This window comes from Nelumbo lutea, chromosome 6 (assembly GCF_056320005.1).
Source record: "Nelumbo lutea isolate HS-2025 chromosome 6, American lotus-T2T, whole genome shotgun sequence".
In the NCBI taxonomy this organism is placed as follows: Eukaryota; Viridiplantae; Streptophyta; class Magnoliopsida; order Proteales; family Nelumbonaceae; genus Nelumbo; species Nelumbo lutea.
In genome coordinates, this window is record NC_142689.1 from 35,549,257 (window position 1) to 35,617,576 (window position 68,320).

Below are 68,320 nucleotides of genomic sequence, written 5' to 3' on the forward strand. Positions count from 1 at the left end.
AGATGTTCTCAATATACAGTGGGGATGTGTTGTGGGCTTCCCTTTGTGGGGCACAAATTTGAACTCCCCAAATGGCACTCCCATATAAAAAAATTGCCAAAATTGCTAGAAATGATTCTCCGGATGGATGTTAAATGGGATTTAAGCTTGAACATTCAAGGATGAACATGCCTCATGGACTACAGTTATTAAAAATAAGAATCCCCCACTATCAACTTGCCAATTGCCACAATATGATAGAGCCCTTTGTAATTATATGAAGTGACCTATCCATTTTATACTACTACTTATTTAGCCAGTCCTCAAACATCCATGTAGGATTATGGCACAAGCTTCCAAGCTTTGAGCCAAACCAAATAGCCCTCAATGCCGTACAAGTGAAAAAAAAAAGATTCGTGTGTTTGGCTCATAGCCACAAAGTTTGCAAACATCAACAATATATAGGGATTAGTTGGCTAATTAAAGCTCGAGTGGGAGGACTCACTTGAGGCATCACTAGAGGAAGTAAGGCTCAGTTTGGAAGGATAAATACAAATATGTATAATACAAATACATACAAATAATACAAGGTTTTGCACTCTATATATTTGTATTTGTACTCCTTCCAAACTGAACCTAAAGCACACAAGGGGGGAGGGGAGGGAGAATGTGATTCACTTCCAAAATTTGTGCCATGAGATACCAAAAGCCACTAAAGATGTTGAAGTATCACACATCATGATCACTTTGATTGAAATAAGCTTATACCCACAACAAGCAGTATATCTTCCATGAGTTGTGAGAAACCAATTGATAGAATCATGTAAATCAAAGTGTAGTCATATACGGAGGTTGTTATTATCAAACCATGCATATGGAGTCTATTAGGTATCCAATAGTAAGAATAAGGCTCAATTTGGAAGGAGTACAAATGCAAATATATAGAGTGCAAGAGGATTAATAAAATAGGGGGACTAAATCCACTAGGCACAATATAGTAAGCACCTTCAATGAGAACTTATAAATATTATGACAACTATCAAAAGTGGTTTTTAATCTTTTTAAAGGATAGGTTGGGGGTATTTTAAGGGGCAAGTGTCAAAAAATTTTCTAAGTACTCATTAAACATGCTTACAATGTTGTGCCTACATGATTTGGATTGTAAAATAGGAGATCATTCAAGTTGGATCATGGCAAGTAGTTGCATCTCTGAGTAGGGTTGCCAACGGGTCGGGTCTCGGCCGAGACCATCTAGAACCGGAACTAACCCGATAGGAAATATTGAGGACCCAAAACCAAACCGAATTTGATAGGGCATGCAATTTTTAAACCCAAAACCAATTAGTTATCGGGATAATTAGGTCTAACCCGATTATAATAAATAAATCTATTTAATATATATATCTACATTATACATTATATATTATATGTATATTATATATAATTTATTTAATATATATGTATATTATGTGTTATATGAATATAATTTGGGTCGGGTTTGAATTGGTTAGGGAATGGGTGGAACCGATTCAAAACTGATAATATTCAGAATACTATATCAAGACCCGAGACCAATCCATCGATTCTAGTTCTTGGAATTAGAACCGACCAAATCAATTCGGATCTATCAATTATATTGGGTTGGGCCCAACCCATTGACAACCCTATCTCTAAGAGGCATAGGGATAGGTGAGGGCAGCCATTGATCATTGATTAATTGAGTTTACACTATAATGAATATAAATAGATGATTTGCCAAAATTCATACACTGATTTGACCAGTCATAGAAAGCATTGATAACATTACTAAGATATTCAGCTTCCTTCAGGGACGGTTTGTCAAAAAGAAGTTAGGGAGAATGGCGATTCAACCTAGGGTTAGAATTTTTAGGCTCAAAATATAATTTGGGTAAGTGCCAGTTTGGAATTGATGCCAATTCACAAATGGGCATTGGTATATAGAGTGGAGGTTTTTGGCATTTTGAATGTTTATAGATCTATAGTGGAATTCAGAAATTTGCATTGGCACAAACAATATAATAAATAACTCATAACTTTAACATCCCGATGTATGAATGAATTGGTCCAACTGGAGCTTCATTCATAGTGATCTCATTGCAAGTTTGCAACCAACGACCCCACATAAATGCTTCTTTGAATCAAGATGATAACAATCAAATGGGTAAAAATATTTGTTGTAAGTACATAGTTTAGTTATATTCAATACACGCGAAGTTGTGGTGGAACTGGAAGTAACGTCGACATTTGGATGGAGTCTATATTCGATTTCACTGATAGTAATTTAGTATGATCTGGTTGACATGTATCAGGGCACCAGCAACAAGAACATTTTGAGTGGAACATACTAGTTTGGTACCTAGAGTACAATTGTTGTAGTGACACAAATTTAATTCAAGCGACATGATTTGACACTCAACATATCTTGCTTTCAGAGTAGAGACAAGTTGATATTTTCAATCGTGTTGGACACGTTGCACTCGCTTCCCATGTAGAAACTACAGAACTAAGTCTCAGGGAGTATCTCTAAATCTTTACAATATTTGTTCTTGTTGCATTCTCTAGTTACTATCTGCTCTTTACTACCTTAACTAGATTATATGCTTTAAATAGATAGTTGGTATTCGTTGCATGTTTTAGTTATCTTTTATCTTTTCTGTTTAAAATGTTTTTTTATTTCTTTCCTTCCTCCCTATCGCTTTCCTACTTCCTTCTTTTCTTGTCTTCTTTTATCTCCTGTCTAATTTTGTGCTCCTTCCTTTCATCATGGACAATATCAAAGCTTTCAACATGGCCTTTCAAAACATACTACAAGGTAATGGTCCAGAAAATATAGATGTTGTTAATATTCAACATTTGATCCTTCCTAGTGTTCATGAGGCTTGGAACCTTTCCTTAATCTGTCGCCTTTTTCCCAGACTTACCAACCAATTCGAATAAGTTATTTAGGTCCTTTATGATCTCAGGAACCTTAATTCTGATAAATTACTCTTAGCCCCATTTCATAGAGGTCATTTTTGCTTAAACTTTCATTTTGAAGATGATTATAATCGAGTCCATAACAATGGTCCTTAGACTCTTGACGAACAGTGGATCCTAATGGAGCCTTGGGTCCCTAGTGGATCCTAGTATTCTTGGAATATTCAGTAGATTGAGATTTGTGTCCAACTTCACGATTTACCCTTTGAAACTCTCTCTATAGTTGTTGGTCAACCTTTGTTTGAACACTTAGGACCCACTAGGTTCATTTCTGTAGTTCAAAGTTTCATTCGTGCTAAGGTTACCATTCCAGTTGACAGGCCTCTAAAAACTAGTTTTGTCAGCATTCATCAATGGGTAACCTACCATTATGAGAATATACCCTGGGTTTGTTATATCTATGGGAAGATTGGTCATCGGTTTCAACATTGCTCACAACCAATGCCTCAAACACAACTTTAATAGGAAAACCATGAATCACCCAGGACCATGGCTGAAAGTTGAACAAACCCTTCGACGGACATGGAGAAGGCCGCACTTTAGTGATTTTGTTGAATTGCCACCTACCACTCCAACCCAAAATATAAACCTTCACAATGAAGATTTCTCTACATCACCAACTGATTTTGTGACTTCCATTCTAAACCCTGTTTCTCCAACTACTCAACCACCAAATCTATTGGCGATGGCCTCATCTTCCAAAACCATCTTCTGTCAGAGTTTATACTACTAATTTTCACTTAGCCGAAAGTGCTCAATCTCTCCTGAATCGTATTCTAGATGATCAAGCTAGCCCTTCTTCTGGAGTTCGAGGTAAAAGACCTGTGTTGACCTGCTATTAGGACTGCAAATTAATTCCAATCCAGATCTTATCCCTAGTTTTGATTGGCCTGATATGTCAAAACCTTCTTCTTCCTTTGATCGTATCATTACTGTGGGCAATGCTTTACATCGAGACATGGACTCTAATACAAAACCTCAGGCTCTGGTAAATTTTCCTTTTCTATCTTATTTTCTTTTTACTATCTTTATGGGCGGAGGTGGCTGGCCTGACTCAGCCCCACCAGTATCCATGTTAATCATGAGTTGGGATTGTTGTGGGGCCTCTCGTCCCAATGTAGTTCATGGGTTAATGGATTTTGTTTCTCGCTTTAACCTAGATATTATTTTTCTATGTGAGACCAAAATCCAAGAAATTAAATTAAATTCTTTAATTAATAATCTACGCTATCCTAACTCTATTATAATTAATCCTAAAGGCCGAGCAGGCGGATTAGCAGTCATTTGGAAAGCTGTTATAAATGCTTATGTGGTTTGGTCAAGTTCCAAGTATGTCTTCCTGAAAATTCAACCCACCTTTGAAAATTGGTTACTAGGTTTATATATGGTCCTTCAGTTAAATATCAAAGAAATGCTTTTTGAGAGAATATAAATGTCTCATTACAAACAATTGATTTTACTTTTATTTTAATTGGTGATCTCAATGAAGCTGCCTCAATAGATACTTCTGATCCTTTTTCTTCTACTTCTAATATCAATCGTCTAACCTCTTCTCAATATATAAATTTAATTTTAAATCATAACTTTCTAGAACTTAACCTTCAAAGTGGTGAAACCTCTTGGTCAAATAAAAGAATAGTGGATTGCATCCATAGAACCTTAGATAGAGCTATCTTATCTCTTGACTGGCTTCAACTTTTCCCAGATACCTCTCTTACTCTAGAGTCAAAATGGGGTTTTGACCACCACCCATTGTTTTTATACCTCCACACCCAGCATAAAAAATTACCCAAACCTTTCAAATTTTTTAAGATGTGATTATCAGATGATTCGTGTAAACAAATAATAGAGGAATGATGGACTTATCAAGTTAATGGATATGCAGCTTTTCGATTGACATAGAAGTTGGATGGAATTAAGAAAAGATTAATTCAGTGGAGGAAAATTCATTTTGCTAACCCAAAAATAAAAATAGATAATTTGGAGAAACATATTATATAGGCTAAGCAGTTAGAAGACTATTCAAGGATCCATAGCCTGTACAAACAATTAGAATAAGCAAATTGGCAATTAGAGAGCTTTTGGAGACAAAAAAATCTCGCCATACATGGCTTCATTTGGGTGACAAAAACACAAACTTTTTTCACAAAAGTACTCTCTTTAGGAGGAAAAAGAACTACATTGAAGGAATTATGGATAATAATAATCAATGGAAATCTGATCATCATGAGATAGCAAATATGTTGGTGGACTATTTTTCGGACCTTTTCTCTTCCAGAGAAACCTAGGAGATTGAAGACCTACAGTCCCTTTTCCCTCCAGTTATTAATCAAGAAGATAACTCAATGTTACTGAAGATCCCTTCTGAAGAGGAAATTAAATCAATTCTTTTGAGTATTGGCAGTTTGAAATCCCCTGGCCCAGATGGGATGCCAACTTTAGTCTTTAAGAAGTGTTGGGATTTTATGGGAACAAAAATTGTGCAAGTAGTTCAGGAATTTTTTAGGAATAAAAAAATGCTCAGAAGGTTAAATCACATTTTTATCTGTCTTATCCCTAAAAAGATTGATTGCACAAAGTCCAAGATTATAGGCCTATTGGCTTACTGAATGTCATTTACAAGATTATAGCTAAACTGATAGCTTCTAGGCTTCATACTATCCTGGACAAATGCGTAGCTCCCAATCAGGTAGCTTTAGTTCCTGGTCATCACATGTCTGATAACACCATTCTTACCCAAGAAGATTTTCACTATTTAAAAAATAAAGAGTGGTACAGGCTATCTTGTTGTAAAACTTGACATGCCAAAAGCCTATGACTGCCTGGAATGGAATTTTTTTTTAAATATTCTATCTTCATTAGGTTTCTCTGAGGATTTCTGTCAACTCATTAAGGAATGTTTCTCTTCGGTTTCTTATTCCATTATTGTCAATGGTACTTTGGAGGTCATTTCTGTCCCACCAGAGGTTTAAGACAAGGAGATCCCTTATCTCCTTACCTTTTTATTCTAGTAATGGAAGGGCTGAGTCATTTCTTATTTCAAATTGAGGTTGAGGGAAAAATTCAAGGCATAACTTTATCTTCAAATTCTCCATCTTTTTCACATAATTTCTTTGTAAAAGATATTATACATTTTTTAAGAGCTCATAGAGAAGACTTAGATAGTTTAAATCAAATTCTCTTTAAATTTTAACAAGCCTTGGTCAACTAATAAATTTTGAAAAGTTTAGAGTCTATCGTAGTAAAAATATTCATCCTCGACATCAACGCATGATCAAAAGACAATTTCATATAGGCTCCCTCAATCAACACTCTAAATATCTAGGCATTCATCTTCTTTGGTCCCGAAATAGGCATGCCCAACTTAGCTATATCCTAGATAATATGAAAGCTAAGTTAAATAAATGGAGAGTGTCTGCTATCAGTCAAGTTGGTAAAATGATTTTAATTCAATTAGTTCTTCAAGCCCTACCTATTCACTCAATGAGTCTCATTCAATCCCCCCTAGAAAACTATACATCAAATAAACAAAATAGTTAAAAATTTTTGGTGGAATACTTCAGAATCTCGAAAACATCGTTATCGTTAGTGCTCTTGGAATACTCTTTTATTACCAAAAGCTTTTGGTGGTTTGGGCTTCAAAAATCTCACTTTGGTAAATCATGCCCTTCTCAAGAAAATTGCTTGGAAATTCTTGAATGAACAACATAAACTCTGGGCACAAATTTGGAAATCCAAATATCTCAAACCAAAGAATATAATTCCTTACACCACTTCCTCTACTTCATCTATTTGTTGGAAATCTATTTGTCCAAAAATTAGAAAATTAGCATCGAAAGTAGGATATCTAGTCAGTGAAAATTTTGATTTCCTAACCTCCAATTTTCCTTGGATTAAAAAAAAAAAAAACCCAAACATTCCACTAGATTCCCTTTCCCATTTCTCCTTACATGAGAAATCTTAATATATCTTCACTCATTTCTAAAGGTCAGTGGAATTCTCTAGTAATTCATCAAAACTTCACAAGAGAAGAGGCTAAGGAAATTTTACAGACCCCATTTTTCCTCTCAATAATAATCTTCACTGGATTTGAACACAACATCATTCTAGAAAGTATATAGTTAAGGAGGAATCTAAAATCAAACAGAAAATTTATACTCCTCAATTTTCATTTAAATTTTGTTTATCTTAAATTTTGAAGTTGACAGTTCCTCCAAGGTATCAACTTTTTATATGGTGAGTTCTCAATAACTTTGTTCCTGTGAAAGCTTCTCTCTTTTTCAAAACCTAATGATAAGGTGTGCATTCTTTGTTGTCAATCTGAAGAAACTAATGTTCATCTTTTTCTAAATTGCTTTTTTGCTTGAGCAATTTTATTTGGTAATCCTTGGAATCTTAACTTAATCATTACTTCTCAGCATTCTTGGACTACCTACTTTATAAATCTTTATAATCAAATTGCTGATAATCAACTCTTCCTCCAATTTTTAAATTGGATTGCAATTGCCTGTTATCATGTTTAAATTGGATCTATGAAAATAAATAAATTCTTCCCTTGCAAATCCTTTCTATAGTTAACAAAATTTTTCAAAATTCCTCACAGAATTCATCACTAGAAAATATGTTGCACTCTCCCTCTCACAATAATATTTTAAATATGTTTATCAATTGTACTACTTAACTAATCATTTTTACTAGTGTAGGCAAAATTTCTGATTCTTCCTTTACTTTGGCATTGTGATTTTAAATGCAAATCTTCAATGTTTAAAAATTATGGAGGACGAACATCACATTCTTCTGCTATTAATCAAGCAGAACTCTTTACTTGCAGGTCCGTTATACGGGCTCTACACAAGGACTCTCATCTACCTTGGTTCTGCCTCCGACTTTTGTTAAGAACCAAAAATTTAATTTCCATGTTAAAAACCTCCATACTACTTTTCAATATGTAAATAAAACTTTTGATATACCTGCTCACGAAGTATCCCTGGGCAAAAACTCATTCTTTGTCTTATTTTGAATATGAGAAGTTCGTACATATTTCTATTTTGTTTATCTTTAAAAAAACAGTACATAGTTTAATTTGATAAAAATATTTATCATATAAATACCCATCACTCCCCAACAACCAATATTCACGTGGCATCTTCTTAACGTACTCTCGGGGCTATGACATGACATCATAGGCTAGGACCAAGGACCAAAGACCAAAGACTTGAGGCTCCTTACCTTGAATTAAAAAAGTAAAAATCTTTTCTTTGACAAACATCTCAAAATAAATAAAAATTTAAAATCACGCAAAACATTCCAGATTGATTCCACCGCCGCGTCATAGGCCACAACGCCATCAGCCTAAGATACCGTTGTTTACAGGACATTTACCACCGTCTATAAACCCTACAGGTGGAGCCTATGAGACGTAATAAACGTGTCGATTTTTTATTGGATGTATTGACTTCAAGAGAAAGAAACCGTTGTCTGAGAGACTCTGATCTGATGTTACTGAGTAACACGTCTATGGGTGAAGAGAGAACGGGCACGTAGGTACGACCGAGCACCGTGAATCTCTGACGTGTGTGACGTCCAATACTACCCATTCTTAACCTATCAGAAACCGCACGATTCAGTACACGTGCGACACGCACGTACTCCGATGGCTTGTAACCTCCGCAGCTTTAATTTTTCAAAAATAATCTATAATATAATTTGGAAAAGATATGATATGAAAAGAGTTTTCATCGATCAAAATCCACACATGAAGTTTGATAAATCACACCATGTTCTAACCACATTTATGATTCTGGTTTGTCGGTCGATTGCTTTTTCAGTTATCATATCTTTTCCATATCCTTTTAATTTTATTTTTATGAGCGTATTCGGCGCTTCAAAATCAAATCGAAACCCCACAAAAATAAATTATAAAATTAATTTTTTTCCTGAATTTAGATAGAGAGAGAATGAAGATTGAAGAGAGAGAAGAGTAGAAAGAGAAACTAGAGAGAGAGAGGGGCAAAATAACACGCTTGTGTGTGTGAGTAGGAGCGACCTGGATTAATAGGAGGGCAACTAAAGACTGCCCGTCAGATCAGTAACAATTTCGTCGGACGGACGCTGCTGATTCTTGTGGGCGCAGTTTAACCTCATACACCTGCACAATTCACAGTAGCATTTGCTGTGTTTTGTTTCTATTAATCTCTGCTTAACTATATTTTCGTTCTTTTCTTCCGCTTCGTAAACGTCCGTGGCATGGGATGAAATTCTGAAACGGGGAGTTATTGGGGGAAGAACGAGATAAACCCTAAGTTCATGTGGATGAAACTCCAATTCTGGAATTGAATCTGATCGATTGCGAAACGGGTTTTGGTCTGATCGGTTCGGCAATGACGAGGCGGAAGGAACGGATCCTGAAGGAGCTGTACGACATAACCGAGAAGATTGCGGAACCGGAGGCATGTAAAGATGCTGTCTTTTGCAGTTTTTCTGGGTTCAGTTAGGGTTATTGGATTCGTTTATTAGTGTCTCCGCGGAGTTTCGTGTTGTTTGATCGTGCTCCTGGAATTCAAGTTTTGATTTTTATTGGGTTTTGTTATGAAAGTGAAGTTTTTGGGGTTCGATTTCATTGGAATTTTTTTATAAATATGCTGTCTTGGATTATTAGCTGCTTAATTAATTAATCGTCGTTTGTATTAGGGTTTTCCAAGGTGGAAAAAGTCGGCTCTTTTAAGCTTAAGTTTCTAGAATTTACTAGTTTTAATTGTTTTGTTTTGGTATTTTGATTACTCAGGGAATTGAAATTATCGTTTTGAGTAGGTCGTGGGGGCATTTACTGATTTAGTTCTGTAGAATGTGCATGCTCAATTAATCATCGTTAGAGTACCTGTGAATGCTTTTGTATTTCGATCGCACCGGCTTTGCTTTCAAAGGCATGCTCTTCTTTTGGCGGTTCAGTAATTATAATTGGTCAATGTCATCTAGAGGTTTTGTATTTGTTATTAGAAATGGTATTGGGGAGGATGATTTGTGCCGAATTCCACCTTCTTTTTAGATAACGCCAGTCTTGAAAGGAAGTTGCCGAATACAAGGACCTGTTGATGATGCAGACCATGACATTCAGATGAATACGGTGAGACATCATTGACATTAACAGGGTAATTTCATTTTCAGATAATCTCATCTGTTAATTTTTGCTCAAACCTCTTCAGCTGCTTCCACGTTGCCCTCGTGCAGAACTTTACAAGTTTAGTTCATATCATTCTGAATTTCTTAATCGAAGTGTCGAGTTCCTGAAACAGTAATAACTTCTGTATTTTTATGTAACATTTGGTTGTTTATGCACAAACATGTAGGGAACCTGATCTTAATTTCTTAATGAAGTTATTTTAGTTTGAATATGAACTCAGTTTAGGAAGTTGTTGCCCCTCCCCTTACCCCAGCCATCCTATGATCATGCATGCGAGAGGTTATATATTGGGTTTCAAAAAACATTTGGGAACCCTCTACTATTAAACTATTTCTCCGTGTGGGTATTTGTGCAAGTATATTGAACTATTGAGCAATTTGTCTTTTGAATGAAAGATGTGCTTGTGAAGTCTGTTGTGTTAGTTGACCATTTTATGTCCCATTATGGAACTTCCATGGTCATATGTGCAATACATGGTTCATTTACATTTATGGTGACTGAGCTTTCTTTCCATAGTAGTAGCACAAAGCAATCAATTCATGTGAGGAGAGCGTATAGCCGTAGAATAGTTTTCTTTATGTGGCATCGGATATTGTGGTTGTCTACTTGAGTTCTTTGTTTTCTAAAGATTAGGTTAGCTTATAGCAGTTTAGCTATTGGTATGTAGAAAGAATGTTGGGTTTCACTTTGAATATCTTTTTATGAATCAGTTTATTTTGTAATAATATATCTTTTCTTCCTTCTAAAACAAGATTTTGTCTTCCAGAAATTCCCAATTTATTCATGACAAGTTCAAGATGCTAAAAAGTTGTCTTTAACCTGTATGACTGTACTATCTACTAGATCACCAACTTTTCCACTATCCTACCTTATGGTTGGTTGGTCCTAATTTTTGAAGAGGATATATTGTTTACTCTCCTTAGATAACAGTGGTAGTTTTTTTTTTTTTTCTGATAAGTAAAAATAAAATTTCATTAAAGGGAAAAAAGGATACATAATAGGAGGGTGATGGAACAACAAAAACAAAGACTACTTATCTTCAAAAATCCAAAATACAGATTTGAAATCCAACACCTCCCATAGCTTTCACCAGAATCAAACACCTGACCTTAGACAACTCAGAGTAAAAGACTCAACCAAACCGTGACATAAAATAAGTAGACGCCATCAATTTGTCCTGCTTCTAAACTTGGACAAAAAAAAGGACTCTCTTCTTTTTCTAACCAGGTTAAAACAAACTTGAAATATATCCTTGAAGGCAAAATATACGAACCCGGTCACCATAACTTGAAACTTCTGCTAAATCTCTTAACTTTCACACCCCCCCCCCCCCCCCCCCCCCCATCTATGGCCAATACAAACAACCCCCATCACTCTTCATCCACAATTTCCTCTTCTCCCCCTTCACCTTCCTCCCAAACCTTATCCCCCTCCCAAGTGCTATCATTTTGTTATAATCTTCCCTTCTGTTTTTTTATTCCAAAATGTTCAATTGCCTTTCTTACCACTGCTTCCACCCCCAAAAAGAACAGGTTGAGAGACTTCTCGATTGCTAGCTCTCTGTCCACTAGTTGATGAATTCCCACTCTCCCCTTCTTAGAGTTACCATCCTTTGAAATCTCTTCAACTCCAATCCCCTCTGGTTCCCCTTCCTCTTCTCTACTTTCCTCTTCTTCCTCAATATGAACTTTTGTGGCTACAAATTTTTTCAAAACTCCTATTCTTTCTCCTTTCCTCAATCCATCATCAGCCACCTCTGCCACTTCCTCCTCAAGGGCCATCCCCAACAAGCCCTTCCTTAAGATGATGAAAACCGTTGGTCACATGAACAAGATGCCCGTTTCCCGATTCTTTTGATTTTCTCAACTCCCATGTATTAAGAGTGTCATTAATAAGATTTTTTTTTTTCAAAACTCCTTCAGTCCTTCTCTTACCTAAATAGTAAATCCACCTCTATTTTTCCTATTAAGACCGAGTCCCTTAAATCTTCCTCCTTGCACACCTGTTCAAAATCCACTACATGTATCTCCTCATGATTCCAGATTCAACTCCTTGCTGCCACCTGCCAAACCCTCTAGAAAACACCTTACTCTTTGGGGCCTTGCCTAGAGCACTTAAGCCACCAATCTCATTCTTGACTGGTTTAGAGGAAAAACCTATCACTGAAACCAAAGAACTATCCTCTACCATAGCCCTACCTTGTAAGACACTATCATCAATAGCTAGTATTAGCGCTTGAGATTCATGTGGGACCTTATCTGAGCCTATTTTCAACCTTCAAAACTTTCAGACAATTTGACGAGCACAAATCTTTAGTGCAAACAAACTTTGTGGTCACCCACTCTCAAACCTCAATCTTCCTCTTTCCTAATCCCATGAGAGATCTTAAGACATGATTTTTAAACCCTAGTGGTTTTTTTGCCTTCAACCACTTAGGTGGTTTTCAGTGGTGTGGATGCACCACGATATATTATGTTTAGAAATGCACAACACCCAAACCTACTGTTGAGTTGCATTGGGGTGTGGATCAAACCACACCATATCGTGGATTGGTCTACACTACAAGCCAAAATATCGTCCATGGTTATTTCTCGTGGATAGGTCCACGCTACGGTGGACATCTATTTCCAACTTGATCCCATACTTCGCATTTCTCAGTGACTCCTTTGTAGAGGGGGCACTGGGATGGAAGTAGTAATTTAAAAGGTGGGCCTAGGCACATAGGTGGACCTAGGCACATAGGTGGGGCGCATACCAGGTCCTAGGCGCACCCCTTACAAAAGGTGCACGCCTGGTGTGCTTAGGCGTGCACCTAATGCACCTTGTGCCTCAGCCCAAACGCACACCTTTTAAAAATTTTGCGCTTTTTGCTATTTTTTGAGTCTAACGGTTGGGCCATCTCCGCCCTTGGACCCCGACCATGCCCCTCGAGGCAAGCCCGAACAGGCTCCGAGAACCCCCTATTTGCTAATGTTGTTCATTCATTCATTGCAATAAAATATCTTATTAAAAGGCAATGAAAGTTATAAAATCATTATTTTTATGTGAGAAATAAGAATTTCAGATCCTCACATAGACTTATTCGGGCTTGCCTTGAGGGGCGTGGTACAAAGGCGACTCATAGAATCAAGAATGCAATATGTTTTACATCACATTAGCTACTCGAAGCAATGCAATTAAGGAAAAAAAAAAGAGATTGTGGGTTTTACATGCTTGAAAATGCTTTATATGTTTGCTTTTATTATTAAATTTTCATTTGAATACGCTTTACATGTTATGTTTATGTATTTTAATTTTAGATAATAGGTTTTTTAAAACATCTAATCTAAAATTTAAGTTTATATTTTCATTAACGTTATGCTTAATATTTTTGAAAATTTTGCCATTTTTTGAATTCTTTTTTTATTTTTTACCTTTTTTTTTTGTAATTTTGTGCCTTGCTTAAAAAGGCGCACGCCTTGCGCCTCAGGTGCAAATTGGACCTTGCACCTTGCGCTTTTAAAACACTATGGAAGGGGTCTACTGCAACAAGTGTTTTCCACCCACCATCTCCCTACAGGACTCTGGATGGTGAAAAGATGGCCTCTGGCGAGGGAAGCAACTACAGTTCAAAGCAGAGGTAGGATGTTCTTGATATTGATCAAAACGTGGCTGAAGTTGACAACGAGGTCATTGATATGGCACTGATGAAACAAATGCCAGTATCTTCTGGCCTTCTTTCTGGGGAATCTTCCACTGAAGTGAGTTCAAGAAGGGCAAAGAGACTCAAGCTGGACTTGAATCGTGTTGATGAAAAATCCCCTTATCATCACCGTAATGGCAATCAAAGCTCGTCTCCTTCCTCATCAAGACAACCTTCAATGAGGAATAGACTTGAGTGATAGCTTTTCTGTCTTTGATGATTCTCATGATCGATGTGCTGAGATGAAATCAACTTCCCAAATTCCGAGGCATGAATGGTCCTGTCATCTCTATCATGGGTACAAACGTTGATGTTAATAAAAGGAGTTTCTACCTCCAACTCGGTTGTTCTTGCCAAATGGGCAGGTTGCTGAATATGTGATGGGAACCAATTCAGCAAACTTAGGTAGTGGCATTGTAGCATATCCAGTGATGACATATACACCCACACCTCCGGTGTTTAGTTACAGTGGCCTCACATGGGGCCTTCTATGTCTCTTTCACCAGTTATGTATGGACCTGGCTCTGTTCCATACATGGTTGATTCAAGGGGAGACCCTGTGGTGCCACAGATAGTGGGCTCTCCAGCCTCCGGCCCCTCTTACTCACAACCATCATTCATTATGAGCATGCTTGGCCCTCCATCAGGGTTGAATGGTGTTGGGCCATCACATCCAGGCCTTGATTTGAATTCAGGTTTAACAACAGTCAAAGCTGAGAACAGGGAATTGGGGGGCTCCCAGCAACTAATTATTTTGGGGTAAAGAGGAACAGATAAAGCCTGCATCATGGTCATTAAGTTCAGGAATGGTAGTGAGGCGGAAGGAACCTGATGGTGGGTGGAACTCATATCCAGGTGGTAACAAACAACAACGACCATGGAATTAGAGTTTTTTCTTTTGAATATTATTTTTATTAATATAAATAATTATTTTTATCAATTAATGTTATCAATAATTAATAATTAATAAGATTACTTATTAATAATTAATAAGTTTCAAATATTAATTTTATTCATTTTAATAAGATTTTTAATTATTATTATATATTATTAATAGTATTGTTAGTATTATCAATTATCATTAATATTATTACTCATTTTTAATTATTATTTGTTATTTAATATTATTAACATTGTTTTTATTAATTATTAATATTGTTAGCAGTTTACTAATATTTCTCTATTATGTATACTACTAAAACAATTATTGTTTTTAATGTTTAACGACATAGATTATCTCAAGCATTGTAATTGAGATGCATGGAATCATAACACTGGGTGTGGATTGAAAATACACCACACATTGCAGAAGGCCTACGGAGGTGTGGTGTGGTTCAATCCACACATCTTTGTCCACGGTGCAGGACATCTACCCTATTGAGGGGTAGTGTGTTTTCATCCACACCACAGGTGTGGTTTCTCATCTACACTGTAGAACACCCCCTTAGTGTCACCAACCCTCACCAAACTCCGTCTAGATGACCGAACCCCTGCTTATCTTCTTGTTTGTCTCAGACAAATGGAGAGGGAGTCACAATCAGAGCTCAAAGGGGAAGAAAATGGATGCAAGTTACTGTCCATAATCATCCTTCTCTTTAATATCGTGTAGCCAAAAGAAGAATCAAGTGAGTGAGTTGGCATGGGCACAATATCTTTTGGGCCAACTGGCCCATTTGGCCCATCTTGACCATTCATGCAACAAATCTCATAGGGCATCTTCCACCTTTCGAACAAAACCAGCCCTACAACAGTTTTCACTGTTGAAACTTCCATCTCTTCATCTCCTATGTTGAAGATCCTGTTATCACTGAATGGTAAAAACACTACAGTAATTTTAATCTTAAACTCTTCCACCACTGAATCCAGTATTGGTTTCCATTTGTTCACTTTCTCTTTTGCAATAATAACTTACCGTTTCTCCCAGTCGCCATTTTCCACCTCCATCAACAGTTTTGGTACGTTATGCGAGCTGGTAATGATAACTGATGAAGGATGATTTGGCCCGACCTCATAGTTATGTGACACATGGCAAAAGCAACAACTCGGCACAAAAGCAAGCGTAAGGCGTTTTCACCAAGAGGAGAAACCAGCGGACCGAACTCCCTACTAGGGGCCCGAACTCACCCTTGGCCCCAAATCGGAAAGTAATCCACTGGCCTGCCTTGCAACAGTTCGGGACATACCTCGCTGAACTAACATGCCTTGCCACAGTTCGGGACATACCTCGCCGAACTAACCTACCTGGTAACTGCTTGGGATACACCTCGCCGAACTGACCTGCCTTGCAACAGTTCGGGACATACCTTGCCGAACTGACCTACCTGGTAACCGCTCGGGATACACCTCGCCGAACTGACCTGCCCTATACATACCTTCGAACTCAAGACTTCGCCTCGCTCACCACTCCACACCGCCATCTCCAGTTAGAGAGACGGTTAGGCAGTGACGGTTCTGTCCCAGCAAAAAGGACGACAACCGAATTGACAGACGTAAGGGTAATCATACCCGGCCTGACAAGGGCCTCGGAGCGAGTGCGCGAAGTGATTATAAGAGTCCCTTGCCCCCAACGAACAATGGATGTGAACTTTGCGCCATCTGGTTTACACTTTGCCTTTGAGAGATTACTGACTTGAGCTTCGGAGTTATCACACCGGGTTCCCCCCGGAGTTCTCTCATTTTTCCCGTTTCAAGCTCCCCGACGCTCCAGCTCAGAGGCGAGTTTGTTGACAGCTAAGACCGACCGGATTGCGCTCCATCAATTACCAACCCCTGTTTCGTTTGTTGGTCATTGCGCCACCTCTCCCAACACCATTATCAACAACAATTCCCTCAACTACCCTTGAACCAGCTGCTCCCCCCCCGGCACCTTGCTTCAAAGCCGATCAAGGCCTCCCCCCAAGGTGGACGACCTCACCAAGGAGAGGCTTCCCAATCGCAGAACCCCCCTAACAGTCAGGCCTCATCCCCGGGCTGAAAGCAAAGAAAGATCACCCCCGCCTCGCAGCCCGCGGGTGGGTCAAGAACCTCGCCAACAAAGTCACCTCGGCTTTCCAAGCCCGAGTTCCCACTCACGGAGAACCGCTTCAGCGCCTTAGTAGCAGGCCAACAATCCGGGCCCATCGAGCTCGGCAACACAGAGGCAAGCAGCGCCAGCACCAGGCCCAATCAAAGAAGGCGCCGACGAAGTCGCCGAACTGCTACCCGCGTGCTACCCGATCTCAGAGGCAAGGAAGAAACGAGCTCAGGTGAGGTAAAAACCGTCCCCATTCTCTCAGTTCCTTCCCCCCTTTCAGCAAAACTTTTGGCAGTCCCCTTGCCTAGAGATTTCAAACTCCCTTCTCTAGACAAGTATGATGGATCCTTTGACCCCGACGACCACGTTGATGCGTTTCAGTCGCAAATGCACCTCGCTAGGGCAAGCGAGTCATGCATGTGCGTGGCCTTCACCACCACCTTCAGAGGGGTGGTCCGCACCTGGTACCGGAACCTAGCTTCCGGGTCAATAAAAAGCTAGCCCCAGTTCGTGCAGATCTTCACTGCGCACTTTGTTACCAGCAAAAGGTGTTTGAAAACCGAGGAAAGTATCTTCGGGGTGATCGAGAGAGAGGGAGAACCCATCTGGAGCTACATCAAACGGTTCAATGAAGCATGTTTCCAGATCCCTCGGTTAGACCTCGCGGTACAGCTCGCCGCGGCCAAAAGAGGAGTGACTCATAAAGAGTTCAAATGGCACATGGTAGCCAGCCAACCAGCAACCATGGCCGACTTCCTCAAACTCGCGGACAAGTTTATGAGAACAGAAGAAGAGATCAACCAGAGAAACAGAGGTGGGGTTGAAAAAAGAAAAAGAGAAGGCGAGCTCTCCAACCCCGGCAACAGAAGAGGCCACAATTGAGAGGCGAAGCCAAGCCAGCCGTCATGTGCTCCCTTAGCAGTTTGGATGGATTACACGCCATTGAACACAAGGCGGACCGAGATCCTGATGACGATCAAGGACGCCCCTTACGTAAAGTGGCCACCTCGCCTAAAAAGCAACCCCAACGAGAGGAACAAAAATTTATATTGTAGTTTTCATAAAGATCACGGTCATAGCACCGAGCAATGTAATAATCTCCGCGACGAGATAGGACTCATCCGTCGCGGGTACTTAAGAAATTTTGTACATTATGACAATAGTAATAAAGCAGGTCGACAAGGGGAATGCGGGAAGGATGTCCCCGAGCCGAGCAATAGACCGACCGAAACTTGCAGCGATCTCCCCCAGAAGAAAGGCCAGTTCGGGGAACCATCCACGTGATAGTGGGCGGTTCGGTGGTGGCAGGATGCACTTCGGCGGCAGCAAGGACGTCTTTTCCCGAAGCAGCCCGATAGGAGCAGAACCCTCCCAAGAGGCCGAAGAAGGAAGAACCGATGTTTTTTACAGAAGACGACGCGTGAGGTGTCAATTACCCCCACGACGACGCGCTCGTCATAAAGCTAAGGATCAGCGACTTCGAAGTTCAACGCGTACTGGTAGACTCAGTAGCTCGGCGGCCATACTATTCAAATCGGCGTTCGACCAGTTGCAGTTGTAGAAAAGCGATTTGAAACCCGCTCACACTCCTTTGGTAGGCTTCAGCGGAGAGGAAGTCAGGCCCTTGGGAAAAATAACAGTACCTGTGGAAGTCGGCACATGGCCGTGACCCCCTCCCCATACAACGCCATAATAGGGCGACCAATTACGCATATTCTGCGTGCAGTGGTCTCCACCTTTTATCTGGCAATGAAGTTCCCCACGGACTTTGGTGTGGGGGTAGCGCGGGGCGACCAACTTGAGTCCCGCAAATGCTATGTTGCCGCCCTAAAGGGAAAAACAAAGGTAGCCGATGATCTCGAACTAGAGCGACCTGCGGAGCAGGGCGAGGAACGAGCTTCGCCCACTGAGGAAACAGTAGCCGTCTTGGCCTCGGCAACAGATCCGGCGCGAACACTACAGATCGGTGCCTCCGTCAACGAGCCTTTGCGAACTAAACTGGTGAGTTTCTTACTCCAAAATTTAGACATTTTTGCATGGTCCACGACAGATATGCCCGGTATTGACCTCGACCTTATAACTCACAAGCTTAACACTGACCCTGTAGTTAGACCCATTAGACAGAAGAAACTCAACTTAGCCTCGGAGCGCTGGAGGGCGGTCGACAAAGAAGTCGAAAAGCTCCTCGTAGCGGACTTCATAAGGGAAGTTCATTACCCGAGCTGGGTAGCCAACCTAGTGCTGGTGAAAAAAGCCAACGGCAAGTGGCGCATGTGCGTCGACTACACCGACCTGAACCGAGCTTGCCCAAAAGACTGCTTCCCCCTGCCCCGAATTGACCGCCTGGTGGACACGACCTCGGGACACGTGCTGCTAAACTTCCTGGACGCCTACTCAGGCTACAACCAGATTAAGATGGACCGGTCCGACCAAGAAAAAACCAGCTTCATTACCGAGTTCGACCTGTACTGTTACAAGGTCATGCCCTTCGGGCTAAAGAATGCTAGTGCGACCTTTCAAAGACTTGTAAATAAACTTTTTTGGCCTTTAATTGGCACGAAAATCGAATGTTATGTAGACGACATGGTCTTCAAAACATAGTTTTCACGAGAATTAATAAAAGACTTGGATTCTATCTTCCAAATTCTGCGTCAGTATAACATGAGACTAAACCCAAACAAGTGTGTCTTCGGTGTCACCTCGGGTAAGTTCCTAGGGTACATTGTCAACCGGCGTGGCATTGAGGCCAACTCGGACAAAATAAAGGCCATCCTTGATATGAGACCACCTCGGAAAGTAAAAGAAGTTCAAAGGCTAAACGGCCACATAGCCGCTCTGAGCCGCTTCATGTCCAAGTCGGTAGACCGCTGCTTGCCTTTCTTCAAGGCAATCAAAGGCAAAGGGTTCGAATGGACCCGAGATTGCTAGCTCGCGTTCGACGAGCTAAAGACTTACCTCGCCACCATACCAACCTTACCAGACCCGAGGAGGGCGAGGTCTTAGAACTGTACCTCTCGGCGAGCGACGAAGTGGTCAGTTCGGTATTAGTAAAACAAGTAGATCGGGTCCAACAGCCCGTCTATTATGTTAGTAAAATTCTGCAAGGAGCAGAAACAAGGTACCCGCAAATAGAAAAAATTGCCTTCGCAAGTGATATCAGCTTGGAAACTCTGCCCGTACTTCCAAGCTGACACTGTCGTTGTCTTAACCGACAAACCCCTAAGACAAGTTTTGCGGAAGCCCGAGGTCTCCGGTAAGCTGACGAAATGAGCCATCGAACTCAGCGAGTACGACCTCCAGTACAAACCCCGGACCGCAATTAAGGCCCAAGCTTTGGCAGATTTTATCGTCGAGTGCACTTTCAGCCACGAAGCCCTACAGGTCGAGCCCGAGGTCCCAGGTTCGGGCGAACCCGGAGCTCCCAAGCCAATAAAGTCTGAACCCCGTGAAGTAGCGGCCAGTGTGGCAACTCTCCTGGTTAGGCGAAACGCGAACTGGGATGAGGAGCCCTGGATCCTTCACGTGGATGGTTCCTCGAACCAGCAAGGCAGCGGGGCTGGAATAGTCTTATGCGGCCCGGGCGGCACAAAATTAGAATACGCACTACGCTTTGAGTTCGCGGCATCCAACAACGAGGCAGAGTACGAAGCAATGATAGCCGGGCTTAACCTAGCGCGAAAGGTAAAGGCAAAGCACTTGGTCATCTGCAGCGATTCCCTGCTTGTGGTCAACCAAGTTACGGGCGAGTATGAAGCACGCGAGCTCTCCATGATCGCATATTTGGCGAAAGTAAAAGAGGCCCTGCTCAACTTCCAGTCATACTTCATTAGGCAAATCCCGAGGTCAGAGAACACTGAGGCCGATGCTCTGTCCCGGTTAGCCAGCACAAGTCACAACAACATGAGAACCGTGTACATAGAGGATTTACCTCGGCCTAGTATTCTCAGGGGGGCAGAGGAGGTCGCTCCCGTCCTCAAAGCAGAGCCGAGCTGGATCGACCCACTCGCGAGCTTCTTGATAGACGGAACCCTCCCTACAGAACGCAATGCGGCCAAGAGGGTGCAGCGCCAGACAGCCAAATACGTCATAATAGACGAATGGTTATACCGACGGTCCTACACGCTCCCCTACTTGCGTTGCTTGCGACCTGCTGAAGCCGAGTTCGTACTCCGCGACACTCACGAAGGCCTGTGCGGTGGACACTTGGGGGGCAGAGCACTCACCCCAAAAGCACTTCGACAAGGATACTACTGGCCAATGATGAAGGCAGAAGCTGTTGAGCTCATCAGAAAATGCGACAAGTGTCAGAAACACGCCAATATCCACCATCATCCTGCTTCCGACCTCAAACACCTCGCCAGCCCGTGGCCCTTTGCACAATGGGGCATCGACCTCCTGGGGCCATTCCCGCCAACAACAGGTGGAAGAAAATTCTTAGTTGTTGCAGTAGATTACTTCACGAAGTGGATAGAAGCTGAACCTCTGGCAACTGTTATGGCCCGAAACATACAGAACTTTTGGAAGAACATAATATGTCGTTTCGGGTTACCTCGGATACTAATTTCCGACAATGGCAAGCAGTTCGAGGATATCAAGTTCCAAGAGTGGTGCCAGAACATGGGGATTCGGCAAAACTTCACATCAGTCGCGCACCCGCAGGCAAATGGTTAGACGGAAGTAATTAACAGAGCCATCCTGCACGGACTGAAGGCACGTCTGGATTGTGCTAAGGGACTGTGGGCCGAAGAGCTACCAAGTGTCTTGTGGGCTCACCGAACTACAAAAAAAACCGCCACGAGAGAAACCCCCTTCAACCTCACCTACGACATTGAAGCAGTTATCCCGGAGATGAGTTACGTACGGCGATCGGACAAACGGAGATGAGTTACGTACCAACCTTGACCTACTGGACGAGGTAAGGGACCTCGCGCACATTTGGACAGCGGCCTACTAGCAGCAGGTAGCTCGCTACTACAATGCTAGAGTAAAGCGACGAAGCTTCCGAGTCGGCGACCTGGTCCTTCGTAAGATTATGGTGCCCGAACCCGGCGTGGGCAAACTTGGACCAAACTGGGAAGGGCCCTATAAAGTAAAGATAGCGCTCGGGGGGGCATACGAGCTCAAAACCTTGGAAGGCAAACTAGTACCTCGAGCGTGGAACATCGTGAACTTAAGGCGATACTACCTATAAACCGCCAAGCGAAGTGGACGAAATTGCTATAAGGTCCTATGGGCCACGATGCGGAGCCAGGAGGAACCTCGGCGTAAACAAGCAAAGAAAAGTCGGGCATATTATCAGCTCGGCAAAAAACCAGTTCGCTGCAAAAGCCTTCGTGGCAAAACAGGTCGCGAAGGTACAGTAACCCGGACAAATGGCATATTATCAGTTTGACAAAGAATCAATTCGGGAAAAAGGAACAGGCAAAAAGATTTATCTATTCCGTTGCAAGAAAAAGGAGTACATTGGCCATCGGAAGGCACTTCAAAAAAAAAAAAAGAGATTATCTTTACATGCCCGGAGCTACTTCTTCGCCATCAGAAGGCACTTCAACAACACCCGAAGGCCCTGCCTCTCCTTCAGAGTCCGGCTCGCCATCGACAACATTGGCCATCTGAGTTATACGCGAAGTGGATGTGGCACTAACATCGAGGTCGGGGTACGTGTTCCGGATCATCCACCGGCTCAGCTTGAACCCCCTTCTGTAAGAATCCACCATCAGATCGTCAAAACGCGGAGAGGCAATATAATCTTCAACAACCTTCTTCTTGGCGTCTTCAATACCTTGGGAAAAAATTTGCGTCTTCTCCCTGATGTCCTCCTGAAGATATTCGACTTGATGCTGCAAGTCCAACTTCAAATCCACCATGTGTTTGACGACTACCCCCATGGCCTCGGCATCACGCTGAGACATCGCCTACCTGGCCATGGCAACGCGAGTAGCTTCTTCGGCAACATAAGCGGCCGCCTCAGCGGCTCGGGTATTCGCCTCGGCGGCACGGAAAGCCTCTTTAGCAGCATGGGCGGCAGCCTTAGCAGCTCGCGCCTGTCGCGAGCTCCTCTCCACTTGGGCCGCTAAGGTGTGAATTGAAGAATTCACCTACCAAAAGAAACAAGTGAGCAACAACAACAAAAGCGATAGAAAGTGAAGGCAGATGAAAACTGACTTACCACCATAGCGTGTGTTACGGCGCGGCAGGCGACCTGGTTCAAAGGAAGATCGGTCCACGCCGCGATCTCCTCGGGGAAAGTATCCCCCTACTCTTCTGAAGAGCATAGTTCGGCGTCAACACGCTCCTGAACTCCCCTTGAGCTCCGAGCCCGAGGGCCCAGCTCGCGTATGACCGGACCCAGAGTGAGCAGGAGCATTGGAGTATGCAGGAGCACCTGTATGAGTAGTCTCAGCGTAAGGCCCCCCGGTAGTTTCATACATCGGCGGAGTCACCTCGGGCTCCCTCGGCAGATCCTCCAGCGTGTGGCCTGGAACTTGAGGCTCCTCATCCAGGGGTAGCTCGGTACGAGTTCGCTTGGTGACCCGCTTCCTCCTCTTCATGCCTTGGAACAGGCGCCCCCCACGAGTTCTCTCCGCATCCATCACAACTGTAGAAACGAGTTCGACATCAGAAAAAATGAAGGAAAAAAGCAAGCAAGAAATCGCAAAACTAGAAACCTACCCGAACTCAAACCGGCCGCAATAAGCTTGGCCTCCGTCAAGTACTCATGACACTTTAAACCTTGCCGTGCCCATTGTCGGAGGCCCCACCCGGTCTGAAAGGGCCATCCTTGCGCACTTCGCACGCCGAAGTAGTCCCGCTTCCATGCTGGGACCTTATTAGGAAGATCGTGCAGAAGCTTAAAGCCCGGGCGAGGAGAAAGATAATACGCCCGTCTTCCCCCAGGAAGAGAACCCACTTGTCTCTTAAGCATCAAGATGGAGGAGAATATCTCCAAGTCTAAAGGGAAATTCTGCTCGCAGAAAATGGAGATTGTCCCCACTAGGTTCCGAATAGAGTTCGGGTGAAGCTGGCCAATGGTAACGCCAAAGTGGTTTATGACTTCGACTAAAAGGGGGTGGAAAGGTAGTTGCAGCCCCACGGCGAGCTGCTCTCGAAAAATCACGATCTCGTCAGGACCGTGTTCCTAAGGAAAACTACCCAAGGGAATGAAATATGTATACCCCCCAGGCATATTGTAAGACATGAGTATAGATTGGAGCCCCTCGGGCGTCATGGTTGAGGGACCAAACCTATCTAGCATCCGACCTCGGCGAGAGGTAGACGCCAAACTGCCCGAAGCTGCTCGGCCTACGGGTTCATAGTCATCCTCAAGTTCCACCTTGGGATCACTAAGGCAGTCGGGGGATACGGTTCGGTTTGTAGAACCTACATCAGTCCTACTTGAAGAGTCGCCTGAGCTATCTAAGCTAGACATCGAGGAAAATAGGTGGATTCAGGAAGGTACTCACCGGAAGAAAGTTTTGAAGGCTCCAGAGACGGGAACAAGCCAAAAAACCTTGGAGGCTAAATAACCAGCCTAGACGCGAGCTGAAAAACTTGGACACGAGCTCAATAGGCAAACCGCAAAAGTGACAAATCGACTGGGGTCCCCCACTATTTATAGCTACAGTAACCAAGAACCAACCGTGCAGATCAAAGACGATCTGGCGGTCCACATTCGCGCTGACAGCACGTCCTCTGAGGTCGAGACGTGATTGGCGCACGTTTTTCTGAAAAGAGCGAAACGTCAGCATACGTCTTTTGAAATCGACGTTGCACCAGCGCACGTCTTTCCGAAACTAACCGTGCCGCACGTCCCCCTGCAACTGACAAAAACCGCCAGCGCACGTCCCTTCAGAACGACAGAGGCGCGCTTTCTTCAGATTTAAATGACCCACTGTCACGTCCCAGCAGCGCGAATTTTTGAAATTTAAAACGCGCGCTGTCACGACCATCAACATTCATGAGCAGTAGGCACGTTTCCCGCCTTCTCGGAACCGAAGAACCCTGGCAAATGCAACTCGCGCAGTCAAGATTCGAAGGACGGGACAAATCCACTTACCACCTTGCAAAACTCCCCGCACCAAGGCAAGACCCTTGGCGCGAGGAGTGGGGGGCAATTGATGAAGGATGATTTGGCCCGACCTCATAGTTATGCGACACGTGGCAAAAGCAACAGCTCGGCACAAAAGCAAGCCTAAGGCGTTTTCACCAAGAGGAGAAACCAGCGGACCGAACTCCCTACTAGGGGCCCGAACTCACCCTTGGCCCCAAACCGGAAAGTAATCCACTGGCCTGCCTTTTAACAGTTCGGGACATACCTCGCCGAACTGACCTGCCTTGCCACAGTTCGGGACATACCTTGCCGAACTAACCTACCTGGTAACTGCTCGGGATACACCTCGCCGAACTGACCTGCCTTGCAACAGTTCGGGACATACCTCGCCGAACTGACCTACCTGGTAACAGCTCGGGATACACCTTGCCGAACTGACCTGCCCTATACATACCTCCGAACTCAGGACTTCGCCTCGCTCACCACTCCACACCTTCAGGGCACCAAAACCAAACAAACCGTACTATGCCTGACACTGAGGAAGTCCGTTCCCAAGGGCGCCGCACCTGGCTGGCTTGGGATCTGACGCTTGACGGCCGCACTCTAAACGGCCACCTGCCACCGCCATCTCCAGTTAGAGAGACGGTTAGGCAATGACAGTTTTGTCCCAGCAGAAAGGACGACAGCCGAATTGACAGACGTAAGGGTAATCATACCCGACCTGACAAGGGCCTCGGAGCGAGTGCGCGAAGTGATTATAAGAACCCCTTGCCCCCAACGAACAATGTATGTGAACTTTGTGCCATCTGGCCTACACTTTGCCTTTGAGAGATTACTGACTTGATCTTCGGAGTTATCACACCGGGTTCCCCCCGGAGTTCTCTCATTTTTCCCGTTTCAGGCTCCCCGACGCTCCAGCTCAGAGGCGAGTTTATTGACAGCTAAGACCGACCGGATTGCGCTCCATCAATAACCAACCCCTGTTTCTTTTGTTGGCCATTGCAGGAACTCGCAGCATCCCTGTTGGATTCTGGGCTCTCCTTTGATTCTTTAAGGCAAACAACTTCTACAGACTTATCAATCTGTTTCTCTCCCTGATTTTCTAAAGCGATGAAACACAAAGTACTGTTGCAGTTCTTCAGAAATCCTCTTCCAGCCGCTGCTATCTTCGCTTCTGGCAGGCAAATCATTTCCCTGTTAACTTCTTCAAAGAACTCTGCAATTGTCACGCAGCATCCTTTCCTAGTCCACCGTAACATTGTTTCATACCTTCTATTTGCTATACTCAGAGAACTTTTCCACCCTTGCATTCTAACAGAGAACATCACACCATCAATAAAACCCTTCAACCATTGTATTGCTGCTTCTCCGACCAAGAACACCATTTCCTTTCCTTCTTCCCTGATCTTCAATGCCCATTGACGCTGGATTCTGTACTCTTCAAAGATAAATTTCTTAGCTTTGACCTGTGACTCTCTTCTCTACTTAGTTGCCATCATGAACCCCAACTTTTCCTGATCTTCAACGCCCATTAACCTCACTAGGATGTTTTCTCATCTAACCTAATCAAAGTCAAGCAAGTAAAACGTCTGCAAAATCTAATATAGTATCTCTTGATTCATTCTTCTCCCCAAACTCAAATCCTCCATGCACCATATCATACCCTACACTTCTTTTTCCTACATGCCTATTTAAGTCTCCTATAAAATTTTCTCTTCATTTGGAATTTCTTGGATTAGTCCTTCCAAATTTTTTAAATAACAGTTCAAAGGGGTTTAATTATCAAAAAAAGATTCGAAGGGGGTTGGAAATTGAATTCCTCAATTTCACCATCAAAGGTCTTTATTTTTCTAGTTCTGAAGTATACAAGCATCACAGCCTCAGCATCATTTGAAATACTCTTGGGCCTAGATGCTAAAACAAAAGCATCATTCAACACCCAAACAAAACCAATAATCCCAATACCCCAATCTAACATTTACAATCCACGCCAACTTCCTACAGCTTTCAGCAACCAACCTAATGCCAAAATAAAACCATAAGGCATGGGAAAAAGACAAAAGGACCAACTGGCAGAGAATGGCTATGCAACTCCATCTCAGACATCACTTATCCCCATAGAATTCTCCAAAATAAACCTTCTCTCCGAACTTTGCAATAAAGTAAACTTCCCAAAAATGCTGGTTTTCAGACTCCTCACTCATCTAACTATCCATTGTATTAGGTCCAGTCTGGAATGTATCATCCTCATGGGCAGTCAGAATTTTAAATTGTTTTCTCATTTAAATCCATTTACATTTTCCTGATAAATTCCTCTCTCCCCAAAAAGCATAAAGGTAAACTTTTACTAGTATGAACATCCTTGTCAATCACCATATTTAAATCCAATTTCTAATTTTTCTGCTTGACATTTTTTTCCATAATCAGACCATTTCTAGTAGACTTCTGATATTTCACTTTGTCTTTGAGGCTTATATCTGACTCCTTTACTACCTCTTCCTCCTTAACTAAAATATCCAGACTCATCAGTAATATCCCCTGGAGCTCCACATCAGAAACCTTTTCAATAATAATCAGTGATGAACTTCCTTTGACATGCAAAGCATATGACATCATACTGAATTATTTCATACATAACCAATTTGTCAAGCTTATAACTATGAGATGTGACAACATATTGAAGGCATCTTGACTTTCTATATAGCAATGTAAATTATAACCTATGAATTTTTCTTTAATTAGAAACACAAAAATTAATTCATTAAATTAGAAAAGAGAGATACAACAAGTTATGATAAAAAACAACAAACCCAGGGAAATAAACCATCCCAATTATTACAAATAAGCCCAGAAATGGTTTGTCTTAAATCCCTTGTTTAGTTAAATCATTAGCCATACTGTATGCAGATCCCCTAACCTATTTTATGAAGCATCATGTCTTTAGATAGCTGTTTGAAGTGCCTGAACTCATTCCTTAATTACTAAATTACCCCTTTCCCCCCTTTTCAGCCAAACCACAACTATTTTCAAATCACCTTCAATGATTAGCCTCACAATCCCCTTTCTTTACCTTTCTCTATCCCATAAACTGCTGCCATTAGTTCTGATCTGACCACATTACCTTGCTGAACAGGGCCTGAATACATGGCTAATATGTTTCCATCCTCTTCCTTTATTACCCCTCAAATACCTGAGGGGCCAGGATTGCCCAAACCACTACCATCCAAATTCAATTTCTTCCACCTATCACTTGGGTGGGGGGACCAAGCCTCATATATTTTTTGTCTTCTGGAGGAAGAATTAGCAATTATTCCCCACGAACTGAAGAAATCTTCAACTTTAAAGTCTGTTTTCACCCAATGTGCCACTCTTAGAGTTATAACCTCTATCACAGCTTCCTTACTCCTTTCTTTGTCTTCAAAGATTCTTAAATTCCTTTCTTCCCAAATTGTCCAAACCACTGCTGTTCTGGTGCATCTTCCCAAATTATAACATATGATTCCTAGATACGGATTTGGAACAGATAAGGAAAGCAGGAAGCTGCCTAACCAGTTTTTAAAATCCTAGATGCTGATAAGTGTATCCCATATAAATATGCTTAATGCTTATATGTTATATCATGCTCTTAGTATATAGTTTTCAAAGCAAGTATTATTTCTCAAGACTTGTCGCTTGCTAAATGTAATCAAGTTTTTAACATGTATAGTTTTTTTATAATTTGACTTGTTAAAACATATAGTTCTATGTGTTTTGTAAGTGTTAGTATATCTAGAAGTGCCCATGCAATTCTATTTTATGTATTGTATTCAACAATGTTGGGGTAGGCATTACAGATATCCAAGTATCATTGATTACAACATTAAATTCAAATGAATTAGAAATACATTGTTCAGTAATATTTTATTATTATTATTGTTGTTATTATATTTGAATAGGTGACGTAGTGTACTGCTTTGATAAACTGATTACATATCCATCAGCTATGTACACAAAAGAAATATATGTGGATCTTTACATAGTATAGTACCATAGTTAGTATGATATTAACATATTAACAAAATATCCTAGTAAAAAATTCTGTTGGATAAACCTTTAAAGTAATTATTGAGAAGCTAGCTATGAACACAGAAATAACAGAGTGCCTTCGATTTTCCCAAACACCACTGTTCATATGCTAGTTTTTTTTTTTTGACTCTGTCCATGTGGTAGATTTATTTTCAAACACTTGTGCATTTCTTTCTGACCACACACACCTGAACATGGTCAACGATACTAGACCCCATTTTGCTTTCCCTCTCTTTTTTCAACCTTCAAGCTGCCAACACTGCAGACTCTGGAAAACAACCACTCCACCCAAAAATATCTGGTACCACATACCACATATTTACTATAAAATGGAATGCAGAATTAGATGGTTTTCTGTCCACACCAGTTAATTAGAGGCCACAACTAACATTTTCCAGTGGCATTCTCCTCAGTGGCTTACCAACAGTTGGACGTTTCCCTAGAGTTGCAGTCCATGCCAGGAACTTCACTTTAGATGGTGTTGCTAGGCACTACCGCACCAGATTGTGTGGCTGGGAAAATAATTGCTAGGATGCAGTCTGGCCTCTTGAAGAACAATTTGCTAGGAAACAAGTTTTCTTTCATGAAAATTAAATTTGATACATCATGGTTATTATCCAATAATCCATATTCTATATTGTGAAAACAAATTTTCCCTTTCATGAATTAACATATTCAGAACATAATGGATTTTTTAGGTCCTGCACACATGCATTAAGAAGTCTACACAATCAAATGTCAAAATTATGTATACTACTAGAAAGCAACATGGCTGTCAGTTATCTATATCTTCTAGGTTTCTTCCCCTAGCCATCTTTCCAACAATTGCCTAGGAGGCAAGTGCTTTCCATTTCCTGATTGTTTAATCACTACTTACAATGCCATTCTTGGGGTGTCTATTTACCAGAGTAGGTCCTGTTGGTGCATTAACAACGAAGTTAATAACCACAACCAGGTGATGTTGTCATGGGTCACTTATGGGTACCATCTTAGCAAACCCTTGCCCATTTGACACTATACTTGGGTTAGGGTGAAATGTGCCATTTCCAGAGAACGTGCTAGCAGTGTTTTAAAAGGCGTGGGAGGCATACGCCTCCAGGCGAGGTGCCCCCAAAACGCCCTGAGGCGTATGCCAGAGGCGCTGACACCTCTGAAGTGTATGCCTCAGGTGCAAGAGGCGTACGCCTCATGCACACCTCATGTAAAATAATAAAAAAAAAAAGAAAGAAACATTGTGTGCTAGCATGAGCACCTCACACCTCTTACATTCTAAACTACGCCTCGTGCCTCTAGGTAGTGGAACACCACATGTCACGCCTCCGCATTTTAAAGCATTCCATGCTAGCATGAGCACAGTGAAAGTTTGGTAAATGTTCTAGTCCCAACTTCCAACCTGATAGATGGTGTAAGACAAGCTCACATTGGTCTACCTTCAGATGTGCTGAGAGAAGAGGGAAAGTGTTGTCGAGATGTTCTAGGGATTCTTTGGTTTGGACAGTCTGGGAGGAAAGAAACGCTAGGATCTTTAATGATAAGGAGAGGGATGAGCTAGGATCTTTAATTGATCTTTAATGACCAATCAGACTAAAGCAATGGATCTTTTCTCATAATTCTCCTTTTTCAACCTTTGGAGAAATTGGGAATTGGTTGCTAAATCTTCTTTGGTTAAGGACAAATCTATAGTAGCTTGCATAGTTTTCAAGGCGTCTAGGCAATTCTGGGCAACACGGGCACCTAGTCGCCTAGGTGATAGAAATTTTATAATATAAAAGGCTGACTTTTGGCTAGTTTCCTAGTTTTATATACCATTCGGCATGTATGTTAATTGAAAAAATAGCAATTCTCTTTATTAAGAACATTAAATTTCCTCTAAAAATGTGGCAAATCATCACATCTAAAAGATAAGAATCTTTTACATATATTAATTTCATTATTTTCAAAAAAATACTACTATAATAGGTATTTAATAGAGCAAATTCATATTAATTAGCAGCTAAAGAGGGTTATTAACTTTATATGATAAATATTCAAGATAGAAAGTAAAATAGAAAAAAAAACAAGGATGGAGTTTCTGTTTTATTTAATTAGAGAGAGAGAATAGAAAAAAAAACTTTATTATTATATTCTTTCTTCCCTCTTTCATTTCTTTCTTACTTTCTTTCTTTCTTTCTTTCTTTTTCTCTCCTCAAAACCCTTTTTTCTTTTAAATTTCAATAGTAAAACATTAAAACAAAGTATAATTGATATATATATATATATATAGCATATAATAAAATGTATTAACACATACATTAATAAGATTCAGCAATATAAATGATATTATAAAAGGTGCCTGCCTTGTCATTTTTGTTGCCTAGGTAGGCGCTTAGTCGCCTAGGCGGGCACCTAGTTGCTAAAAGTCAAATCATTTAGGCAAGGCGACAAGTATGCTTGGAAGGCCCCTAAAGAAGGCTTTATCAAGCTAAACGTTGATGGTAGCAGTCTCATAATTCTGGGCCTTCTGGTATTGGATGAGTTTTTAGAAATGCAGAGGGTCAAATTGTTGCCTTATTTTCTGGTCTAATTGGAGTGAGGGATGCAGTTAGTGCAGTGGTTCAAGCAGTTTTACAGGGATTGCTAATGAGCTGAGCTTTGGGAGTTTGCTAATTTATGGTGATTCTAAACTGGTAGTTGGGTGGCTGAAAGAGCCAGGGACTGTAGCTTGGTCCTTTAGGGGGGTGATGAGAAGATTCAAGTGGCTAACTTCCAACATAATAGTGAGAGTTAAGTGGGACAGGAGATTGGCTAATGGGTTGGAAGACTTTCTAGCTAATCACGGGGTGCATAGGGATCATTTATTTTGGCCTCAATTGTAATCCTGATTTGTTTTTGAGGCTGCAGCTCATGCCTCTTTATGGAATTTCTATGTCGTATCCTTTGATAGTTCTTATTTGATCTTTAATAAAATACTTCTTATTACTTACAAGCTCACACTGGTGGAGTTGGCATCTTATTGTGTCAGACACTTAAATATTCAGTATAAATTCTGTATCCTACATGTCCAGCTGTAGGGGGAGTTGGCTTATTTTTGAAACCGAACTGGTACTACTGGTTTTTCAGAAACCGGTAACCGAAACCAAACTGAAGCTGATTGGTTAGCCGGTTGACCAGTTTGGTTTACCATCAGTTTGGTTTGTTGGTTTTTGGTTTTTTTATGTTATACTATATATTGTAAATAATATATAAATATATAATAAAGACCTAGAAATACATATAAAATATTATCTTTTAAATAATAACTAATATATTATATATTGTAAATATATATTTATATATAATGCATATTATTAATTTTCAATATGTGGATAATATAAAATATATATAATTACATAAACATACATATAATATATAGCAATATATGTATACCGGTTGGTTCGGTTAACTGTCAGTTTTTTATTGGTTAACCGAAACAGAACTGGTACCTTTGGTTTTTAAAAATACCAAACCAATACTGAACTGACCAGTTCCGTTAACTGAAAATTTTTGGTTCGGTTTCGTCTGTTCGGTTCGGTTTTTTAGTTTTTCTTGCTCACCCCTATCCAACTGTGTCATTGCCATATCTGGGTAAACATAAGTTAGGAATGAACATTCTGAACTAGGTGCTTTTAGGTCTGGTAACCATAATCTAGACATTCTTTTTCTTGGTAGTGCATTTGTTTTGTAATATACTCATTTAATGTTGTACCTATTTTCTGATGATGGAAGTATTTGTGCAGTTTGGAGCTACTATGCTTATATTGTATAACATGATTCTTTGTTTATAAGTTGCCTTTTGCTAATGTATTTATACTTTTTAACTCACTAGGGATCATCTCAAGTTGAAAGAGGATTTAGTGTGCATTATGTAAGTAGGAAAGTTAATGTGAAAGCAGAATCCGGGATATGTAACGTATGCGCTACTCCTTGCTCATCCTGTATGCATTTTAACCGAGCTGTATCCTTCATGGGATCAAAGTCTGAGTTTTCAGATGAAACTTCTCAAGGAAAAGCAGCTAGTCGGTGTTCTTTAAATGATGCCAATGTGCCACATCCTTCGAAGAGCAGAGCATGCAGTGATGGACAACCTACATTTAGTGAAACAAGTAACTTGCTCAGTGCCAGTTCAAGTCATGACTCAATCTCCGAAAATGCTGAAAGTAAAGCAACCTTGAAGACCTTTGATGCGTCAGATGCGTCTGAAGATGTTGAGATGCTTCCGAAACTCTCTTCAGGTGGAACCGGTGGGGAAGATCAACCTATTTCAAAGGTACAGTGGATTTCTCAGACTGCCGTAACATCATTGCAAGGTTGTCTTGCATCAGATTTGGGTCAGAGAACTTATTCAAACCAGTTTGAGGAGCAGAAAGGTTTAGAATGCCATGGTGATAATATTTCATGTGTTAGTGGAGCTAATGAGGCAAATGTGGCAGTTGTAGATCTTAATGTGGACATAAACAGGAAAAATTTACCATGTAATTTGGCTTCTGTTAGCAGTTCTTCTCCAGGGGGTACGGACATAACACTTTCTGCTCAAAATACTTCAAGTTGTATTGATGATTTGAATTGTAAAATAGAGGAGAGCAGAAATAACTCTAGGTGGCCAAGCACAGTCGCCATAGAATCTCTATACAAGAGAAGTACTAATGCTGCTACACCCCCAGTTTTAACTCCAAAGCCAGAGCCATTAGATATACCTTCCTCAAAAGATGTTTATCCTATCAGGGTTTCACGAAAAGTTCAGAGTCCCTATTCTCATTCTCAAAATGGTAACTCAGTCTCCCATGATACAGATGGGAAGGATTTGGAAGAAGATTCAAGTTCACATCACCGGGAAGAACCCTCTGAATGTTCCACAGAACATGTTAAATCTTCATTAGGACAAGTTGTAGAGTCCAACAGTGCTACAGGAAAAACTGTTTCACTTAAGTGTGCTAAAATTGTTCCACAGTTAGAAAACGGTAAAGCTAGCCTTGGCAGAAGTAACTCTTGTGGGGCTTCAATGAAAGTTCATCCGTGCTTAGAATCAGAAGCTGTCTTGGTTAACGGGGACTCATCAACTGAAGCCATAAACTGTTTTGTCAAAAATGAACAAGTTGATAAGCCATATGCATTGCCCAAGGTAGCTGATATGCTTGAGCCTCCTTTGCAGTCTGAGCCTGTTGATGAGAGTGATGGATCAGATATTGTTGAGGATGATGTAAGTACTGACATTTTCTTATTTTCATGGTTTTCTGGGACAAGCACACCTTTTCTCTATTAGATGCTGTTCTTGTTCTGATTCTATTTAAATAGGAAATATCTGTCTTGGAATTTGTTGGGCTCTCCATGTTCTTTGCAGTATTATAATTATTAAGTTCCTTTTTTACAACTTGTTGAATCTGAATTAATATTGTGTTTACATGTCCCTGTGAAAGCGACCACAATCTTGCATATGTCCTCATGTCAAGATTATAAAATCTTGAGATTGAATTTTGGGGAACAAACTTAAAATCTCTCTCTCTCTCTCTATCATAAATGTGAAACAATAGCAGAGAATGGGGAGAGATTGCACAGAGTGGGGGTGGGGGGAGGAAGAGATAAGGAGAATTGAAGAGAAACAAAGGCACTGAGCTCTTGCTTCTGTTAGTACACTCACATGCATGTGCATGCGCACGCACACACATTGGGGAGAGAGAGTTCTAGTTTCTGTTCTTACAGGAGAAAATGTACCTAGACTATTTCCTGATTTCTGGGGGGAGTTAAGAGAGTTTATCCCCCCTGCCCTTGTACTTATTCTTAATTATCTAATGAATTGATTCTGTTATTGATAAAAAAAGAATATTTCCTGATTTATTCTGCATTCAGTCTTCAGAGTTTCAGAGTCGTTGCTTCAGAACCTCACTGTCTGCATCCCTCCGGCCAAGTATCCATCTCCAACCCCTAAAGAAATGGAATAATTGCATTAGTAACTAGGTAAATGTAAGTCTTAAATATACTTCGTGCTACATTCACCCAAAATATTCCTCTTCATTTTGAATTATAAAAAGAATTTCATTAAAAAAAAAGAGAATACAGAAGGAAGGTGTCTAGTTATCACTTGAAAGAGAAATACACTAAGAAACAGCTTATAACCATTGAAACCAGATGACAAGACTCAAAAAGGGACAAAAACCAAACAACACCAGACTCTCCCGACGATTCCACACACCTCCACCTGCTGTGAAACCAAGCAACACCTTGAAAAGCCATCTTCCTAATCCCCCCCTCAAACACTTCCTCCTGCCCATCATCATCCTTATCCCAAATCTCCCCCCTTTCTCAATTACAACTTTATTCATCCTGTCTTCCTTCTTTCTCCTATCAAAGTCCTCAAAGGCTTTTCTAGCAAACTCCTTACCACCCCAGAAAAACAAGCCAAGGCTTTTGCCATCCTCTACAGCTTTCTCAGCAATTTTTTTATTAGGTAAACTTCCGAACCTTTGCCTTTTTTTTTTCCAGAGCTACTGAGTTATTGTCCATAGAGGAGGAAGTACTAGCACCGACTGGTCTTGGAAAAGAAGAGAAGGAAAAAAACTTAAGCTTCAATTTGTTTTGATGATTAACAGAAAAACTTTTATTAATAAAAAAATTTAAATACAAAAGTGAGGGGAGGTGAACTCTCTTCTCTCTCCCCCTAAAGAGAAAATTACAATGTAGCCCAAAACAATTGCCGTCTTCCCACCCCCTGTTTGGCCATTGCGTCTGCAAAAGAATTGATACACCTTTTAACCCACTGTATATGCACTTCCATTCCCTGAGTTAACCACTTGAATTGTCTTCACTCGTTAATGTATGTCCATATCCCATCATTTGACTTCTCTATCCAGCCAATTACCACTTGTGAATCTCCTTCAATGATCAACCTATTTATATTTAATTCCTTAGCCATTTTCAACCCCCTCTATCAAGGCCAGACTTTCTGCTCACAGTGAGTCCCCAAATCCAACTGGTCCTGAATAAAGAGCTACCACCGATCTTGCCTCCGATTTGAAGACACGACCTATCCCTGATGGCCCTGGGCTTCAGTGCCTTCCGTTGGGGGATGCCATGAAGGCTGGGTGATAGTTTCTGCTTGGAGCCGAGGTTGCTATTTACTGCCAGTTATTAACAATGGCCTCTAGGGGAACGTCATCAAATATGTTCACTGTTTTTACCCACTAGACCACCCTCATAGTAATCACCTCTATAATTGTCTCTCTGCTTCTTTCATTTTCAACAAAGATTCTTTGGTTCCTTCCCTCCCATATTGTCCATAAAACCGCTGTCCTAGTGCACCTCCACAGGATTCTTCCCCTCCTTTTGATCCAACTACCAACATAATAGACGAAGAGGTTTTAAGTGCTTGAAGGGGGAGTCCACCTGCAACGAAATAAAGAAAGAAACCACTCCCAAATAGAAGAAACAAAGGGGCATGATATTAGTAAGTGAAAGCAGGACTCACCATTGGCTTTACAAAGGGTACACCTGTGTGGGAACAAGCATAAAAAAGTTTCTTTTTGTTTTTTTTGAATTTGATTGCAAGTATTAATTCTTCCCAGAGCTATTTCCCAACAAAGAGCTCCAACCCTAGGTGGGATTGGTTTCCCCCACACTTCTTTCGTAGGGAAGGGAAGGGCAGATGGAGTAGGTTGAATTAGGGCATTGAAAAAGAGGCACAAGTGAAAGTGCTAGAGGAGGAAAGGGTCCAAATCCGAGTATCTGCCATAGAAGGGTCTAAGAAGACTTTTTGCAAAGTTTGAACTAAAGACAAAATTGAAACCAATTCTTCTTCTCCAAGACCTCTTCTAAACCCCAAATAGTGATTTAAAAGGCGTGCCTAGGCACACAGGTGAGGCGCATTTTAGGGTAGGTGCCTCCCCCAAGTCCTAGGCATAGCCCTTTCAAAAGCCGCATGCTTGGTGCGCCTAGGCGTGCACCTGGTGCGACTTGCGCCTCAGCCCAGGCATGCGCCTTTTGAAAATTTGACACTTCTTTGCTTTTTTTTTGTCTAGCGGTTAGGTCGGGGCTCCGCCCCCGGACCCCTATGCTACGCCCCTCAAGGCAAGCCCAAACAAGTCCATGTTAGGGTCTTAAATTCGACTTCGCTCGCTCATCAAGGCTTCGAGAATCCCCTATTTGGTAATGATGTCTATTCATTCATCCTAATAAAATATCTTCTTAAAAAGTAATTAAAACTATAAAATCATTATTTTTTATGTGAAAACCATGGTTTTTAAAAACGAACCGGTGACCAAACCGATCAGGGGTCCGATTACCGGTTTGAACGGTTAACCGGCCGGTTCAGTGGTTTGCTGACGAAAATCAACGGTTTTGAGGGAAAAAGCGGTTTTGGAGGAAAATGGAACCGGTCAGGTGACCGGTTCCCGGTTTTTCCGATCCAACCGTCCGGTCCGGTCCGGCTTTGAAAACAGTGGTGAAAACTAAGAATTTAAGACCCTAACACAGACTTGTTTGGGCTTGCCTCGAGGGGCATGGCACAAAGGCAGCTCGTAGAATTAGGAATGTAATATGTCACATTAGCTACTTGAAGTAATGTAATTGAGAAAAAAAAGAGATTGTGTGTTTTATATGGTTGAAAATGTTTTACATGTTTGATTTTATTTTTAAATTCTCATTTGAATATGCTTTACATGTTATGGTTATGTATTTTAATTTTAGATAATAGGTTTTTTTTTTAAACATTTATTTTAAAATTTAAGTTTATATCTTTATTAATATTATGTTTAATAATTTTTTGATTTTTTTGCGCCTTGCGCTTTTAAAACACTGACCTCAAATCCCAATTGAGTTCAGGCCCTGAACCAAAGGAGGCAACAAAGGTGGATGCAATTTTATTTTTGTACCTAGAAAGGGAGAATAAGGAAGGGAATTGATCTTTAAGTGGTACCTTCAACTCGCAAGCATTTATGAACTCATTAAACCTTCTCATATTGGTGGTTACACTTATTAGAGAAAGGATAGGCAGTAGAGAGATTTGCTTACCCTTTGTATGGTCAGAAGACCAGCTTTCTTATTCTCACTAAAGGCCTTCATCATCCAAAGTTTTCCAAGAACCTAGACAAGTTGGGCATGATTGACATATGCTCAGCTTGAGGGGGAGTGTTGAGATTGTTTGGGGGCAAGGGTATTTTTGTTATTTTTGCTCATTTGTATTTGGGCACCCATGGGAGGGCTTGTAATTTCTCTCAAAATATAAAATCTCAAGTTTGAGAGAGTGAACAGTAACTCTCTCTTCTTCTCTTCCCTCTTCTTCTCCTTTTCTTTCTCAATAAAACCCTAGATATTGCAAGTGTCTACAGCAAATCTCTTTCATAGGGAAAGAATGTGCGGTCAAGGGGATTCAGAAACACTCCATAGAGAATTTGATGGAGTCTAAGCACATTTCAAGAGATCAGAATCCCTAATATGGTAATACCTTGATGAATACTGAAATCCCAATCAAAACCAAAATGTGAAGCGGATGGTGCAATGAAGTTTGACACAAAATGTAAAAGCCCCAGGTGGTTAATTCAGTTATAATTATCAAAACCGTTAAAAAACTTAGACCTGGTCAGCATTTTGGGTCATGGTTTCATTGACCATCCTGGCCAAGAGCAGTTTGGAAACATTGATTTTGAGCAATGTGCTTTGAGAATTTTTGTTTGAATAAATTCCATGTTTTAAGTCCAAATCTGGTATGAAGCTATAAAATCTGATGTTTATAGTATATTTTTGGTTTCCTAAATTTTTGTATTGTTGATTTGGGAAGATTATTAGGGAGACGGAAGTCTGAAAATATATTTTCCAGTTTCCCTTGGCAATCCAAGAGGATAAAAACAATGTCATTCTGTTCATAAGAAACTATCCACTACCTATATAGCAGAGTTTCTTAATGCACATCGAAAGAGAAATGGAACTGCATTTGCACCATAGTCTCACCTGTATTTTAATTCCATGAGAAGGCACTGACTGGGCCCAATTTCTCACAGTTTTCTGGGGCTATATTTTCATCTTTACAGCACTATTTTCTTCTCATCAGAATGCCATTCTATGATAGAGTGGGATACTGACTTGTGCCATCTGGAAACAGGTAAAGGTTTGTGATATCTGTGGTGACGCAGGTCGGGAAGACTTGCTTGCTTTTTGTAGTAGGTGCAGTGATGGGGCTGAGCACACGTAAGCACTTTGAATCTGTTTTCTTATTATATTCAAGTATTGTTTCTGTTTTTATCTGGATGCACATCTTTAAGGTAGCACATTTTGTTCTATTTTTTGTCAATCAGTTATTGCATGCGATTAATGTTGGATAAGGTCCCAGAAGGTGACTGGATGTGTGAAGAATGCAAGCTCAAGGAGGATACTGAAAAACAAAAGCAGGATGAGGTCGAAACTACATCAGGGTTTTCTAAAGAACCATGCCTAAGCGAAAGAAGTCAAAATTCTGGAGGTGCCAGTACTGTCAGTTCAAAGATGATGATGAAGGTGGAATTGAAGGCGCCAGATTCCGAGGGAAACAGGAGTACCAAAGTTATCTCAAGTTCCCTTCTGTCTGTTAAGAGGCATCTAGACAATTCTGAGGTTGCTTCGGCAGCAAAAAGGCAGGCATTTGATACAAGTGTAGGATCTCCAAAGGCCTCCAGCCCTAGCAAAAAGCCTTTATTGTCTCGAGAAAGTTCATTTAAGAGTTTGGATAAGGGGAAAGTAAAAACCATCCATAAAGTAGCTTCATTTGGAAGCCACTTTGCTAATAATTCTCATGAAATTGCACATTCTCCTATTACTACAGGTCCTAACCCTTCAAGGATCCAATCACGGCTTCAGTCACCCCGGGGTATTTTTGACAAACATTTCTTTTAAGTAAATTTGTTTTATTCCACTGACAGAAAATGACATTTCATATTGTGTCAATTTTTTAATGTTAGAATCTATTCTCAACTCTAAAATTGTGGCTTTTTCAGGTACTCTTTTAAAGTCAAAATCATTCAATACGTTAAACTTGAAATCAAAGGTCAAATTAGTACAGGAGGATGTCTCCCAGAAGAAAAAAGTTGCTGGAAACTGTGTGATAGGTGACATGAGAAAGGAGGGTCTTGTCAGAACATTAGGTAAATCTATGTCATTCAAATCGGAAAACTTGGGTTGCTTAAATGTGACTGAATCAAAAGTGAAAATTCTTTCCCCTAATCTCTCTCGTGTTGAAGAACTAAAGGGACTAAAACAAGCAAAAGAGCGGAACTTAATTGAAAGGAAAAATTCATTCAAATCAGATCGCCCTTTGGTCAGTTCTCCAAGAGCTGTTTCTAGCATGTCTACTCTGAAGAATGATCAAAAAATTAATTCTCGTGCTGAAAATGCATCATTTCTATCCTCTGCAACTAACTTCCGTGATCCAAAACCTGCTCAAGCTGATGGTAAATTAAAAACTTCATCAAAACCGGCCAATCTTGCAAATAAAGGATCAGATATTCGAAATGCTTTAGGTAGAATTTATCTTCTCTTTCTATGAAGCTTGCAAATGGTTATTGTTCTTTCTATTTTCTTTGGTCATTTTATTTTACACTGTTTTCTTTTTGTGCTCAGCTGCATCCAATGAAGTGAAGAGACAGAGTGCAGTTGGTGCTCTATCATCTAATGGAAGGTGCAGTTCTACTGAGCAAAAGCCAAGCCAAGTTAGTCCCAAGGACGAGCCTACATCAAGTTCTTCTGTGTCTGCTGATAGAGCATGTGGTAAACATGATACTCTTCTGCAAGATGGCTTACCTCAATCTCGTGAATCCTTGAATCAGGGGGCAAAGTCCAGGGAGCCACCTCATTTAGGCCATTCAAGGCAAAGTATCTCTGTTGGGGGTCAAAGTGCCCGTTGTCAAAAATGTAAAGGGATGGGTCATGTTGCACAATCCTGCCCAGTTTCTAATTCTCGGGTTTCAGTTCTAGAAGCTTCTGCTGAGAAAATCTCAAAAGAGATGATGGATAAAAGTTGCAAGTTGAAAGAAGCAGTTGAACCCAAGATACTAAAACGACCTGGAATATGCAGAAAGAATAGGTCACCTGAGCAGCTGGATGAATTGTCCATGTCAAGTACTGATTTGAGTACTGAAGTTTCTAAAGATCAATTATCAGCTTCATCAAGTTGCTTGAGAAATAATTCTAGTCAAGGGACTAGTGATGGACAAGAAATTGTCAGGAATTCTGCTGCTGACATCAGTAGAATTACAACTGTCGATAATGTGAAGCAGTATGCCATACACTTAAGAGAAGAACTAATTCCCCCCCAAGCAGGAGAATCAGATCCCTCTTTCTCTGTGGATGCAAATAAGACGAGTTCTTCCATAAGCAACCTTCCTTTTTTAGAATCTTCTGTGGCTGCTCCTTCAGGGATTTCAGTAATTCCTGAACATGATTTCTTATGGCAGTATGATCCTTTATCTGTTCCTGTCTGTTTGAAATTAAATCGTTGTCTCATTGAAACTTATCCAATTGATAATCTAGGTATGCCTTGCTTTTTTTTTAGAGTATCTAGCTGACTAGGTCTTTGTATGCAGAGGTTGCTTTGAGGTGCAAAGAAATGGAATACTACCTGATCTCTGTGATGGGATTCAAGCACACTTGTCAACCTGTGCATCACCTAAAGTCCCTGAGGTGGTGAAAAAGTTTCCTAGCAAAGTCCTGTTGGAGGAAGTTCCCCGCCTGAGTACATGGCCAAGACAATTTGATGATAACCATGCAACAGAAGATAATGTTGCTCTCTATTTCTTTGCTAAAGATATTGAGAGGTCTGTTGTTGTTATGACATTTCTTTCCTTGTTTGAAGTGATGTTTTTCATACTGATACACTTGTTGAACTTGTCATGCTTTGACTTGTCACAGCTATGAAAGATGCTACAAGTGCTTGTTGGATAAGATGATCAGGAATGACTTAGCTCTCAAAGGAAATTTTGATGGAACTGAACTTTTGATATTCCCATCAAATAAGTTACCAGATAAATCCCAGCGTAAGAACTGATAGCAATATCCTTTACTTCGATGCTGGACTAAACTTTTGCATGCATATTTTCTCCTATCAACATGGTATCTATGCGGAATATGAACTTTTCTGGTGTTATTTTAGTCTAATGTTGCACGCGTCATGATAGCTAAGGAAACCTTTCTTCTTTCTTTTTTATATTCTGGTTTTTTTTGTATGGGTACATGTAGAACAACTCCTTTACTAATTTTTACATGATGCTTTGGCAGGTTGGAACATGTTATTTTTCCTCTGGGGTGTTTTTAGGGGAAGGAGGCCAAATTGCTTGGAACAGACACCTGGGCCTCAGAAAAAGGTCTCTCAAGCCAATCTAGATACGGTATTTGCTCACCAAAACTTGCCAGCTAGTATCCAGCCTGTACATAAGCAATTACATTTGCCTGGGCAGATGGAGGATTTATCTGCAAGTAATAAATCATTTTGTGGGCCAGAGGCAGACAAATCCACTGCCTCGGTGGAACTGCCATTTTTATCATCTGGAAGACTGGATGGAGATTGTGAAGCAAATATATCTTCTCTTGACCATAAGTATACAAGTTCACATAAGAATTTTGATCAGCAAGGTAGTGGACTTGACAACAATTCCATGTCAAGGATCCATACAGGCGATGAGCAGTTGTCAACAAAATCCAACAGCAACACTTTGGTAAAACTTAATTGCCTATTTTATCATATATAGATCATAGTAGAATATACCAAGTTCCTTATTGGTTGCTTTTGGTGAAATATCTCTCTTTGAGTGTAATCCATGGTTTAAACTTCTGTGGCTAGTAGCTAACTTTTTCCTACTTTCAGTCCATTATGAGAAACTATGGGAATTGCACTTTAATTGGTGGTTGTGTGTCTCTTGGATAAAAAAATTAAAAATATGATTTCATATAGTTGGCATGTTTATTCAATAACTGGACAGGGGAGATTCTGCAAAATATAGAAAGTAGCACATATTTTTCATTTATATCATCTTCTGCAAACTTTGAATAGTTGGTGTTAAAAATTTCAATAAAATTTGAATGATGTCATCCTTCGGGTTAAATTTTGAATGAAACTCTGAATAGTTTCATTTATATCCTCTTCTGCGAACTCTGAATAAATTCAGTGTTAAAATTATCATATTTGTATAGGTTTCTCTACCTTTTCTTTCAAACCAAACACTAGCTAATAGTACCATTCTGTTGACACTTGGTCTAGGCCGTTTGGCTGCTTAAAGTTTGATTAAATTTTCTAACCAGTTTAGTTGACATCTAAATTAACACTTTGTGATCTCAGAGACTGTCTCTGATTTTTAGATTTCTGAAGGGGTTTTTTTTCTTCTCACAATTACAATCCTTCTACCTTTTTGTAAGCAGTAGGGTTTTTTCCTTTTCTAATGAAATGCATACGTTAATTATAACAAAAAAAAAGAATTTCTGAAGGTGTATTAGGTTGGATTTTTTATTGAACAATAAAAGGTTGGATTTACATTAATTAAATGGGATGACTTTGGGTGTGGAGGAAAACATTAAAGAGATACTTGGAGAATATCTTCTCCTTATGTTTCCTTTACTTGGATTGCATTTGGAAGTCTGAAATATTGTCACTTATATCTGAAATTAATTTCATTAGTGGTTACTCCCATTTTAGCATGTTTGGTTACATCTATGACATGCTTACTTATATCTAAAATTTTTCTCTAGTACCATGTTTGGTTGAATCTATGGATAAGTAGTAAAACTAGGAAGGATAGGGTCAGAAATGAAGTCGTATGTAGGAGGCTAGGAGTAGCTCCAATAGGTGATAGAATGAAAGTGGACTGAGGTGGTTTGGTGATGTGCATAGAAGACCATCAACAGCATCCATTATAAGAATTGTAACAAGTTGAAGGGGGCTAGAGCCTAGAAGAGCTAGGGGCAGAATGGAAAGGACTTGAGTGGAACTAGTAAGAAATGATTTGAATGCCCATAATATGAAAATGGATATGGCACTGAACAGTGAACAGAATGGAATGGCGAAACAAGATTCATGTAGCCGGCTCCATATAGTTGGGGCAAGGCTTTGATGATGATGATGAACTTTATTGCATGAATTCTAATGGATGAGGCTGATGTGTCTATGTTGGATACGCATTGGAGTCCGACATTCCACAAATTCTTGAGGATGCTTTTAAGCAACTTTTCCTTCTAGGGATGAGAATTATTTCATTAAAACTTAAAAATTGAGCCAAAAGTGTTGGTTTTGGTTTTTCAGATTTGGAAATTCAGTTAACCAAAAAAAACTGAATTAACCAAATTTCATTGTATAATGTATATTAAGATATATAATATAATATAATATAATATTATACTATAGATTAATGAAATTCGGTTTTAATCAAAATAACTGAAAACCAAATTGAAAATTTTGGTTTTTCAAAAATTTGGTTTTGGTTTGGTTTTCCCTTATACACTTTTGTTTTCCAAAATTTCATATTAACCAAATGCTCACCCCTATTTCCTTCTTTTTCTCCTCACTTATTTGACATTATGAATGACTAATGTACAAGATGAAACCTGTTATTTTATCGATTATTCTTAAAGAATATTATGTAGTAGAGTTTGTGCCTTTCGTTAGGCTAGTCTTCACTACCTAACCCCTTTCCATTACAAATTTCTTACAATTTTTTATCAGTAAAATGAATTCACTAATTAAACTGAAGTTAAAATTTAGTACAATTGTCGCGGCACTCCAACCAATCCCCAAATATGAAGTTACATTTTTTCCCAAAACAAATGATGTCTATCAACCCCCTGCTTTGCTAGTATATCTGTCATCCCATATTCCCATTGCATTTCTTCCAATCCGGCTGAAGATGGTATTGAGTTACCTTGTTAGATAACCTATCTCCCTGAATTTCTTGCATTTATTCTCCATTAGTTTGTTCCCTAGTAACTCCTTGTCTTGCAAGTCAACAAGAGTGTTAGCTGTTCTTGGTACCTACTGGCTATTGGTCATTTGTTCCCACCTCCCATACTAGGCTACTTTCTTCTCTTATATGTGGCTACAATTCCAAGTCCCTTGATTGTTCTTGCTTATTCATCCCACAACATTTCTAGAATTTTCCTCCACTTCTTTGTTACTCAAATGAAGTCTTCTACTCAGCCTTCACAGCTGCTAGGTTCAAAAAAAGCAAAAAAGCATGAAATTTTCAAAAGGCGCATGCCTGACTGAGGCACAAGGAACACATTTATGGCAGGAAAGAGACAAGTTAGGCATTCTCTTCTACATTTGCTCACAAGAATTGATTTTCCAGTTGTTTAGCTCCCATCAGAAAGATCTACTTTTAGGAGGGATTGGGCCATGCCAAATGGACTCAACAGGAAAGGCCAATAAGGGATAAGGGAAGAAAGTTGAGGAAAAGAAGAATGAAACACAAGAAAAGGAACCCAATGAAGAGAGGGACCAAATTCTAGTCAGGAGAGGAAAAGTCAAGAAAAACACAATCCAAAAGCGAACCAATAAAATAGGTATGTTTTTATAAATAAAGATGGAATTAATTTTGTGGAGCCGATCCCTCAATGGGTTATTACCCCACTTTCAATTATCAAATAAAAAGGTCATCACCCAATCAAAGACCCTTCCATAGTTTCACTCTATTACGTGCTGAAGCATCATGCTGAATGTGCTGGAGCCATTGACAAGTGCCGCTCTAGCCCTCCAACATCCCCACCATTGAGATTTCAGCCATATATAGTCTCAATAATGGCACGCCACATGTTATTCTACTCCAAAGGGAATCTCCAAAGCCATTTCCCAAGTAGAGCTAAATTCATTTGTTATGGATTACCCATTCTTAAACCTCCAACTTGCTTAAGTTTGCAAACAGTTTTTTTTTTTTTATCAGTAAAGTAGATTTTATTTATTAATTTAGAAGTATATTACAGTTACTTTGCTACTCTGCTTCCAGAGTACCTCACTTTACAAAAACCCCCATATTACATAGATAAGCACCCCTCTGTTTGATACAGCCGGTTACAGTTTTGCCCAAAATAAAGTAGGCCTATCAACTCCCTGTTTTGCTAGAGTATCTTCCATTCCATTTGCTGTCCTTTTAACCCACCCAAATGTAGTGTTAAAACTCTTAGCAAGAATGTCGATTTCGCTAAATGCATGTCTATTTCCATGGTGCTGCTTTTGCTTGCTTAGCCCAAGAGATGACCAAAAGCGAGTCCCCTTCCACTTCCAATTCTCTTGCTTCTAATTGTTCTGCTAATTTCAGGCTTTGTAAGAGTGTCATTTTCTCTGCCTGAACTGAGTCTCCAAACCCAATTGATCCTGAGAATAAAGCCACAACATCTCCATGATGATTTCTGAAAACTCCCCCTATTCCTGCCTTCCCAGGGTTTCCTAAGGAGCTTCCATCAAAATTTAGCTTCAATCTATTTGGCTCTGGTGGTTTCCAATCCATTTTTATAATTTCTTTATGTGTTTCCATTTGTGCCACTCCCTTCCATTTCCTTACTATATCATTTGTTGAAATGTCTTTGAAGATGTCAACAGTTTCTCACTTGACGAAGTGCTCTCTCTTAGAATCCCAAGGTTTCCAAAGGAATTCCCTCTTTGATTTCTCAAGTGTCTTTGCCCCGACCTTGGAATCTTAAAACTGAGGTGGTGTTTGATAAATTTGATGTCTGATGTCTGAAAAGTCAAAAAGCTATTATTCAGGTCCAAAATCTGAAAAAGAAGAGAAATGGTTTTCTGCTTTTTAGAGGCTCTGAAAAGATAAGATCATTTGAGTTAAAACAATTCCTCAATGTCTGAAACTGTGAAATTTACTAACTTCCCTTGAATAGACTGTTTGATAAAATTCAAAATATTAAATAAAAATATTATTAAAAATCTCTCTATTAAATAAAATATTAATTTAATAATAATGTTATTATTTATTAATTACAGAAATATTATTTATTTATTATTATTTTATTATTAAATAATGACATTAACTACATAATTATATTAACGTCATTTCATCACCTCTGAAATGTGTTTGAAATTGATTAGATGCGAGACCGTGTTTAACCGCATCCAGACATTTTCCCTCTATTTAGAGGTTAGACATGATCATGTCAAATGCCTCCAATGTCTGACGTTAGACATGTAGAAAGTGTTATCAAATGTCAAGACAATAGATGGATAGGTTGGAAATGGTGGATCTCATAATAATAATCCTTATTATAATTGATTTTTTTTATCAATAACTCAACCTTTTATTAATTAATATAATGGAAGAGACGATACATTAAATACAGTCGGACTGTGAGAGAATTAGCAGATTTTTTAACCCACCCAACCATTATTTCCATATCTCTGGTTAGCCACCTGATCTTCCTTTCATTGTTGAAAATCCACAGTTCTGATCCCCCATTTCGTAACAAGCTAATCACCAGTTTGGAGTCTCCTTCCACAAATAGCTTTTGGATGTTCAATTGTTTTGTCTTTTGAATGCCTTCCACTATTGCCAAAACTTCTGCTCTCATGGAGTCTCCTCCAACTGGAAGATGATACCATCAAAGTTAAGCTTGATAACACCTCTGTTTGGAGGTGACCAAGTATGATTTATAATTGTCTTATGGGCTGTAGAATCTGCTACTTCCTTCCAGCTTCTCATTAGATCATTTGTTGACACATGAGAGAAGGCTGTTAATGATTTCAGCCAATACACCACTTTAACCTTGATTGTTTCCAAGATATTACTTTTATTTCTTTCTTTATCTGTAAAGATTCTTGCATTTCGTTCTTCCCAAACAGTCCAAAGAACAGCAGCTCTAATGCAGTTCCACATTAACCTCCCTCTCTTTGTTGTCCATCCAAAGGTAGTTGTGTCAAATAGGCGTTGAATATCTGCCGGAGGACTCCACCTGCACCCAAGAAGAGAAAAGCACCAATCCCAAATAGAGGTAGTGAAAGAACAAGAGATAAAAAGGTGGAGGCAACTCTCACCATCAGCCTTACACAATACACACCAATGAGGGGATAAACACCAATTTGGCCACTTTCTTTGGAGTAGGTCAAGAGTTTTAATGTTTCCATGAACCACTTCCCAACAAAATGCAGCAATCCTAGGTTGAACAGCTTTTCACCACACCTCTTTCGCCGGAAGAGGCAGACCACTATAGGATGATTCTAGCAGAGTTTTAAAGGAGGCACATGAGAAGGACCTCAATGGGGTACAAGTCCAAACTCGGTTATCAGGTCTTGACGGTTCAACGAAAACTCCTTCCAGTAAATGTTAGAGGCCAAGAAAATACTGAAGTTCTGAGTCTTGGATACCCCTACGGAAGCCCAAGTTCCAATTAACCCCATTGAGTGAAGCTGGAGATTGGACAAGGAACTTAGAAACTGGCTCTTTTTTGAACCTTGAGAGGGCAAAGAGAGCGGGAAGTTTGTCCTTAAAAGGGAGTCTCCAAGCCAGATATGTTCCCAAAATCTTACATTATTTTTTTTTATGAGTAATAGTAAAATTTTATTAATTCAAAAAATGATTTAGAGTTGTGATTTCATACAACATCCAAGGGAGAGGCGCGAGCTGCAGCCCCTCCTAGAATCTTAAAATTATACCAGGAAAAAAAATACAGGAAACACAACTGAGCCCAAAACAATTATTCCCTATTTACCCCTTGCTTGGCTAACACACCGGACAAAGTATTTGCTGATCTCCCCACCAACTTTAGTGAGACCAACATATTCCTTGTCAACCAACTGAATTTCTTCATTTCGTTCTTGTAGCACCATATTGCATCTTCAGGATTTTTCAACCAGCCCACCACTACCATGGAATCCTCTTTAATTATCAGATTCTGTACCTCCAACTGGTTTGCAAATTGCACCCCTTGTACCGCAGTTAATAGCTCTGCCCTAATAGAGTCTCCAACTCCTAAAGGACCCGAGTAAAGCAAGACAGTCTCTCCATTCTCATCTCTCAGAACACCTCCCATTCCGGATAATCCTGGATTATCCATGCTACTTCCATCAATGTTCAACTTCAATGAGCCTTCAGATGGAGGAGATCAGCTTGTAATTAACTTGTCCTTTAAGGGTGAACACCTTGCTACTACTGACCAGTTTCTCCAAAGGTCATTAAAAGAGAATTGATGAAAGATTTCCGAAGTCTTCAGCCAAAGGGTTGCCCTATGCAGCAGTCTTTCAGTTCCTAACTGCTCCTTTCCTTTACTTGAAAAATTCTAGCATTCATTTCTTCCCAAAGAGTCCAGATTAGGGCAGTGCAAGCGCATTTCCAAATAAGTCTCCCTCTTTTTGTAGGCCAAAAGAAAGTAGAATGGTCAAAGACCATGCGAACTTATGCTAGTAAGCTCCAACTACTCCCAAACAACGTAAGTAGCCAAGTTCAAAGGTATGCAGAAAATGGACAAGATATTAGTAAATGGTAACAATCCTCCCTGTGAGCTCTGCAAAGGATACACCAGTTGGAAGAAATACAGAAGAAAGGTCTTCTCTTTTGTAGGTTATCTAGAGTGTTTACTTTCCCATAGATTACTTTCCAACAAAACGCCATAATCTTTGGGGGAACTAGCCTAAGAGATGGACTTAAAATTAGAAGCACAAGTAAAGGTTCCTTTGGGTTTAGGAGCCCAAACCCTTTTACCTGGCTTGGCGGGATCCAAGCAAACGTGATTAAGGCAACATAGCATCTAGATATTTGGTTGATCATCTGCAGGTGACCAGTTTGTCAACTTTGTGTTTGTTGAATCTGACCTTTTTGGTACTTGCAGCCTAAAGTGTGTTGATAGGCACCATAATGTGGATTTTGCTTTTGACATTTAGAATCTCCTTTATGTTGAAATCTTATCTCTCCAGCAAGGATTTTGACTGACATTTTCTTAAGAATGCGAAGGACTGGTGGTAGATGGAGGAGATGTAGATTAGTAATTTATTAGATATCTGCTAAACAATGAAGGGCCTTGGATATTTCTTCACATTCAAGAAGCAAGGTCATTAGCCTCTAGATTGAGCATATCATTCAAATGGACTCTGAGATTGGCCAATGACTTTGGTGATTATTGAGCAAGGGAAGGTCTAGGTTGGGATGGTTACAATGGGGTTTGTCAGGTCTTAGGCCACAGCAAAGATGTTGATGCGTCCATTATTGTTTTTCTTTATTGTTTCCACTTTTGGAGTCAATTTTCATGTTGGGTTTTGTCCTCTCTAGGGTCTTTCTAGTAAGAAGGTTTTTTATGATTTTATTTGTTTTCACTCGTCATACTTGATAAACAATGTATTTTTTATAATAATAAAATAGAGTTCTTATGAAATAGTAAATTCTTCTTGAATCATGTTTAATGTTGCATCAAACTTCTTCATAGACTACATTCAAGCCATCTGCATGATCTAAGACTAGAAAAGTAGTTCATCATGTACAATCTTCTCTAATGATTGCTTGGTCTACCTGCAGAAAGAACAGACAAATAAAGAGGGCATGCAAGAAGGGAAGATTCAAACCTGTACTCAAGCAACTACACAAAATGGTAATCTCTATAAAGGTAAATCGGTGCCAGTGGAGTTAAATAATTCACTAGATAGACAAGATGATTCATCTTGTTCTTTAAAGACACCTCCCTTCAGTACATCTCTTTCCCAAGGGTTTGGTGTTGTGGGGGGCACAGATAAACAAAAAATCCCGGAGAGAATGCAGGACGAAATCAGAGATGAAATCAAAATTCAGAAGGAGATGAAGAGTCCAGATGGATTGATGGATATTGGAACTGCTTTGAAGAGGACACTGAAAAGTGAATCACTGGACAAAGGAAATTGCAGCTGGGAGAGCAATAGCAGGAAACGACTACACATGGATTCTGCACTGATGATTCAACAAGTTTCTGGTGAAACCTCAAGTTCTAGGAGTCGGGCAACCCTTTGGATGGGGGAGGATCATATATTGGTCGGTGGAGAAAGTGAAATGAAGAAGATAAAGAGGTGTTCAAGTGTAGTGTATGGTTGTAATAGTTCTAGCGAACAAAATTCTTTCAATGAAAGATTTCCACCTCAGGTACATGATGTGGCTTCTGGCTTCCCTATCAATGAGCAGCAGCAATATGGTGAGCCTTATGAGCGCATGAAGAACTTGTGGACTACTGAAAGGCACTTCTTTCCTTTAGATTTAGGTTCTGTGAAGGACTGTAAACCTAGAGATACTTCTGTGTCATCACAAATTCTTTCATCAAACAATGAAGATCTACTGGGATCTGAAGCCCCAAATCTAGAGCTTGCTTTAGGGGCTGAGAGGAGACCGCCAAAGCAGGGAATGCTACCATGGCTTGTTGGGACGGCAGACAAAAGAAATACCAGAGACCCAGTGGCAAACAAGAAGGTTGACGACGATGGTGTCTCTGCTTCTCTTTCTCTCTCTCTTGCTTTCCCTTTCTCCAGCAAGGAACACACTGTGAAGCCTGTTTCAATAACAGAGCAGCTCTTGCCTGAGGCTCACCGGGTGAACACTTCACTTTTCCTCTTTGGTGGCTTCTCAGACAATTAGATCTGGTTCAATGCACACATTGTATATTACGGCCCCATGAATTCAGTTGGTTCATGGCAGGAATATATCCTTATCTATCCCATCTGTTCATAGCCATATATACATTTGTAAGTTTTTTTTCATTCTCCCTTCCACCCGTTTTTGTTTCTTTTATTTTCTTTGTTTTCGGGTGCATAGAAACGGCTAGTTGTATATAAAGAGAATGATGGCCAAGGAGTCTTCTTAAATGCCACGGGGGACTCGCAAATTGGTGTGTTTGTAAGTTATACGATTCCTCTTTTTCTTGTTTCTTTTATTTAATTTATTAGCTTAGAACATCACAGACATTGTTGTACTGCTTTTCACCAGGATAACAGGGTGTATGCAAGAGAAGTTTGCAGATGGTGGGGCTGGTAGGGAAAGAGGGGGGCTCCATGCTCAGTGCTTCTACCAACATCTTGTTGTATCCCATGGCCCTGCGGATTGTGTGCCATGGTCCTGTTGCCCCCCCTGCCCGTTGGAATCAAGTGATAAAAAAAAGTTCAAATATCTTTAAAAGTAGCCCTGTAAAAAAGGTATATGAATAGGAATGCCTATAGGAGAGAATCTAAAATGGAATTAGATGCTCAATGGGAGATATAGAGGAATTTGACCCCTAGTTGCAAATTTTGCAGAGAAAAATGAAGATGCATGACATCTATTTTTGTAAGATGTAAACTACAAATTGGGAACATAAATTTGGCTATTGGTAGAAGTGCCTGAAGTATGGAAATAATAGTACTTATCAATAGTTAAAAAAATGGTTCCTCAAAAAAATAGTAAAAAAGAAAATGGAATGGAGTAAGAAGAAAGTAAAAAGCATGGCCTATAAAAATAAAGTTTTCTAATTTCTGCTATAAAAAAAATGATGATTTAATTTTCGATGAGAAGAACCATACTTGTGTAAAGCAGTGGAGTCCACCCCCAATGCTTTTAATTGAATATCAACGAGCACATTAAATAAAATATTGGAAAAAACAGGATAAGGTAGTCTAGTTAAATGAAAACCGGGAAGATCAACTTTGATGAATCACTGAAGGGGAAAAAGGGAACAACAATCTGATGCATGTCAAGAAACAGATCGCATAAGGAATACAAGATAAAGAAGCTATTGGAAGAACATGCATAGAGGCAGGGATGTCGAGGAAGGAAAATGTTGTCAATGTTATTTGATATGGTAAATTTGTAATCAGATCTTGTTATAACCATTGCATTAAGAATCACCTTACGATATATACTTGATTGATTAGTCATTGTCAAACAATACTAACTTTCAACTAAGGTTCAAAGTATCGACACGTTTCGTTCCGGGACCCCTCTGATATGCCCCTACAGTGGATGTATCGGGGGTTTGCCTCCCCTGAAACAGTTTTAAAAAAAATAAAAAAAGTAAAAAAAAATCACGATTTGCTCGATATGCCCCTACTGATGTATCGGGCATATCGATATTTTGAACCTTGCTTTCAAGCTATTATCAAACTTAATAATTTTGTAATGACCCGAGTGTTAAATGAGTCAAATTTAAAAATCCATACCACTATTAAAGGTAATTGAGATCATAGTACTTTTTCCTGGACTAAAATACCCCTAATTTTGAATTTGGTTCCTCTTTAATTAAGAAAATATAATTTAAGAAATTAAGTTATTACTTTTTATATCCAAATAAAAAAAAAACTAAAAATATTAAATCCATGTTTTTTAAAACTAGCGCAAAAATGAAACTGTTCTTCGGTCTAGATGGCAAACAAGCAATTCAACCATATAGGTCAAATGGATTAACCCTATGGTGTCATAGTTGAATAATAAATTTTTCAAAATAAAAATAAATACAAAAAATTTAAAAAGTAAAAGGATTGGGTGCATCTATTTTAATCATATTAAAGAAAAATAAGTGGGATAAACAACAAATGTTTTTATTGATGATGAAAATGAACACAAAATTTAAAGTTGACCTAAAAATAAAATTGTTTTCTTGCTTTGTGATGGGCATTCAAACTTTTGAGTTAAACTGTCAACCTTTGATGCCATTATTAAATAATAAAAATTAAAAATGATAAAAGAATAAATTAAATGATAAAATTACAAAAAAAAAAATTGTAGAAAAAATTTGGGCACATCTGTAATATTTTAAATTGATCATATTAAGAAAAAAAGTCTGATAAACAAAAATTTATTCTATTGATGATTGAAATGAAATACAAATTTAAAATTAACCCAATTACTTTTTTATTTATTTGCGGGTCAATATTTCAACCTTTTGGATCAATGTGTAAAACTCTTAATGTCATAATTAAATAGTAAATTTTAAATTTAAATAAAAAATCAAAAATATAGAAATTTTATAGAAAACATTTGGACACATATATAATATCATATATTATTCGTAGTATTGAAAATTCATTGTATTGCAAGATTCTCTTTGTCTTTACCACTGTTTCTATTTTGGATACCTAAATAAGGGAACTATTATAATTTGTCATTATGTTAAATTTTTTGGTGTGTATGTGTGAACAGAATATACCACATTTGAACCCTTCTTTATTTATTCATGCAAAGACTTTTTTCTGCTAACCCAAATTATAGTGGAGACTTGCTAACATCAAACCGTCGCTAACCCAAATTATAGTAAAGGTGGTCACGGCAGCAAACTAGTAAGTTTTTATGTGTCTTGATTTTAGGAATATTTTGGTATGACTCTTGCAACCAAGGTTCAAAACAAATCCTTTGTTTTATTTCTTTTCATATGTATCGGCCAATACGGGCTCATAACAAGCTGTTTTGGATATATATAGTCCAATATGGGCCCGAAACAGTCTGATACAATTTGGTACATTTGATCATTTTTGTTCATCATTAATTTCATTAATCAATATTTAATAATGAATCTCTCATTAATGTTGTTACTCATGTATTTATGTCTAATTTATCTTTCATTAATTAATCAATTACTCCAAACGCCTAATGCAAATTCTCTCATTAATTCCTTTAATTAATTATCCCCTTTCATTAATTTCATTTTGTTAGTATAAAAACTTCAAATTTTAGCTATAGCAAGATTTAAACCTAAGTCACTTGATTTTAACAACCACAAGTTTGCCAATGAGCCACATATTTGTTTGCTATGACCATATGTATTTTTAATTTTAAGTAAATTTTCAAGTGTTTATTAATAAGTGCTAGAATTAATTATTAAAATTTATATACTAATAAATATTATGATTAATTATTTGGTATTTTGAAAATTGACATTCATATTTTTGTTTTTTTTTTTTTGTTTTTTTTTTTACATTTTAGTTATTCTCACTTTATATAAACCATTAAATTATGGTTTAATGGTGTGTTGTTCTTCAAAGACAAATTTCCTTTTGCCAACACACCAATCGTGGATGGCACTATGCGAGATGCCAGAGGTGTTGATAACACTACCAACGATGTTGAAGATGTTAATAATTCCACATCCAATGGTAATCTGGAGCCCATATCACATGTTGACAGTCCATCAACTACTCAAAACTAGATTAATTCATCCATTTCACTACATGACCCATCGGATCCATTGCCTGGACCTCCCTTACAAACCACTAAGCAATGGATCCGATGTTTGACTATTGGCGCAAAGCCTTGGCTGTTGAACTTACAGCCCTTGGAACGAACACACAAATGGACCCTAACCTCTCTACCCTCTAGCAAAGTCCCCATTGGCTTTCAATAGGTATATAAAGTTACCGATTGTTCTGACAAGCGTTATAAATCATACTTTGTAGTTAAGGGCTACACACAAATGGTTGGAATTAATTATAATGAAACCTTTACACTATTAGCCAAGCATACTATTATACTGTGTTTGTTGGCACTAGCCATTACTGAGGACTAGAAACTCCATCAAATGGATGTAGACAATGTGCTCCTTCACAGAAAGTTACATGAGGATATTTATATGGTACCTTCCCCCAATTTGCTCTTAGCTGGTGGCACTCGAGTTTGTTGCATTAATAAATCCATTTATGGTCTCAAACAGGCTTTTCACAACTAGTTTGAGACCCTTGCACAGGCACTCAAGCAATAAGGATTCATTCAATCATCTGTTGATCATTCCCTCTTGACATGTATTCAACCCGACAGTTTTCTAGTTGTTCTTGCCTCTGTCAATGATTTGGTCATTGCTAGGAACAACTCCTCACGTATTGCTGCCCTTAAACCTGATCTCCGTCATTGCTTTCTGATCAAGTATCTTGGTCCTTTACGATATTTTCTAGGGATTAAGGTCTCTCATAGTTTTGATGGCATCTTCTTGAGTCAACAAAAATACATTCTAGACATACTTCAGGACTGCGATATGTTGGGGTGTAGGCCAAGTTCCTTCCCCCTAGAACAGCAGCATCACCTCAAGCTAGATGATGGGACACCAATTGACAACCCAACCCAGTACAGAAGACTCATTGGACAACTCATGTATTTAACAATTATTCATCTCGTGATCACATATGCTGTCCACATCTCGTGATCACATATTCTCTCATTTGATCCTAGCGACCATTCCATTGAAGACGAGAACCACTGTATTTTTCTGGTATTTCTTGCAATATTACAAATTTTTTCTTATATTTTTTGTATTCTATTTAAATTTTATGATATTTTTTATTATATATAAATACTTTTTATTTTTTACTTTATTTATGATGTCACAAGTCGAATCGTTCGACCCAAACAGTTGAACCTCCGAACCGGAAAATGATGCCGAGAACGGTTCCGTTTCCGGGTCGGAATTTAAAACCTTGACTAACGCCTTACACTCAACCTTGAGAAGCTGTTCGATCTAGATCCTTTGTTTCTCCCAACCCTCAGTCCTTTCGGTTGCCTCGGGTTCAGGGGGGTGATTAAAGTGAACGTGGATGGAGGTATTTTCGTTCCTGATAAAGCTTCTTTTGGTTTTTTGGCTCGTGATTGTAATGATGTCGTGGGCTGGTGGAGGTCAGATCTGGGCTTCATCTGCTGTGTTGGCCGAAGCCTTGCTGTTTTTGAAGCTCTTAAAGCTGTTGTTCGTCTAATCAGAAGAACTTTATTTGTTAATCGGACAATTTGCATATTGTGAATTTCCTTAGCTCCAGATCTTCAAATTGTCATCAGGACATTGTGTTTGTAATCAACGACATTTTGAATCTGTTTGAAGGTCGATCAGTGAGGTTCTCTTGGGTTCCTCGTGAAGTTCTCTGCTGCCCACCAGCATTCAGCTCTTGGGTTAAGTCAATATTTATGTTTTTGGGCTGTCTCCCTCTTAGCTTCAAATCTGTTGTTCTAGCTTCTTGAATTCAACTGAGTAGTCTTATGTTTGTTTAATGAATTGCTTACATAAAAATATTACAACCCAAGTCTGCTTTTGATTGCGATGGAAAATTTTTCAATGTAAAAGTCCGTCAATCCGTTAAAATTTGAATGGACTATTGGGGATTTTTTTCAATTTTGATTGAAAAAATCAGTGGATTATATGATTTACATCAATTTCCAATATATAAAATTTACATTGGAAACAAATACCTGAAAAAATGGACCAAGGGTAGAGTTTTACACCGGTCCGCTTTTCCAACAAATGTGTGTAAATATTTTGACGTAATTGGCATTTACACTAGAATCAAAGATAGCCCAAAGGATCGGTAGAAATAAATCTGTAAGGCCATTAGATGTTAATAAATCGCTAAACATAAAAAGATTACAACCCAAAGGATCAGTATCTAGTTAACTGAAGTTTCTTAAGAAAATTGTAGGGTCAATATTACCCAAAAAAGAATCAACAAATATCTTATGATATGGGGACACATCCATGTATATTGTTTTTAAGCATTTCATGAATCCAGAGTATATATTTTAGAATTGATATTTTTTGGGGGACAGTCTCTTCTTTCAAGGTTACGTTACGTCTATGTGTATACATGGGCTGGGTTAATGGAACATGAAGTTTTGAGCCCAGGTTAAATATTTATCTTGGCCTGGGCTTTTGGCCCAATTCTATCACTTTTGGTCTCGTATTTTGGATTGAAAGTTTATTGAAGCCTAGGCTTGAACAAGCCCTAAGCCCAACCAGTGTGCTTTGTATAGCACGAATTATCACCAATGCTCAATATAAAATTCTTACAATGAGTAGTTTTGGCACGGGATATAGTAAGTACGTTAAATGAGCATTTAATAAATATTTTGACAACAATCTGAAAATTTAGATCTAAAAAGTTAAAAAAAAATATTAAATGGGTTTGAAATCTGAAAAGAGGCATAATTGCTTTTCTATCTTTTAGAGGATCTAAATTCATAAGTTTGTTTGGGTTGAATCAACCCTTTACCATCTGAAATTTACTGATTTTACTATTTTACCCCTAAAACATACAATTTGAAAATGTTGAATTCAATTTACATTATCTCATGAAAAATAATTTTTAACCTCAAAATAATATTGAAACAATACAAATAAAAAATAATAAATTATTAATTATTAATTAATAAATTAAATAATTAAAATTAAAAATTACATAAATATTAAAATAATTAATAATTTACACAAATAAAAATTAAACTAATTTTTAAAATTTAATGAAAATTTTAAAAATTACTAGTTAATAAAAATAATTAATAAATAATAAATAACACAATTAAATTTAAAAATAATTAATGTTTAATAAAAATATTAAAATAATTAATAATTAATAATTAATAAAAGCATTATTATTATTCACCAAACCACCACTACTACATGTTGCAGCGATGGTGGCGGTGGTGGGAAGACAGGGGAGGGAGGAGAGAGAGAGAGAGAGAAAGGTCAAATAATGGAGATCGAGTGCTGGCCAAATGAGTCAAGCTAATATTCCCAAACATTCTCAAGATCCTTTGCTAAGAATCGGTGGTCCAATGACTAGGGCAAAGACAAAGATGATGAAAGAGGCTTTACAAGGCTTAATTATGGAAGTGCATGACAGAGAAGTTGTTCTAGAAGATTCTAAGACTGTTCTAGAAGTTTCCAAAGCTTCACCAAAGATGATACTTATCTTTATGTGCAAAATGATGTATAAGGCTTAGATCTTTAAGAACAAAGTTTGGAATCCATGACAAAAGACCAAGGCGCATGGACGTGATAAGAAAAATGCCCAATCCACATGTTAAGATGTATTGATGGGTTTGGCGCATGGACATGATAAGAAAATGCCCAATCCACATGTTAAGATGTATTGATGGGCTTTCCTTGTTTTGTTTTACTTTGACTTTTCTATGCTTAGTTGTCATTAGTTATAGTCTTTTAGAAGGATTCCTACATCAAGTCAAATTTGTTTTCCTAAATTAAAGGGATCCTCGTTAGTTAGGAGTTTCTCATAAGATAATGATGTTTACATGATTAGATTAGGAGTTTCCTTATAAGATAATGATGTTTACATGCCTATATAAAGGCTACAACTATGCAAAACGAGATCATCAATAATATAGAGGTATTTTCAGCAATCTCAGTTTTGTCTTTTTGTCTTCTTGGTAAAATACAATATCTTGACATATCAAGGGAGTGATCAACCTTTGTGGCGCCTTCAAGATTTGATTCTTTAAGGACTTAGTTTCTTTAAGGTTCTAATTTGATCAACTACAACTTGTTTTCTAGCTTCTAGGTGCGCATAACAACTTGATTCAAGAATTCCTAAAACAGGTCGTCTAGTGGGTTTTTATCATTTGGTATCAGAGCCTTGGTTCTAGAAACATGTTACTTATTCTTTGCTTATCATTGTTTTGTGTTTTTCTTTTATCTTTGTGCATTTCTTGTGTTGTCCTTGCCTAGTTTCTTTGAATTCTTTCATTCGACTTCTTTGTGTTTTGTATAGAGTCAATTCTGTTTTGTGTGTTTAGTTTGGCAAAAAAACAAAAAAAAAAAGAGAAGAAAAAAAGAAACAAAAAAGAGAGTAAAAAAAGGAGACAAAAGAACATTCAATTCAGAAAAAAAAATAAAAAAGAAGAAGAAGAAGAAGGAGAAGGAGTTAGATTGCATATCTGATTTTTAATCATTTTCTCAGCATAAATGGGATTTCTTGAATTGCAAGATCATATTTCCTTTTTTGTGTTTGACTAATTAACTAATTCAAGAGCCAATTGTATAATCCTTTTTGAATTGGGATTTTTTTCCCTTAAACAATTGTCTTACTATATTAATTATTACTAATCCTGATAAAATAAAGGATTCTTGTGTCTAAATTAATTTAATTTCGTGCTCCATATTCTAGTGATTTCTTTTGCATGTCTTTTGCTTCATTTTGAAATTTTCTTATTATTTGGCTCCTATAATTGGTCTTTTCCTTCCTTATTTCTACCGTTTGCCTCAACTAAGTTTTTAAAGTTCTGATTTTGAAATTTGCCACCATATTGCTCCTTGAGATTTGTTGATCTTGATTATCTTAAAAACATAAAGGGGGCTGGCTTGAGTGGGAAAAAAAAAAAAGGCAAAGAGAGGTGATGAACAAAATTCTTTTATTTCCAGCGAGTTTTTGCAAGTTATAACCATGAGTATTAAAGGAGAACCACAAGAGATTGACATTAAATTATTTATAAGGGTTGTTAATGAACAATTTAGAAAATTAAATGCGAGGCTGGATGATTTGCATTCCCCATCTATTTCTAAGTCCACTAGAAGATGTGTGTTTGAGGAAGAAGAGGAAGATTATTTGAATTTGGAGGAATCAAGTTCTAAATGAGGCAAAAAGGTTGTTTCCAAAAGATATAGCAATTTGGGCAACATAAAAATGAAGATTCTGACCTTTCAAGGAAAGAATGATCTCGAACTATACTTGGAGTGGGAAAAAAAGGTTGAGCACGTATTTGACTGCTATGATTACTTTGAGGAGAAGAAAGTAAAACTAGCAACCGTGGAGTTCATAGATTATGCAAGCATATGGTAGAATCAATTGGTGATCAATAGACGTAGGAATGGAGAGTGGCCAATTCGATCATGGGAAGAGATGAAATTGGTAATGCGCAAGAGATTTATACTTAGCCATTATTATAGAGATTTTCATAGAAAGTTGCAAGGACTGGTTCAAGGTTCTATGAGTGTAGATGACTATTACAAAGAGATGGAATAGTCATGATTAGAGCAAACATAGAGGAGGACCGATAAGCAATAATGACTAGATTTATTGGCGGCTTGAATAAGGAGATTGTTGGTGTGGTAGATTTACAACACTATGTGGAGATGGAGGAGCTGTTGCACAAAGCCATTAAAGTGGAGAAGCAAATCAAATCAAAAGGGTTCAGATCTGGTTATTCATGGAAGTCTAATTGGAAGGACAACAAAGCTACTTCAAAAACAAAAGATGAAGCAAATTAAAAGGATTTGGTTGTTGTTCATAAAGGTAAAACCAAAACTAAAACTTCTTCTAAGTCACGTGATGTAAAGTGTTTTAGGTGCCAAGGATTCGGACATATTGTTTCTCAATGCCCAAATAAAAGAGTTATGATTGTGTTAAAGAATGAAGAAATAGAAAGTGCTAGTTCAAGTGAGGATGAGATGCCACCATTGGAGGATTATTCTGATAGAACCCGTTCATGGTGATTTGTTGGTTACAAGGAGATCCCTAAGTATACAGCCTAAGGATGATGGTGATGAGGAGCAACGTAATTATATTTTTCACACAAGATGCCATGTGAAAGATAAGGTATATACTATGATTATTGATAATGGAAGTTGTGCTAATGTTGCTAGTACGTTGTTGGTAGATAAGCTGAATTTGCATATCATAAAGCATCCTAAACCGTACAAATTGCAATGGCTGAATGAATGTGGAGAAGTGAGGGGAACCAAGCAAGTTCTGGTTTTCTTTTCAATTGACAAATATGAGGATGAGGTTCTATGTGATGTGGCACCAATGCATGCTGGCCATATATTGTTTGGCCGACCATGGCAGTTTGATAGGAATGTTACACATGATGAGTATAAAAACCGATATTCTTTTGTAATAAATTGTCGAATTATTGTACTAACCCCTCTCAAACCTTTGCAAGTTTATGAAGATCAGATTATGATAGTAAGAGAGTGCAAAATGAGAGAAGAACAAAAGTGTAAGCAAGAGGAAAAGAAAAAGAAAGAAAGTGAACAAGCAAAAGCAAATAGTGCAATTGAGACCGAGGGGAAAGTGCAAATGGAAAGAGTAGGGCCAAGAGGAAAATTGGAGAGAAAAGTGTATAAAAAGGAGAGAAAAATAAGGGAATGAATGTATTTGCTGAAAAAAAAAATGAGATCAAGAGTGTCATGATTGCAAGGCAGCAACTACTTGTACTTGTGTACAAAGATGTTTACTTTTCTACTAATGACCTTAACCCCTCTTTACTTAGTATCATTGTGTCTTTATTGCAGGAGTTTGAGAACCTATTTCCTGAGGAGGTTCCCCATGTATTACCTCCCTTAAGAGTTAATAGAACACTCACTACTTTGTTGCGTGCTATCATTCAAAAGAACTTAAGGCAGTGGAGTAACTATTTTCCATATATTGAGTTTTTAAATAACAGGTCTGTTCATTCTCCTACTTCTTTTCACCTTTTGAAGTTGTTTATGGCTTTAATCCTTTAACTCTTGTGGATATTTTACCTTTGCCTACTAATGAACATGCTAATTTTGATGGTAAAAAAAATGCAGTTTTTGTGAATGATTTACATGCCAAGGTTTGGGCTAACATTTAAAGAAAGAATGAGCAATATGCTAAGCAAGGTAATAAGGGACGTTTAAAGGTTGTTTTTGAACTTGGAGATTGGGTTTGGGTGCACTTGCGTAAGGAGAGGTTGCCTACACAAAGAAAATCAAAATTGTAGCCTAAAAGAGATGGACATTTTCAAGTCTTGGAAAGAATCAATGATAACGCCTACAAGCTAGATTTGCCAAGCACCTATGGTAATGTTAATGCGACTTTTAATGTTGCTGATTAATGTTTGTTTGATGTAGGTTATTCGAGGACAAAATCTTTCGAGGAAGAAGGGAATAATGGAGATCGAGGTGTTGGCCAAACGGCTCAAGCTAATATTCTCAACATCCTTTGCAAGATATTGGTGGTCCAATGACTAGGGCAAGGACAAAGATGATGAAAAAGGCTTTACAAGGTTTAATCATGGAAGTGCATGACAAAGATGTTCTATAAGATTTTAAGACTGTTCTAGAAGTTTCCAAAGCTTCACCAAAGATGATCACCTATCTTTATGTGAAAGATGATTTGCAAAGAATCAGTGGTCCAATGACTAGGGCAAAGATAAAGATGATGAAAAAGGCTTTACAAGGCTTAATCATGGAAGTGCATGACAAAGATGTTGTTCTATAAGATTCTAAGACTGTTCTAAAAGTTTCTAAAGCTTCACAAAAAATGATCACCTATCTTTATGTGCAAGACGATGTGCAAGGCTTAGATTTTGAAGAATAAAGTTTGGAATCCATGACATAAGACCAAGGCACATAGACATGATAAGAAAATGCCTAATTCGCATATTAAGATGTATTGATGGGCTTGGTGCATGGACATGATAAGAAAATGCCCAATTCACATGCAAAGATGTATTGATGGGTTTTCCTATTTTGTTTTACTTTGACTTTTCTATGCTTAGTTGTCATTAGTTGTAGTCTTTTAGAAGGATTCCTATATCAAGTTAAATTTGTTTTCTTAAATTAAAGGGATCCTCATTAGTTAGGAGTTTTCTCATAAAATAATGATGTTTATATGATTAGATTAGGAGTTTCTTTATAAGATAATGATGTTTACATGCCTATATAAAGGCTACAACTATGTAAAATGAGATCATCAGTAATATAGAGGTATTTTCAGCAAGCTTAGTTTTGCCTTCTTGTGTTCTTAGTAAAATACAATATCTTGACATGTCAAGAGAATGATCAACCTTTGTGGCGCCTTCAAGATTTGATTATTTAAAGACTTAGTTTCCTTAAGGTTCTAATATGATCAACTACAACTTGTTTTCTAGCTTCTGGGTGCACATAACAACTTGATTTAAGAGTTCCTAGAGCAGATCATCTAGTGTGTTCTTATCATTATGTTTAGGTTTTCTTGGTTTGGAGGTTGATGAAGGATTTTTTGGCAGCACCTTATCGTTCGGACTACTTCTAGGTGGCCGATGACTCAGAGGCTGAAGTGGAGGATTTTTGCTAGATGAGGACTTGGATGTCAAACTGACTAGGCCGAGCCAGGGGTAGATTGGGTGTCGAGCTGGGTTAATTGTTGAGCTAGGTAGCTTTTCAGAGAAACCTGCAAGGAATCAATGTTAAAGGACCCAGGGTAGCTAACCCGGCAAGGTCGCTCTGATGATTAAATTAGTACTCTCGTAGTAGATCGCGAGCTAAAAAATCACAAGGTATGAGAGCTAGAATGTGTTTACTCGCTTTTTGATGAACCTACAATTTATTTATAATTTTGTAGGACTTTAGCATGGATTTTTATGTTGGTTTTATTAATTTTTGCCTTAATTTAGCTTAATGCTAAGAATAAGTTTCAAGGATAATTAATCCAAGAAAAGGAAGGAAAAGGCAAGAAAAGAAGGTTCAAAAAGACCAATTTCAGCCCAACCCGGTTGTGGAAGCAAGAGAGAGCACTTCGGCCTAAGAAGAGCAAGTGGGTCCTTGAGAAAACCCAAGAAAAGAAAGTCTAGCTAAGAGTAGAATTCGGCCCAGCGAAGATGGCTCATTCTCAGCCCAAAAGAGCAGTTCAAAACATAACTATCATGTGCTAAGAGAGAGCCTAAGTGTAGCCCAAATAGAAACCCTTAGGAGGCTTTCAAGAGAGCTCTAGAATGTTCAAGAAATGGGTTTAATACACCCCATTCTAGAGGCTTCAAGAAGGGGCAAGAGCCCCCTTTGAAAATCTATATAAGGAGGCCTCTAGGAGGGGGGAGAGGTGTTCAATTGCTTGAGAGGAAGGCTCTCCCACTCTTAGAGGTTCAGCCACCTTGAGAGATGAGAAGAGAAGAATGCTAGGCGCAAGGAAGAAGAAGAAGAAGGGTTGAAGGAAGTTCAAGTCAAGCAAGCAAGAAGAAGAAGGTGAGTTCGAAATTGGGGGTTTGTGATTCAAAAATCTTTTGTAATAACTCAATTGTAGTTTCATTCTCCTTTAATTTGAATTCAGTTTCTTTGTTATATTTTCTTTCTTCTTTCTCCTTCTTCAATTCTTTTTTGATGTATTTTAGCTTGTAAAATTTCAGTTCAGTAATCAAATTCTTTTTTATTCATTCGAATGGTTATGAATTGTACTTGAAGTTTTTTGAATAGGGGTTAAATTATAGATTAATTTGGCCAATTAACCTTCAAAACTCAAATCTGAATTCTCAGATCTGATATTGCATTATCTGAATTGCTTGAAAGAGAATTCAGATCTGCAAATTTCAGATTGGCCGAATGGATCTAAAGCTTGGAATTCCTAGAGTGCTTAAGAGAGACTCTAGTAATTCAGATCTACTATTCAAGAATTGAATTGAGTGCAAGGTTAGAGATAACTTGCACAATTCAATTGGTGATCAATTCATATTTGAATTGATGCCTTAGAAGTGTTTGAAGAAATGCATGCATGGGGATTAGATTCTTGTTAGAGATAGAAGAACCGTCACTCATGCATAGGATGAACATGCGCTTGAGAGAGGTTGTTAATGACCTTGGGGTTTCACCAAATCAAGGCTCAATCATGATTTATTCGAATGATCCAAATTGATAGAATGTTGAATTCTGAGATTGACTTTTACTGCTTACTCTTCTAACCCGATTTGAAGGCAATTGGGCCAATAATTTAGATAGATTTTAGTTTAGAATTTTTAGCTTTTTGAATAAAGTTTTGATTTATTATTAATCAGATAAGAAGTGCCCAATATAGTATTGATAATTGTTTCCTAAATCCTCGTGAGAGCGATACTTCACTCACTACTTTATTACTTGAACGGCTAGTGCACTTGCTAGTGTCACAATGAGCTACACATCACTTCTCCTATGTCATTCAGGTTGGTGCCTTTATATAGGCATTGTTTGGTGTGGGCCTCACACACCGCACCTGGGATTTCTGAGAGGTTATGCCTAACCAGTCCAAGATCCTCAGAGGTAACTCCATGCATGTTGACCATTCTCTAGAACATTCGGTACGTGGGCCAACTTCCAAGAAACCTGTGAGCATCGGGATATGCATGTCGAATTTGTCGACGAGCACATCTCACAGGTCACCGCTTGGTCTCCAGTTAGGTCAGCAAGCCCTCGAGGGAGGTCACTCCTCGCGTCGATGTCACTTTGGTCGGTGACAAGGTGCTATAGGCTGACCCTGAACGAGGTGCTGCAAGCCGACCTAAGTTGTGGTCGAAGTCGTCAGGTCTGTAGTAAAGGGAGGTCGCCAGGTCGGGGTAAAGACGAGTAGCGATCTGAAACTCCAAATCATCACTTAGGAAGTGTCTAGGTGCCATTTAGTCATTTTGAGATGCCATGCATCACGACGTGACTGGAGGGCCAAATCCGCCTTCATCAATTGCCCCCCATTCCCGAGCTGAGGGCAGCTTAGCAAAGGGAGTAGATCATTCCTTTTGGCTCGGAATGACTAATTGATGAGCTCGTAGTCGTATGTGTTGGTCCAATTTGCTTCTCAGGTTGGAAGAGTTCAAGTGTTTGCAGCCTTACGCAGGACCTTGCCATCTTGATTTTTGAGACATGAAAGCAGACTCATCTGCTCAAGGAGAGGTGAAGCAGGTATCTCGAGGACATCTACCTTATTAGGGATGCAACCATCAAGGGGCTCTGCAATCCGACCTATTACCTCAAGAGCAGAGCTCCTCATGTCGTCCTCAATAAGGGGTTCTAACCACGTGACTGCTTTATTAGGTCGTTTTGCCTAAGTAGACTTCGATGCAATGTCACTCGAACTGGTTCTCAAAAGAGTAGCCAAAGAGTTTGACACGGAGCCTGAAATCGAAGTGAAGAGATAGTCCAAGTTTGCATTTGTCATGGTGCTGAGAGCGAACTAGTCTTTCTTTTGTTCTCTTTCTCGGGTTGAATGGAACTGATATTTGTTTCTCCTGTGCAAAAGGGGCGACTAGGTCTTATGTTGTGCCGAGGTCTTTTATCACCTTAGCACCTTAGCCCTTAGGCTCTGAGAGAGACTTGCAATCCACCCTCCTTATCCTTGATCTTGCCCATGCTGAAGAGGCGATTGGGTCTCATGTGGTGTCGAGGTCTTTTATCAGCTCGGCACCTTAGCCCTTGGGCTCTGGGAGTGACTTGAGGTCTACTCTCCTTATCCTTATTTAGCCAACGTGCGACCTGACCTTTCTGCCTAAGCGGGTGGTCATTCTGTAGTAACTTCTCATATGGCTACTTCTACGTCATCCCTTGGGATTATTTTCTTGGGTGAGTGCTTGCGAGACCATAACGTACATGTTCTACCCCCCTTGCGAGGGCATAATGTTGTTGTCGATGTGAGTCGGTAGTTTAGGGCCATGGCTGCACTACATTAGCCTCGTTAGTGACGCCGATCATCCATTCCTACAAGAAGCCACTGGGAGTTCGACCTACTGGAGCAGCACTACTGACTCTAGGTCACTAACTCGCATGGGAGCCTTGGAAGGCTCAACCTGTAAGGGCTTCCATGCACTCCGTTGGTTGCCAACTTCCACGGAAGCTACGAAGAGCTCATCTTCTAGAGGCGACCTCGCGAAACAGGGCTGATGAGGCCTCATCCTGGCTGAATGTTGTTGAGGATGAGTTGAGGATGTTTTGTTGTTGTTTACATCAGGCTTCTTCCATGCTCAGATCTAAAAATTCATGCTTCATCTCATAGAACTGCTGCGCTTCAATCCCGGTGGGAACCACTAATGGCTCTACCGCGGGGAGAGGAGTGTTCACATACAATAGCGGTGTATTTATCTAGGGCACTGGGGATGCTGAGTTCGGCCTGAACTTGTCTTCTTGTCAAAGGGAGTTCTCCAAGTTTCTCATAGATGTTTTTGCCCCCCAGTAATCGGTATTCGTTATGGGTGTTGATGCAGCTCAAAAGTGCCTTTGAATTCATAAAAAATGGAAATTAGAAAGTGAGAACTTTAGTTTATAAAAGGTGAGATCTTAGCTTTCCGGAAGAAGAAGACTTAGCCTTTTTGAAGGTGAGAACTTGGCTTCTTGTAGCGTTTCCCACAGACGGCGCCAATTGATGAAGGGTTTTTTGGCAGCACCCTATCGTTCGGAGGCTGAAGTGGAGGACTTTTGCTAGATGGAAACTTGGATGCCGAGCTGACTAGGTCATGCCGAGGGTAGATTGGGTGCCGAGCTGGGTTGATTGCTGAGCTAGATAGCTCTTCAGAGAAACCTACAAGGAATCAATGTTAAAGGACCCGAGGTGGCTAACCCGGCAAGGTCGCTCCGATGATTAAGTTAGTACTCTTGTAGTAGATCGCAAACTAAAAAATCACAAGGTATGAGAGCTAGAATATGCTTACTCGCTTCTCCTGTATCATTCGGGTTGGTGCCTTTATATAGTCATTGTTTGGTGTGGGCCTCACGCACCGCACCCGGGATTTCTGAGAGGTCGTGCCTAACTAGTCTGAGATCCTCAAGGTAATTGCCATGCATGTTGACCATCTTCCGGAACATTCGGTACGTGGGCCAACTTTCGAGAAACCTGGGAGCACTGGGATATGCATGCCGAATTTGTCAGCGAGCACATCTCGCAGGTCACCGCTTGGTCCCCAGTCAAGTCAGCAAGCCCTCGAGGGAGGTCATTCCTCGTATCGATGTCACTTTGGCCGGTGACAGGTGCTACAGGCTGACCCTGGA

The 68,320-nt window shown here is 39.3% G+C and overlaps 1 protein-coding gene across 13 annotated transcripts; it reads left to right on the top strand.

The window, feature by feature from the left end:
• Positions 1 to 8,945: 8,945 nt before the first annotated feature.
• Positions 8,946 to 52,240, top strand: LOC148848517 (protein PARALOG OF AIPP2-like). 13 transcript variants are annotated; one of them, XM_088952368.1, is made up of 13 exons: positions 9,025 to 9,425; positions 10,022 to 10,099; positions 32,811 to 34,181; positions 39,072 to 39,157; positions 39,265 to 39,812; positions 39,940 to 40,461; positions 40,562 to 41,393; positions 41,524 to 41,754; positions 41,849 to 41,973; positions 42,215 to 42,324; positions 42,394 to 42,651; positions 50,428 to 51,765; positions 51,856 to 52,240. In XM_088952368.1, exons 1-12 carry the CDS (start codon positions 9,357 to 9,359, stop codon positions 51,505 to 51,507), a joined length of 5,310 nt encoding a protein of 1,769 aa, XP_088808494.1. In that variant the 5' UTR covers positions 9,025 to 9,356; the 3' UTR covers positions 51,508 to 51,765; positions 51,856 to 52,240. The 13 variants fall into 13 exon arrangements, with proteins under 13 accessions (XP_088808500.1, XP_088808490.1, XP_088808501.1 ...); XM_088952374.1 differs by having other exon boundaries at positions 8,946 to 9,425; positions 39,940 to 40,086; positions 42,215 to 42,651; XM_088952364.1 differs by having other exon boundaries at positions 8,948 to 9,425; positions 42,215 to 42,651.
• The last annotated feature ends 16,080 nt before the right edge of the window (positions 52,241 to 68,320 follow it).

Coding starts and splice junctions, on each gene's coding strand:
- LOC148848517 (XM_088952364.1), top strand. CDS start 9,357: ATGACGAGGCGGAAGGAACGGATCCTGAAGGAGCTGTACGACATAACC. Junction 9,426..10,021: donor AGAAGATTGCGGAACCGGAG/GCATGTAAAGAT, acceptor CCTTCTTTTTAG/ATAACGCCAGTCTTGAAAGG. Junction 34,182..39,071: donor CAGATATTGTTGAGGATGAT/GTAAGTACTGAC, acceptor ATCTGGAAACAG/GTAAAGGTTTGTGATATCTG.